Source organism: Camelina sativa, chromosome 14 (assembly GCF_030686135.1).
Source record: "Camelina sativa cultivar CO46 ecotype springtype chromosome 14, ASM3068613v1".
Taxonomy (NCBI): domain Eukaryota; kingdom Viridiplantae; phylum Streptophyta; class Magnoliopsida; order Brassicales; family Brassicaceae; genus Camelina; species Camelina sativa.
Window position 1 is genome coordinate 27596742 of NC_141893.1, and position 64707 is coordinate 27661448.

The following is a 64707-nucleotide window of genomic DNA, read 5'->3' on the forward strand; positions in this document are numbered from 1 at the left end:
AACCTTTTAACTACTAAAAGATGAAAACAGAACTCCTACGTTCAAACATTAGTGAGTGTATTTGAAAGAGGCATTGCATTAGAACGACCAAGTAAAAGTCACGATGGAAAACAATACCAACTAAAAGTCAACAACAATGTAAAGAAGTGAAATCCTTTGTTGACAAAATATTCTAATAAAAACATACAAAGTTTAATGATAAAATTTCCCACAATTACACTTCATTCAAAACTCTAAAAAATAATCAAATCTCCTAAAAACTCACTCAAATTTTTTTTAATTCTAAAAATTTTAAAATCCTACCAAATCCTTTAAAATCTAAGTTTAATACCCCTCAAATAGTAATAAACAAACTTATCGGGTAAATCTGTTCTAAAACATAAGTTTCGGCCGAATAATTTAATAATTGAATCTTCTGGTGTCGGTCGACACCCTTCTTCAGTTGCGATGGATGATGCAAGTGCTTTGTATATTGTCTGGTTTATTTTATTGTTTGTTGTTTGTGGCATGAAGAGATCTTATTGCTTGTGCATATAGCCCAGTAGATGAGAGGATTGCCTCACTGAGTATTTATAAAATACTCATGCATCTCAATTTGTGTTTGTGGTGCAGGTAAAGGCAAAGTGTGATGGTGGAATCAAGACAATGAAGAGGAGGATGTTCTATTGGCTTGATTGGTTGTTGTCAGGCTTTTGTATGGTTGCTAGAGTTGAGTCCTTAGACTGTTGGCTAGAATTGTTGTTTCATTGAGTTATGTTGGATTGGTCTATTGGTTTAATTGTTAAGTTAATACTGGTTATTTGATTATTGGATAATTTTTTGGTTTAATGGTATCGTTTTATGTTATCCGTTGTTTTGTGATTGTGGTTAGGTGGCTAGTGGGTATGGGACCAATAGCTTAGATTATTATTATTATTATTATAAAAAAACGGGTCTGGTCGTTTCAGTTTGGTATCAGAGCCCTTACGGTTCTAGGTTTGGGTTCACTAGGCTTCTGTTGTTGATGTTGAGGATTTGCATGATGTGATTAATTATGTTAGGCAATTTTGTGTGGCATGGAGTCCTAGAACATCCTCTTCGAGCCTTCAGTGTGATTCTACGGTGAGTTTTTGTTTTGTGTTCTGTTGAATTGTTTGCTTAGCCTTCTGTTCGTGGTAGTGAAGATGGTTAGAGGTGGTGATGTTGCTGCTCGTGGACGCGGACGTGGTCGTGGTAGGGACAGAGGCCCAGCGGTTAGTGATACTGTGGATCAGAGTGTGACACCTGAAGGTGTTGGCGAGTTGCAGGGTCTCTTGGAGATTTCCATGAGTGTGGCCGGTGGAGGTACTGATACGACCGTAGGTGCTGAGAGAGTCGGTGTGGGCAGTGTCAGTGCCGGTATGGCCGGTGATGGGTGCGGGAGTCCCATCAAGTGGAGTCCCTGGAAGAGGTGTTAACCTTGCGGGCTTGTTGACACAGCTGTTATAGCAGTTACTGGGAGTAGTACCGGCTTAGGCACAGGGTAATGCCGTCAGTTGCGGTGGAGGTGCAGCAGCTAGTGTTCAGATCCTACCGCTGCAGATGCATGGAGGGCGACAATGGAACGTAAATTCTAGTCTCTCAGATGTCCTCAGGAGTTTTGGGTGGACATAGGGGTCCACAACCTGATTGGTGATGTTCACTTGTGGTGGAGATCAGTGGCTGCTAGGAGAGTGCAGAAGAAGATGACTTGGGCTGACTTTGTGGAGGAGTTCAACCGCAAGTATTTTCCTAGAGAGGCATTAGACCGGTTGGAGGTGCAGTTCCTTCAATTATCTCAGGGGACTCGGTCAGTGCGGGAGCTGCACGTGGAGTTCAGTCAACTTTTGATGTATGGGGGTTGGATGATGGAGTCCGAGGAGGCTCAGATCAGGAGGTTTATGAAGGCCCTTCATGAGGATTTGAGGGTCCATTGTAGAGGGCAAAGCTATGCTACGCGTGCAGAGCTGGTTGAGACTACAACAGAGATTGAAGAGGACATCTAGGCACAGTTAGTGACGGTTAATCCAGCAGTTCAGCCTAGGAAGACTCAACATCATGGAGGTTCTGGCAAGGGCGGTAAGCCTGCGCAGGGAACCAAGAGTAAATGGGAGGCTACGCAGAGTCCGAGTGGTGATGGGTGTTTTGGATGTGGTAGTATGGACCACAAGGTGGCTAGCTGACTCCAGAGGAGTGCCCGACGGCAGCACAGTTAGCGGGTTATGTATGCTATCATTGCAGGGAGCCTGGGCACATCAAGCCCAAGTGTCCCAAGTTTCAGCAGATGGTAGGGCAGTGGATTGAGCAGGCACCACGGATGTACTCGACGGTGGAAACTGGTGGAACCAATGTCGCGGTGTTCACATGTATAATTCCTGGTAGCCTGTCTTTGTGAATTTCAGTACGTTCAGATTATATGTTCTGCTTGTGATAAAGTGTTAGGGTTCTTAGCGCATGAGATTTGTGTAGGGGCCTTGTTGGTGGGCGGGTTTAGGTTCCATGTTATGTTTGATTTTGGACAAGTAATAGCTTCATTACCCTGGAGTGTGCAGAGATTGCTGATATCATAGGTGATCCCGGAGAGCGAGCGGGGGTTGTAAGAGTTGTGGGAGGCAAGTTCCTGAGAGTCATTGGATGGGAAAGGGGAGTTGATTTTCAGATCGAATGAGAGTCGTGGCCAGCGGTTTTACTTATCAGCCTGGTAGAGTTGTATGATGTTATTTTGGGGATGGATTGGTTGCACCGTCAATCGACACCAGTTAGGGTGTCGGTCGACACCAATGCAAGGACAATTCGATAACTTTGGCGAGTGTCAATCGACACCATGTGGAGGTCTCGGTCGATACAAACTAGGGTTTCGAGGATGTCGAGCATGGTACACCAGTTGTGGTGTCGGTTGACACCTTCTGGTGTTGGTCGACACCCTTCTTCAGTTGCGATGGATGATGCAATTGCTTTGTATATTGCATGGTTTGTTTTATTGTTTGTTGTTTGTGGCATGAAGAGATCTTATTGCTTGTGTGTATAGCCCAGTAGATAGGAGGATTGCCTCACTGAGTGTTTATAAAATACTCACGCATCTCAATTTATGTTTGTGGTACAGGTAAAGGCAAAGTGTGATCGTGGATTCAAGGCAATAAAGAGGAGGATGTTCTAGTGGCTTGATTAGTTGTTGTCTGGCTTCTGTTAGGTTGCCATATATGAGTCCTTAGAGTGTTGGCTAGGATTGTTGTTTCATTGAGTTATGGTGGATTGGTCTATTGGTTTAATTGTTAAGTTGATACTGATTATTTGATTATTGGATATTTATTGGTTTAATAGTATTGTTTTATGTTATCCGCTGTTATGTGATTGTATTTAGGTGGCTAGTAGGTATGAGACGACTAGCTTAGATTATTATTATTATTATTATATAAAAAAACGGGTCGGATCATTTTCTTCTTTAAAGGCTAGATTCATCTCTCTATTACTCTTTTTTCTTTTCTAGCTCATCTCTCTATTACTCGTTGAATATGTGTTTTGCTTGTTTTACCACAAACCCTCTAATAGTAACTTAGGGAGATTACTCTATGTATGTCTACATTGTTCCTTCTATGGATCTCTCGGAGATTAGGTTAGCCACTCAAAAATTTTCTCCTTAATCTCACACACTTCCTCATACCTCATTACACACATCATCACTTATATATACTGATTGATAATTGTTGCATCACCTAGCACTTAAATTAAACAAATCCATTTACACATATTGGTCTTTATTAACTTCTGGCACAAAGGCTTTTTCTTTCCTCCTCCTAGGAGTAACGCTTCTTAATTCTTCTCTTCTTCTTTAGATGCTCTCTGATCTTTCTTTTTCTTCTTTCTCTTTATTTTTCTTTTGCATGATTAAGCAAAGAATCAACTTCCAACTCCTCAAACTCCACATATAGGAATCCCTATTGATATGATATCCAATCACCATCTCATCTTACTAATGATAATTTATCAAAGTGTATTTTACATTTTTATTTTCAGTATGTGTAAATTTATGGGCCTTATCTCATTAACTCTTCATTCAAGCCCCACATTTTAAGAGCTATGTATGTTTCTATGTCATTATAGTTTATGTTTACTTTGTGAAGGAGGACTGATAATATTATTATTTTACCCATTTTAGCTATAGTTTTACTATGCATTTAGGAAGAGATTGATATGATTTCAAGATTTTAATGTCTATTATCATATATTTTAGGATTCAAGAAGGTTTTACAGGTTTTATAGTAAAAAGGACCAAAAAACAAGGAAAATATGTTTCAGGACAGACTCAGAGCTTTACAGTACGAGACACTTTTGAAGAACTTCCAGAACTCACATTTTGACGAGCGGAAAGCTGAAAGAGTTATCTTTCTCCTCTAAGTGGAATAAAGTCAATCCGATTTCTCAACAGGAAGATATGTCCGATTTATCGAGACGTGTTATAAACCAACAAGAAGATAAGTTTGAAGCCAAGTGGACTTTCATGACATTCCGATTAGCAACATCACCGCGGCCCGGCCCGGAGGAGTCACGACAGTCCAGAACCTTCCTCAGCCGTCCCTTGTCCTGCACTCAACCAGAAAAGACGTTTCTACCCTTACAAAACCCTAAGTCTTCAAAACTCTATAAATACTCATCTAAATCTAGGGTTTCAGTATGTTCATTGTGCCGCATTCATAACCTAAGGCAGCAGCCCTAAAACGACCAGAGAAGCTACACAACCTCTCTCGTCGTCCGCCGTTTGTCGCCCTTGGAGATCACCAAACTCTTTAGTTTTCTATTTGTTTTGTTCTTTGTTTCTAAAGGAATAAGATCCTACACTTTGTTTTACAATCATTGAAGTAATATCTAAAACCCTTTTCTCTATTTATTCTTTTATGTTTATGAATTTTTTAAACCTTGCTTTGATGATTCCCTTAAGCATGCTAAAATAGTTTTCTAGTTGGGTTTAATGGGATAATCAAAGGGGGAAGATGATCTTAGTTTAGGTGGCAATTTTTAGGGTTTGTTAGATTTATAATCTGTTAATTCTATACTTTAATTCTAGGTCTTTGCTTAATGCTTTAAGTTAGCCTCATGAACTAACTATGATCTAAAGTGTGTGTGCGTCGCCAAAAACTTGCATGTGTGCTTGACCTAGCTTAGATGTGTGTTGTGTCATAGGAAGCACATACCACTTACCTATGGAACTTCATGGATTAGAATCGAACCTGTTTTAAATGTTTTGATCTATGCGTCGTTGCCTGCGACAGTTGAGTAACGGAGTATAGAGATCTTAGACGGCTAGCTTGTGATCTATAAGTTAATGGTTCATTCGTGTTTCGTAGTTCGAGTCTTAGATAAACAAACTAATCCTAAACTTTCCTAGATAGATAGATCATTGATCCCTTGCGATTTCCCTTGATGTCCAATGCTTGTCTCATTTATTTTACTTACTTTTATTTACGTTTATTGCTTACTACGATCGTGACAACCAAAACTTCATTTTTATTGAGTCCTAGCCTTGCATCTCTTCCGACGGATTATCTAAAAAACAATTTTCTCTCTATGGGATCGATACTTAAATATTACTACCGATTAGCTGTGCACTTGCAGCTGTTGTGTGGTCTTTTTACGGTAAACGATTTTGAAGCGAAATATCACACGCATCAAGGACGAACCAATTTTTGTTTGTTTATAATAAATTTATGAATTTAAATAATTTATATGTAAAATCTGATACCACATTTTTTTTTAGATGATATTTTACCACATGTCTTAGAATGATTATAGGAATTTGCAATACACGTCAAAACAAAAAGAAAAGTAAGTGAGCAACATGCTCGCTGTTATTAGTGTACTTTGCAAGAAAACAAAACAGCTCATAGCCATGATTGGAGATAAGAATCACCTGCAGTGTAATAGCGAGAGTGTTGGGGGGTGGCGACAACGTTATGATGCAATGCGTAGAGAAACCAAGAGCCCTATTTTCTGTTTCAGTATTTTGTCTTATTTATGGAGCGTTGATGCCTTGATGGTAAGTTTGATACATAAATTATATAACTTGTTCGCTTTCAATTTCTTGTGGCAAAACAGGCAGCAAAGCATAGAAACAGTTAACTGTCATAGGTCGTGTTAGAATATTGAGAGAATAAGAAACAGAGTAAGAGACCGTTGGAAGAAATAAGAACATAATAGAAAGTTTTATTAAACTGAAGCTTGCTATCTTCTTGTTTTACAACAACACAGTTATATACAAGTCTTACGGTCATAACCATAAGTGACGTTACCAATGTTTGTGTCTTAGTCGAAAAGTCACGACTCAAACTTACAGGGTTCCCATCCTGCTTGGATCTAGTCTCTCTAACATTAAATTATATAATTCTCTTTCATATCTCGTACAAAAACTTCTCAAACAGTTTCATGTGTTCAGATTGAAGGGAAATGGCCAAGGATAAGCTGCCATCATTTGTAGGACTTGGCAGCAAAAAAAGACAAACCCTCGTATGCAATTGCACCAGGTCCAACAAATATGGGACGACCCCAACCAAAGTCTGCATCATACATTGGTAATCTGACCCAGCTTGTGATCCCCAAATTTGGGCATTTGTACGTAGATGCACAGCGGACCAGTGCTGACAGATCAGGCTGCATCTCCAAGTAGTCAAGAGCAAACCTCAGATAGTTATCGTCCATGCGAACTATAACATCATGAATATTTCCAGCAGCATACCATGTTGGCTTTGATAAAAGATCCCCTACAAGTGTCAATGGTGTCGCACTGAATATCAAATTGCCAAAGTAACCAGGGGGGCAGCTGCGGGCAAAGTCTGGACCTTCCATCAATTGCAACGTACAGCTTGGTCTCTTGGTCGTCTAGAAGTCTGCGCGCTTTGCACACTGATCTCCAGACGTGGCCAGCCAAGACCTCGTATGAGCTGTAGCTTACAGTGTTCCCATCCTGCTTGGACTTAGCCTTAAGAGCAAGAAGTAGGTCGCGTGATATTTTGAAAATAGAGACAGTGGTATCATCAGGGCCTTGTTTGGAGGACGGGATCCTTATACTAGGGGAAGGTTGATATTCAACATGATCAAAAGCAGGCTGAGGCGGATCCCTAGCGCGGAGAAGAGTTCGATCAATGAAGGGTGGAATGGTAAGGTCAAGACCACGGGCCATATCAGACCATGTATTGATAAAATGGAGACCAGAAAAACCATCGGCCACATGGTGTTGCATGCCAACCCCAAGGGAAGCTCCCCCACATTTAAAGAAGGTCACCTACTTCGTCAAGGAACAACTGATCAAGCTAAGCTAAATTAAAGAAAGACAAAGTTAGAAACCTAAAACACAAGGCATCAATTTTTAACCTGCAAGACGAGGAGCGGTAAAGTGTGGACGCTGACGGAGTAATCAACATCGGGAATAAGCTGTCGGAGAGTGAGGGAAGGAGCGAAGTCCCCAAGATCATCGATGACAGAGGGAGTATCGGCGAGAACGAAGAGAACACCTGCGTCGTTGCAATCGATCTCGATACGACCATCATCGTCTTTCTTTAAGCGACCAGCCATGGGGTAAAAGGGGACGAGTGCCTTGGAAAGAGCGTCCTTGATGACCTGAGGGTCAAAGAAATTGGAGGCTCCGGTTGGTCTGTAGAAGTAGACACTTGGGGTGTGGTACTTAGCGATGATGAGATCAACGTGGGAGTTCCAAAGATTAGTTGTTGGGGTCTCGGCGGCAGGCCGGACAATGGTGGAATCTCGGATGTTGATTTTCATAGTTGAGTTGAGATTGTTACAAAGATCAAACGCAAAAGAAGTTTGGGTTTTGAGGTTTTGACTTTGATCCGAGAAACTGTGTGACAAGGCAGGAGAGGAGAGGTATATAAATATAATAAGTGGGTGTGGTGACCAAAAGACAAAAGAAAGGAAAAGCACCTACCGCCCCCGCGGCCCCGTCCCCGCTTCTTCATCATTTGTCCATTTGATCAGCCGGCCGCTCAAAATAAAATGTTTGTGTATCTATCCAAGTGTTATCATATTTCAAATCGAAATTTTCCACAAAAAAAAACATAATTTATTTAGTATTTATCAAATAACAAAAGTACAAATTTTTTTTGTTGACCAAAAAAATATTCTGATTATTAAATATTTTATCTCGTTAACTTCAACAATGCTTTTGTTATTGTTTTTGTCACGTCAACAGAAGTAGAGCGATGTAGACACGATTAGATTTTCACATTCATAATCATAAGTCATAGCCATTGATAACTATTAACTGCTAATAGGTTAGCAGGTAACCGTTAGCTGTATTGAATATTACCTATTTTACCAAAAACGGTACCTGAGAAGCAAAAGGAAGAAGCGAAGAGCGAATATGCTTTTTAGTTTTAACAAAAAAAAAATGCTTTTTAGTTTGATACAACGGAAGACTTTTAAGCGAGAGAAGACTATTTAACGAGAGAATACTTTTTTTTTCTATCGACAAACATCATTCGAAGAGATTACAAAATTTGACTTCCTTTTTCTATAGCATTTTTTGCTAGATTATTAGCTATAATTCCTTTTTCTATCATTTTTAGGTAGACTAGGCTTTTGTTAGAGATTGATGAGAGTTTAGGAATGGAAGAATTAGTATTTACCCTCATAAGAATATCGTTACAATATAGTAATATACAAGCATATATATAGGAATATCATTAACCTACTTTCCTAACTAGTGAGATCATGTAGAATATTTACAAATCATTCACATGATTATGATAGAATTACATATCTTCTAGATATCTTCTTATACGTCCCCTCAATCTTAAGGTAGTGATGAAACAAATGTAGAATTAATGTCTTGAGATTGATCTTAGAATGGTAGAGCTAGTGCTTGAACAACACTATCGAAGTTTGCTTTCTGAGTCTTGGTGGTGACTATGTTAGATCTTGTATAGATCTGGTGATGGCTGTAAGCTGACTTGATTTTTGTTTGATTTTTTTTTGTTTGATTTTTTTTTTTGACTTTTTTTGTTTTGATGTTTTTTTTACTGAACTGAAAAATAACAAATAAAATTTTGAAGAAGCAATGATGGCTTGAAAACAGGAAAAGCACTATGGATTCAGAGACTCATAAGAAGTTTGAATGATGAAAACATTTTTTTTAACAAAATAAAAAATAAAATGAAAAAGCACTCTTGGCTTAGATTGAGAGGCTCATAAGAAGCTTGAATGATGAAAACAATTTTTTTTTTTTAACAAAATAAAGAAAGATAAAAAGAAGAAGCACTTGGCTTAGATTCAGAGATCCTAGACAAAGAAGAAGCTCTATAGCTTAGATTCAGAGGTTCATGATGAACTTGAATGTGGAAGCACTTTGCTTAATAACGTAGAATAAAAATAAAACGAGTTTGATCGTTAGATCTAAACTCGGGAGCAAACCTGCACTGATACCATGTTAGAGATTGATGAGAGTTTAGGAATATAAGAATTAGTATATACTCTCATAAGAATATCGTTACAATATACAAGCTTATATATAGGAATATCATTTAACCTACTTTCCTAACTAGTGAGATCATATAAAATATTTACAAATTATTCACATGATTATGATAGATTTACATATCTTCTAGATATCTTCTTATAGCTTTGAACCCACTGCTACGTTGGGTTTATTTAATACATTTTGGTAAATATTATATATGATTAATGATAGTTATGAAATTTGTTTTATAAAAACTTTTGAAATTACTATTAAGACAAAAAAATTATTTCAAACACTCAATTTTTAAAATTATAAATATATAACGTTATATTTAAACGTTATACTCTTTAAAAAATTCAAATCTGATAAAAAAATCATGAATTTATACTTAAACGTTATACTATTTTTCTTTCTCTTCTTCGTCAGTTTCCTCACATTCTTCCACTTAATAATCATTCAAAATCTCTTTTTTAGACTAGTACACAACTTGTTAACCAATCAAACTCCACGACCAAAATCATTGCCTCTTTTCTTGTTAAATTTGTACAATTCATGAAAACCAACATAGTCACCACATGCACTCAATTATTGATACTTTCACTTTATACTTATGTGGTTTTAGATTCACACGTATTGAAACTTCTCAAATCAAAATCCTTAATACTACAAAATTGTAAATTCTCAAACCAAAATTTTTAATACTACAAAATTATAAATTACTTGGGAAGAAAGTAATATGAAAAAATGTATAGCTAATAAAACATGTGTGCTTGTCTTCGATCCTTGAAACTGACTATTTTTGTGGTGTGGTGGTTGAATGATGAATGGAATGATGACTTATGAATGAATGGATGTCAGGGTGTTTCAATTCCCCTTATGCAATTGTAGTATAAGAGGTGTCAATCCAATCTGAGTGTTTGTGAACAATCAAGATGTGCATATGAGTCTAAGTCAAGCCAGATGTAAAGGTTGTTTGTCACTAACAATCCTATAATGAAATGGAAAGTGCAGAAAGTAAAACTACAAGAACTAGGAGGTAAATGCAAATGGAACAGAGTGATTATGACAAACAGAAATAGAAACTATGGAAATGCAAGTATTGAACTAATGCAAGGTAAGTAATGAACAGGATACTAAATGAATGCAACAGAAATGCAACTAGGGTGAGACAGGACAAACACAAATCATAAACACAAGTTCTGGGTTGGAACTCGAGCAAGCACTCGATCGAGTGCTGATCGAGTGCAGGGTCGAGCTGGAAAAATACGCAAAACAGAGCAACACAAGAAAAACAGAGCAATACCAAAACGAATCAAACAACAGGATTTAAGCTAAGAAATCAATAAACAAGGAAGGTCTTGAGGAGGGATTCATGGGCTGGACTATGATTGAGGTCATCTAACTTGGTCAACAAATCTCAAACAACTTGAGCTAATCTCTAGACATATATTTCTAAGACATGTTTAATCCACTCTCATGGCAAGAAACAATCAAACTCATGCATCTCTAGACTTGTTCTCACAAAGTAAAGAATCTACACAAGCAGACATTAAGCAATATGTCAAAAATCAAACAAGACTTCTAATCTCTTAGCAAGCCTAATGATAATCTCTAGATCTAGCCTTATCTATGCTCCTTAGACATTGGTATGATGCTAAGAGGCTTGAAATCAGATCCTACCCTCTCAGATATAGGATCAGCATTAAGAACATCTAGCCTAGAAGAGATCTACAACAATCAAGCTTGACCAAATCAAACAAACCACAAACACAGCCCAGCCTAACCCATCCTCAAGATCCTAAGCAACTACTCACAAGAACACATGATGAACATCAAAGTCATAATCCCAGAAAATGATGAAACTTGCATGATTAGATAGATAAAGCAAAGATCTACAATATTGAAGAAGGAATCAAACACGAATTCTTAATATCTTGAAAGGTATGGAACCAACAAAATCCAAGAATCCTTTGTTTTTCTCCTTTTAAAAGAAGTACAAGATCTATAAAATAAAAGTGCAAAAGGAATAATTCTAAAAAAAAGGTAAAAACTAGGTTTTAGACTCTCTAAAAAGCTGGACTCTTTTTGTGGCTGCAGGTACAAGCCCTTATATAGAAAATGTAGTGGAAGCCCTAAAAACGCTAGAAAAAAAAAATAGCCAGGCAGCTCGACCAACTCGACCTGGTGCTCGGTCGAGTGCTCGGTCGAGTTGGCTCCTCTTGTGCTCCTCCCACTCGGTCAAGTCCCTCTCAGCACACGGTCGAGTGTCTGGTCGAGTGGGCAGTCGAGTTGGACTCCGGACCTTGGTTCTTCAGCCTTAGCTCTCTTGCTTTCTCCTCATGATTGCTTCACTTCTCCTCAGCATTGCTTCCATGCTCCTTAAGCTCCAAAATCACCTGTTTATGCATGAAAAGATGCAAATGCAATACAACTAAACTCTAATGCAAGAACAGTCCTAAAGCTATGCAATAATGGTCAAAATGGATAGCAAAAGATGCAAAAGATGTGAATATATTAAGGGAAAACAGGGTAAAATATATGAACATCAATCCTTTTTCTTTAAACCCCAAAACTTGACTCAAACAACATCAAATCTAGGTCTTGTGACGTCAATCCTTCTTTTTTAAACCCAGAAATACTGAAAGAATATCAACTCATCTATAAAATCATACACAAAAACATGTATTAACGCTCATAAGATATAACAAGCACAAACAGAGATAAATAAGATATTTTCAAGATATTTGAAAATTGAAAATATAATATTTAATAAGACTTAAACTTTTAAAATTTTAATAGAGTTTAAATATTTATAATATTTTAAACTTTAGATGTAGTTTAAATATTTATAACTTTTCTATTTTTTATAGTTAAAAATTAATGATACTTAAACTTTTCTAATATTTTAAACTTTCTATTAAGTTTAAATATTTATAATATTTGAATCTTTTAAAAGTTTTAATAATTATAATATTTTAAACTTTTCAACTACATCTAAAGTTTCAATATTGTTAATACTTTAAACTTTTAAAATATTATAATATTTTTAAACTTTTTAGAAGTTTTAATTTGCTATAATAAACTATATAAAACTTTTAAATTTGGACGCCTGATAAATCAAGCTTCCTGTTCATTCGTAGTTGGAAGGATATTAGTCTTATTTATAATGGTTTCCAACCATCGTCTAAACTAATCTAGCCGATGTAGGACGTTGTACATAACTTATTTATAAGTATTATAATATATAAATTTTACATAATTTCAAAAATATTAAATATTGAGATGGTTGATCCCGATGGGTCATTTAGAAAATCTTAATATAGGTAATTCTGAAATTTTTTAAAAATGTTAATCAGTGAGATGTTGAATCTCTATCGGTTATTTTAAATTATAGGTGGACAGGTTTAGCAATTTATAACTCCTACTTTTGTCTAATATAGATTATGAGCTATAAAGGTTATAGTCGTGGAATCTTTAAAAAAGTTATTTCTTCATATGCTTGGACGATGTTCTTTATGTCCTGTAGGTGGGTTGCGTTGAGAGGGTTTTGATGTTTTGTTCACCACTTGAGAGATTGAGAGCCTTTTGATACAATGTTCCAACGTCTCTACACGACATAACGATATTGTATCCTAACCTCTTGACATGAATAACCGCCAACCTTAGGGTTTCAGCTTTTACTTCAAGAGATGTGTTCATGGGATTGATAGATGCCATACCTTGAAGGATAAATTGTGCATTCCTGTTATATAGAAACCAACCAACTCATGTACATTCGTTTGGAGAAAGTCTGTGTTGTTTAATTTCAGACATGGAAGGAAGATACAAGAGGCCATATCCCATGGCTAACTTTCCGATCTCAAGTTCTTTCCATCTGTAAGTTAGGACCCAAAAAGAAAGGAACTTTCCAATTAGAAAAGTTATAGAGCAAGAACGGATTTGAAAAAAAGAGAAAAAAACGACTGAGCCTCATGAATGAACCTGAAAATGAAAGAGCAGTGATGTTCCTTATAAGCACGGACAAAGGAAACAAATGCCTTTAATCCCTTCTCCAACACTGCCCGGTCCTTCATGGCAGCCGAACGTATCTGAACACGTTTATAGCAATTAGTAAACACTGTGACCCATTAACAAAACAAAAATAATATGTAGCTTGTTGGGTAATGGTTCTTATGGAAGTTGTTTTTGATGAAGGTTGATAAACTCTTTTCCGTGAATTTTGACTAGTGTTTGAGTTCTCTTGATTGAAAGCTAAGCTATCCTTTCATTGCTGAAAATCAAGATAAGCCTGTTAATAGTGTATGGGATGGACCACTTCTTATTATTAAACAGAAGATTGTTTCTCATCTTCCAGATAAGCCAACCAATGAAAGAGAATGAACTTAAATCCTTTCTTTGGTTTTTATTGAGGCTCAACATTAAATCAATATTTTGATCAACATAATTTGAAAAGAGAAATGTACCTCTAGGAGAAACATTTTTGGTAAGGGCCAAGATTTCTTTATTGATTGTACATTGGAAGAGAAAACAATTTATGCTTTCTGTATCTTCACCACATCGCTGGCAAGTATCATCTACAATCATTTTCTTCTTCTTTAAATTTTCCGCAATTGGTAAAGGACTATGAAGACATCTCCACCAGAAATGCTTTATTTTCCAAGGCATATTATGAGTCCAAACCTTTGCAAATGGCTTACCAGGAGAAGTACCATAGGAGGAATTGATTGTGGAAGTAGTGTTATGTGAGAGCGTACATTGAAGATGATACCCAGTGTAACATCCGCGAACCGGAATCCCAGTTTAGAGGATGCATTGGTCAATGCAAGGTCAGTTTTCACGAACGATTTTAAGTTAAACATTGCGTATTGGGGTTAGGAAGACCCTGAAATCGTGTATAAAAGGGGGAACTCGAGGGTTTGGCCGATTTTGGCCGTTTCTGGAGGAAAAAAAAGAGAGGAAAATGTTCTTGAGTGTTCTTGAGGGTTTTGAGAGATTTGAGGCTGTTTCTGTAAAGATCTGTAGTTGGGATCATTGTAGGAGCTTCCTAGAAGTGTAGATCTTCCTGTTTGAGGTTCGGAATCTTCTTGGCAAAAGTGAGTGCATGACCATGTCTTATCTAAGCTTGAGATCTCTCTGATCTGCTTGTTTATGTGAATATTTGGCTTGTTAGAATGTTGTTGAGTCACAAGAAGCTTTGAGAAGGTTTTTGTGGCTTTGGTTTGTGAGTTTTGGTGGTTTAGGGACGGAGATCCAACGAGAAGCTTTGGGGGAAACTGATGCTCGGCATGTGCATCGGACGATGCAATTTGTGTGTCGGTCGATGCAATGCGAGGATGACGCGGTTTGACCTAGGATGATGCGGACATCGATCCTACCATCCAAACCGTTGAACCAGATCCTGTACCACATCCTGTATCAGAAGTATGAGAAGGCCCTATGACACGATCAAAGGCTAAACAGCTAAGGAAGAGGTTTAACCTAGCCGTTCAAGACATCGTAAGATCCCTAGAGCTGAAGGACGTCAACTGGTCTATACCACCATCATGCCGCCACAACAGATATGATCACATTGCCGAGGAAGATCTTGCTAAAGCCTTCAACCAAATGAGCCTTGACCAAACCAGTTCCCCATGTATGAAACCTCTTTTGGCAGGTTAAGGAACCTCAAGAAGGCAAGAGAAGACATTGGAGCTGCAAGAGACGTCTGATACAAGCTACACTTTCGAAAGCGATCAAGATAGTGAAGATCAAGACCAAGACATAGAGGACATGTGTAACATCCGCAAACCGAAATCCCGGTTTAGGGGTTGCATCGGTCGATGCAAGGTTGGTTTTCTGTGGGCGAGTTTAAGTTAAACGCTGCGTTTTAGGTTAGGAAAACCCTTAACTCGAGTTTTATCTCATTAGTCGTGTTTAGCCGCTTTTGAGAGAAAAGAAAAGAGAGAAAAAGTTCTCTAAGTGTTCTTGAGTGTTCTTGGTGATTTCTGGTGATTGGAGGCGTTTCCTGTAGAGATATGTAGCTGAGATCGTTGTAGGAGCTTCCTAGGAGCGTGTTCTTGCTTGTTTAAAGTTCAGAAACTTCTTGGCAAAGGTAAGTGCAGGACCATGGCTTATCTAAGCTGGAGATTTCTCTGATCTGCTTGTTATGTGTTTATTGGCTTGTTAGATTGTTATTTGGGACGTTAGGAAGCTTTCTCGTGGCTTGGGATCGAGTTTTGTGGTTGTAGGAACGAAGATCCGACGAGAAGCTTTGGGGGAAAACGATGCTCGGCATGTGCATCAGTCGATGCACTTTGTGCGTCGGTCGATGCAAGTGCGAGGACGGCACGTAAAACCTAGGGTTTTCGTGCTATGTCGTGCATGCGTTGGTCGATGCATATCTTGCGTCGGTCGATGCATATCTTGCGTTGGTCGATGCAAGTGAACCTTGCATCGGTCGATGCATATCTTTCGTCGGTCGACGCAACCCCAACTGGTGTCGGTCGATCCATGTTTGGTGTCGGTCGATGCAGAGTCCTGGTTTGTTATTGTTGATTGTTGATTGTTGGTTGATGGTTAGAGATGTCTCTAATGCTTGTGCGTATAGCCCAGTAGATGGGAGGATTGCCTTCCTGAGTGTTTATAAAATACTCATGCATTGCAATTTGTGTTTGTGGTGCAGGTAAAGGCAAAGTGTGATCGTGGAATCAAGGCAATGAAGAGGAAGATGTTCTAGGGACTCGATTGGTTGTTGTCTGGCATTGCTAGGTTGCTAGAGTTGGGTCATTAGAAACATTGCTAGGTTGCTGGTTCTATGTTTTATGTTGATTGAATTTTAAATATTATTTATGTTATGATTATTGTTTTATTATTGGAAATTTATTGGATATAGGTATTTTTTATTCCGCTGTTGGTGGTGATTGTGGTTAGGTGGCTAGTGGGTATGGGACCACTGGTTGTAGTTTATTTATTTATTATTATTATTATTATTACTTACTATTTATTATTTATTTAAAAAAAAACGGGTCAGGTCGTTTCAACATGGACGAGCATCAAAAGACTGATCAAGATACTCTAGAGGAACTCCAGGAAGACCCCTACTTCATGAAACAAGCCAACAAACAAGTACAAGACAAGAACCCTGAAGTAGTTCATCGAGTAGTACAAGAAGTGGTTCAGAGAACATCTATTGGGCCTAGATCACATCCAGGTAAGTTTTGTTCAATGTTTTCGATCCTTGTAGGTTCCACCAACCCCAACAACGGCTAGAAGGTGTGCTCATCAAGAGAGATCAAGTCTACTTTAATATTTTCTTTAATTAGTTTATTTACTTTCCAAAAACAATGGTTTGTGTTTGATTTTATTTGTTTTTCTTTGTTGCATTATTTTGCATTTATTTTTGGCCTAAGGGCTAGCTGAAGGACTTTTATAAAGTTCCCATGCATCAGTTGTACGATTTTTCACCTTTGATATTAATAAAATGCTGAATTTTCTTACTTCTTCTCTTTAAGTGTTCTTAAGAGAATAAGCTTGTTCTTTGTCTTGTTTGTGAGAATCCACAAGGCTAACTTCGTGTACTGTATCAGAGACCAATCATATCTCTGTGGTGTACTTCGCTCCGCCAACACTTCCCTATACCGATCCCACACGAGAGAAGCGACCGCCATCGTGTCATATCTACATCATCGACAATCTTTCCTTCACAAGAGAGAAGCAACCGCCAGCTTGTGAGGCCATCATCTCTATCTCGGTACAAGTCTCACCACCGAGTCTTGTATCATCTGGTATTAGAGCACAGTTCACGTTGTTCCCTTGCCAGGTTTATCTCTTCCATTTACTTTCATTTGATTTGTAGCTTTTGTTTTATATAACAAAAAAAAATATTAAGCACCTTAGTTCGTCACAGCCTTGTCTCTATGTGTTTAGTTTTATTTACAAACCTTAAATCAAAAAAAAAACAAAAAAATATTGCAGTTTGTTTCCTTAAGTCGTCTGTTTCAGTCTTTGTATTAGTTGTTGTACTAGTTCATCTCACATTAAAAAAAAAGAAGAATTATTATTATTTCATCTTCAGCTTTTGTTTCATTGCTTTTGTTGTCTAATACTGCTTGTCAATCGTAATTAAAAAAAGTTTCTTTTTATTTTTCTTTGGGATTTCCTTTTTCATTTATGTGGTACGTTGATCCTTTGTTGTTTTTGTCTAAGTGCAGATCCGTTCTAGACACTCACTATGGGAGAAAACGCAGAAATACCCCAAGACGCCATGATGCAAATGATGAGAACCCTCACAGAACAGTTGAGAGAGCTTGGCGATAGGATAGGCCATTTGAAGCAACCTCAACCGAGGTTGATGATGGACCAGTCCCGGAACGTAGGAATGTCCGCAACGAGGAGGAAGAATCCCTTGACATGGATGACAATGATATTGATCCACCACCAGATCCATTACAGCGTCAACATCAGCGGAGAGAAGATCCTTTGATGCAGAACTGCGCTCGAGAGGTAGAACCACGAAAATAAAACCGAGATGTCAAACTAATACCTCCTAATTTTGCAGGAAAGTCTAATCTGGAGGTTTACATGGACTGGGAGAGACGTATGAAATACATATTCCAATGTTATGGTTATGGAGAAGCTCGAAAGGTAGCCCTCGCATCGGCGCAGCTCACCGTCAATGCCTTGTCATGGTGGGATAGGACGGTAGCCGATAGAAGGAGGCAGCAGTTTGCTACCATCAGCAGTTGGGGACATACTTATTTACAGTAAGTGTCATTCTGATCACATTAAACATCTAGGGTTAATTTTGAAAATGCTTCGGAAGGAAGGCCTTTATGCTAACCTAAAGAAGTGCTCCTTTTGTACTGATAAGTGTGTGTTCTTAGGTTCTGTAGTGAGTAAACAAGGCCTACAGGTGGATGAGGAGAAGATTAAGGCAATAAGAGAATGGTCTACTCCAACTTCGATTGGACACGTTCGCAGCTTTCATGGTCTTGCAAGCTTCTACAAGAGGTTTGTCAGGGATTTTATTACAGTGGTTGCACCAATGACTGTCGTGATCAAGAAGAACGTGCCCTTCTCATGGGGAGAAGCTCAAGAATAGTCCTTCAACACGTTGAAAGAGAGGCTCACACAAGCACCGGTTTTAGCCCTCCCATATTTTGAAGTAATATTTGAAGTAGAGTGTGATGCATCAGGCTTGGGAATTGGAGCTGTACTACATCGGAGAAAAAGACTCGTGGCTTTCTTCAGTGAGAAGTTGAGTGGAGCTACATTGAACTATCCAACCTACAACAAGGAGCTTTATGCTTTAGTTCGAGCACTGGAAACGTGGCAACACTACTTGTTATCCAAGGAATTCATCATTCACACCGATCATGAAACCCTCAAGCACCTCAAGGGTCAGACTTCACTCAAGAGGAGACATGAAAAGTGGTTGGAGTTCATTCAGACGTTCCCATACGTAATAAAGTATAAGAAAGGCAAAGACGTGGTTGTTGATGCTTTGTCAAGGAGATATGCTCTTATAGCTACGACGGAGGCTAAAGTAATGGGATTTGAGCATATCAAGGAGTTGTACAAAGATGATCCAGAATTAGGAGAGTGCTACAAGGAGTATGGCAAAGGATCATACCAAGCATTCTACCTGCAAGATGGGTTTCTATTTAGAAACAAGCGGTTGTGTATTCCTCAAGGTTCCATGAGAGTATTGATACTCACCGAAGCACATGGTGGAGGTTTGATGGGTCACTTTGGTGTCGACAAAACCTTGGTCGTGGTAATGGAACACTTCTTTTGGCCCCATCTCAAGAAAGACGTTGAGATATTTTGAGCTCGATGCATTGTTTGTCACAAAGCAAAGTCTAGGTGACATCCTCATGGTCTTTACTTACCATTACCATTCCTAAAACCTCTTGGGTAGATATTTTTATGGACTTTGTCTTACGATTGCCAAAGGTTAAACACAAGGATTCAATCTTTGTTGTCGTGGACCAGTTCTCCAAGATGGCACACTTCATCCCATGTGACAAGACCAATGATGCGACTCAAACCGCAAATTTGTTCTTCACGGAAGTGGTGCGCCTCCATGGAATTTCAAGGACAATAGTCTCCGATCGTGACACCAAGTTCTTGAGTCACTTTTGGAAGACACTTTGGAGAAAGCAAGGTACCAAGCTTCTATTCTCCATGACTTGTCATCCCCAAACTAATGGACAAACTGAAGCGGTAAACCGAACTCTCTCTACTTTACTTAGAGCCACTCTTGGTAAAAACATGGCAATATGGGTTGATTGCATTCCTTTTATCGAGTTTAATTATAATCGCGCTGTCCACTCGGCTACAAAACTATCTCCTTTCGAGATAGTCTATGGAATTAACCCTTTGTCTCCATTAGATTTAGCACCCTTGCCTCAAATAGAACAGGTTTGCCAAGATGGACTAAGAAGAGAAGAAATCATCAAGAAGTTGCATGACAAAGCCAAAGCAAATTTGGAAAAGAAGAATGTCGAAAACAAACGCAAGGCTGATCGGGGGAGAAAGGATATGTTGTTTAAACCAGGAGATTGGGTCTGGTTGAATATGAGGCCTGAGAGATTTCCAACACAACGACCCTCTAAGTTATCACCAAGAGGCGATGGTACATTTAAAGTTCTTGAGAGGATCAATGACAACGCCTACCGTTTGGAGCTACCAAAGGAGGTAAAAATTTCTCACACTTTTAATGTATCTGACTTGTCTGCTTATGACCCAGGAGATTCAGTTTATTCTTAATGTATATTGCTTGATTAGCTAACTAGTGGTTGAACATAGGCGTTTTACACATCACAAGTGTTGTAAACTCACTCGTAATAGCCTAGACAAGTATCGTGTTATAACCTGCGTCAGTTGAGTTATAGAACTTTACGGATTAAAATCAAACTTGCTTTAATTGTTGGGATATATGCGTCGTTTCTTGCAAAAGTTGAGTAACGGAATATATAGACTTTAGATAGGTGATTAGTGAGTAGCTTATCTCTCGTTCATTCGTGTTTCGTAGTCCAAGAACGTTTAACCATTTAACTTCCAATCTTATTCCCTTTAGGCTTAGACTGGTGCTTGATACCCTAAGAATTCCCTACAGCCCAATATTCCGTCCATTTATATTTTCTTAGATTATTCGCATTTAGTTATTGTTTTCTTTAGTTACAAACCTAACCAAAACCCCCCATCTTATTATTGTCTTAGCCATAGTCCTCTCTAAACAAACTCTTAACGTGATTTATTCGTCTCTGTGGGATCGATCCTTAAATACTACTACCGATCAACTGTGCACTTGCAATATTTCGTGTGGTCTTTTGAGGTAAAAGATTGAAGTGAAATTCCACACACATCAAGCTTTTTGGCGCTGTTGTCGGGGACCTATTAAGTCACTTTCGGGTTTAAGATTAGGATTATCGTCTAGGATCTTTTATTTTTGTTTTTAGACTTTAGTTTTGCATTTATATTTCAGTTTACTTTGATATTGTCTTTTTAATTTTCAGGAACTCTAGAGTTAGCTCAATGGAGAACCAGAACCACAATCTAGGAGACCTTAACGATCCTCCACCTGGGAGGAATGGTCAAGGAGTTGCTATGGATGACGAAGAGCACGTCCAAGAACATGATGATGTTCGTGAGCAAGATCAAGCTGATCCATTCGTTCAAACCATTGCTGAATTTGATACCCCTTATCAACACATTCAAGACCGGTCAGTGATTCAACCTACAAGACCGCCACAAGGTCATTTTAAAATAAGCCCTCAAGTTATCACCTTAGTGAAGCAAAACCAATTCCATGGTTTTAGCACGGAGCACCCAATAGAGCACATTGAACAATTTGAAGAAATATGTGGAGTAACTGCCACATCCAAGGAGTCTCAGAAATACTCGATGTGCAAACTTTTCCCGTTTTCCCTTCAAGACAAGGCAAGTAGATGGTTGAAGTCTCTGCCTCCAGCATCGCTTACAACTTGGGAGGAGTGTAAGGCCGCCTTTCTGAATCACTTTTACACGAGATCTCGCTCCAACCTCTTGAGGAGTAAGATACAAGGATTTAGACAAGAAAAAGCTGAATCATTTAGTGAAGCTTGGGAGCGCTTTAGAGCATATGAGAGGGACTGCCCTCACCATGGTTTTACAGATGGTGGATTGATGAACAAATTTTATGAAGGAATTGACCCTAAAAACCAGCTATCTCTAGATGTAGCAAGTAACGGTAATTTTGCTACAAAGACGATTGAGGACGCTCAGATTTTAATCTGCAATCTAGCTGAGAGCAACGACAACTACCGCTCAACCCCTTCGGACATAGAGGAAGACTCTAATCAAGCCTCGGATATTAGGCAGCTTAAAGAAACAATGAGTTTCATCGTCAAGCACATTCGGAAAGGAGACGACACATTCAAAGATGAGGAAGAATTTTGTGATGAAAAAGAAGAGTTGAATTACATTGGACCTAGAAGCAACTATCAAGGGAGGTCTTATAACCGAAACTTCAAAGATCAAGGACATCAATTCAACCGAGGCAATTTCTGACAAAGAGCTACATTTACCGACTTTCAAGGTTTTCAAAGGGGATTTCCTAATCTAACCACGAGAGATCAAGGCCCTGACTTGAGAGATTGGATACTAGAAATTGAGGCCAACATGCATGCTTCTACAGAAGACAGAAATTTGAAGATAAGCGATATGTACAAGGATCTGAACGACAAGATGACATCCCTTACAATCAAGGTCAATAACCTCGAAATGCAGGGTAAGGAAAACATGTTTAATCTTGAGAAATACAAGGAGCCCATTTTGGAGACCAATGAGCAAGTGCTTAACTTAGCAAACTTAAAAGCTATAACGTTGAGGAGCGGAACAGCCTACAAAGAACCAGAATATCCGGAAGGTTACTTGGAGAAAGATCGAACACCAGAAGTTATCCCCATCGAAGAAGAAGAAGGAACCATAGGGGAGAAGGAAAGAGAAGAGCTTATCCACGAGGAGATCACCAAGGACACTCCACCTCTCGTTCCAGCTCCGACGCGCATTTCTCAACCCAAGGTACCATATCCAACTAAAGTTTCTAAGAAAGAAAAAGAGAGGGCCAAACTTAAGGAGCTTGTCGGCCAATTATCGGTAAGGCTACCTTTTGTTGAAGCTTGTGCAATGATTCCCCCTCTAAGGAAGTACATGAAGAGTATTTTGACAAATAACATCAGTCTAGAGGATGGCGTCATGGTGATTACGCAAGAGTGCAGTGCAATTCTACAAAATAGCTTTACTCAAAAGCGAGGAGATCCAGGCAACTTTGTTTTATCATGCAAGATTAAAGATGAAGTTTTCAAACGCTTTCTCTGTGATGTGGGATCAAGTATCAATATGATGCCATGGTTAGTTGCTAAACGCCTGGGATACCATTTTTTCAAGCCCACGAAGATCTCATTGGTCCAAGCGGATAGATCGATTTGACGCCCCGTCGGGATTCTAGTTGATGTACCGATCGTCATTGGAGACTGCCAAATCCCTACAGATTTTGTGATTTTGGAGCTTGAGAAGGAGCCTAAAGATCCTTTGATACTTGGCCGTCCTTTTCTTTCCACTGTCGGAGCCATCATTGATGTTCCTAACGGAAAGATCGACTTAAACATTGGAGGTTATGTTATGAAGTTTGACATGAATGAATCATTGAAGCTATCGATTTCGGAGAACTTAGATAACCCGATCTTCACCATCAATGATTTGGAAGAAGATACTAGCGGAGCATGCGTAGATATATTCTTTGATGACCCCTTGGAGATAGCATTGACCAGAGCTCAAGAGGAGTACATCTTCCAAAAAGAAGAAGTCGAAAACTGCACAAAGATTCTTGACTCCGCTGAAACTTGTGAGAACATCGTTGCATATCTTGATCTCAATGAAGAGAACGACGCTCCTACACCTCCTAGAAACACACCAGCCGCTGTAGCAGATCCGTGGAGCGAACTAAGAGCCCCCAAAACCGAGCTCAAGCAGCTCCCCACTGGTCTCCAGTACGCTTTTCTTGGACCTAACTCTACTTACCCTGTTATTGTTAACTCAGGTTTAAATGATGTTGAGACAGTCGTGCTTCTCGCCGAGCTGAGAAAGCATAGAAAAGCGCTAGGTTATTCACTTGAAGACATTCAAGTAATATCTCCCGACCTTTGTATGCATAGGATCCATTTGGAAGAAGGATCCAAATAATTCCATTAAGCATCAAAGGAGATTGAACCCAAACCTTAAAGAAGTGGTCAAGAAAGAAATAATGAAGCTCTTAGATGTAGGAGTGATATATTCTATTTCAGATAGTGCATGGGTAAGCTCAGTTCACGTGGTACCCAAGAAAGGAGGAGTGACTGTCATTAAAACCGAGACCGATGAACTGATCGCAACAAGGACGATCACTGGCCACCGTATGTGTATCGACTACCGGAAGCTTAACGCTGCAACAAGAAAAGATCATTTCCCCTTACCATTCATCGATCAAATGCTAGAAAGGTTAGCCAATCACCAATATTATTGTTTACTCGATGGTTTTTCAGGTTTCTTCCAGATTCCAATCCATTCGGACAATCAAGAAAAGACGACGTTCACCTGCCCCTACGAAACGTTCGCCTATAGAAGAATGCCCTTTGGTCTATGCAATGCTCCAGCCACTTTCCAACGCTGTATGATGTCCATCTTCACGGAATACATTGAAGATTTCATGGAGGTCTTCATGGACAATTTTTCATTTTACGGTTCGTCGTTCAAAGCGTGTCTAGCCAATCCCGAAAAATTCCTAAAAAGATGTGAGGAGAAACATCTAGTTCTTAATTGGGAGAAGTGCCACTTTATGGTGAGAGATGGCATAGTTCTCGGTCATAGAGTGTCCGAGAAGGGAATTGAAGTAGATAAAGCAAAGATTGAAGTTATGATTAATCTGCAACCGCCAAAGAATGTTAAAGGAATAAGAAGTTTCCTTGGGCATGCTGGGTTTTATAGATGTTTCATTCAATATTTCTCCAAGACCGCAAGACCACTCACACGCCTACTTTGCAAAGATGTGGATTTTGAGTTTGACAAAGATTGCCTTGCTGCATTCCACAAGATTAAAGACGCACTTGTCTCAGCTCCGGTTGTGCAAGCACCAGATTGGGAGCTACCCTTTGAAATTATGTGTGATGCCAGTGATTATGCAGTTGGAGCTGTACTAGGGCAAAAAAAGATAAGAAACTGAATGTTATTTATTATGCTAGCCGAACCCTGGATGAAGCACAATGCAACTACGCAACTACGGAGAAGGAGCTTTTAGCCATTGTGTTTGCTTTTGAGAAGTTTCGATCATACCTTGTAGGATCAAAGGTAATTGTTCACACCGACCATGCAGCTATTAGATATCTAATGTCTAAGAAAGATGCCAAACCGCGTCTCATAAGGTGGATCCTCTTGCTACAAGAGTTTGATATTGAAGTTAGAGATAGAAAAGGAGCAGAAAATGGAGTCGCCGACCACCTTTCACGAATGAGAGTAGAGGAACCAATGCCTCTACATGATAGCTTACCCGAAGAAAATGTCTACGTTATTGAAGTTGTCCCCATGACTAACAAACCAGCACCGCCGCAAGCACTACGTTCACAAACTTATGATACACCTTGGTTTAGACACTATGCTAATTATTTAGCAGCCGACGTTGAGCCACCTCAATTCTATGGTTATAGAAAAAAGAAGTTTTTGCGAGAAGTAAAAAGATACTACTAGGATGAACCCTACCTTTACAAGAAGTGTTCCGATGGTTTATTTCGAAGATGCATCTCCAAAGAAGAAGTCGAAGGAGTAATATTTGAATGCCATGGCTCCGATTATGCAGGTCATTTCGCCTCCTTATCATCCACAAACAAGCGGCCAAGTCGAGATTTCAAACAGAGAAATCAAGTCTATGTTACAAAAGACTACATCAAAATCATGGAAGGATTGGTCCACCAAATTGGATGACGCTCTTTGGGCATACAAAACCGCGTTCAAGACCCCATTAGGTACTACACCTTTTCATATTGTCTATGAAAAAGCTTGCCACCTACCCGTTGAACTGGAGTACAAGGCAGCATGGGCAGTGAAGGAGTTGAACTATGACATAAAAAGCGCAGCCAAGAGACGTTTGATTCAATTAAACGAAATCCGCCACAACGCCTATGAGAACGCAAGGATTTACAAGGAGAGGACTAAAGCATACCACGACAAGAAGATCATACCCAAATCATTCGCCCCAAATGATCAGGTTTTACTTTTCAATTCTCGACTTAAACTTTTTCCAGGAAAGCTACATTCTCGGTGGTCCGGACCATTTAGAATAGAGGAAGTTAAACCATACGGAGCCGTCATTCTTCTCAACAACAGAGGAGAGCCATTTAGCATAAATCGACAGCGTCTAAAGCCTGATCTAGCAGAAATTGGCAAGGAAGAGAGTGCATCAATCGGTCTAATCGATGCCCCCCAGGCCTGATAAGAACAACAAACGTCGAGCCAACGACGTTAAACAAGTGCGCTTCTTGGGAGGCAACCCATGTCTAGTAATTTTTTATTTTTAGGAATTATTTTCTTTTACTAATGAAATTTTTGCATTTTAGTTTCAGGTTTATAAAAAAACAAAAAAAAAATAGAAAACAGAAAAGCCAAAAAAAAAAAAAAAGAAAGAAGAAGAAGGACCATGGATTGGCAATGCACACCATGTCTAGTGGCAAGTACCACCTACTAACCGGCCATGTTCACCGTGACCGAAGCAAGCCGAAGGCGACAGATCAATCACGATCCTCATGTGATCGATGTCGAGAGTCCACACCAACCATACCAACCGTAGCCAATGCCATGTCTTACGTACCGCGTCCGCGTACCATGTACCATGTACTATCTACTATGTACTATGTCCCATGTACCATGTCCTGCGTACCATGTACCATGCCCATCGTACCAACTGCTGCTGTCCGCGACCGTTCATCCGTGTACCGCGAGACAAATCTGAACCACCACCATCCTACCACCTACCATCACCATTCTTTTATTTAGGTATGTTTTTGTTATTTTTATTTTCTCATTAATATTGATGGTTTTAGGTTTTTGTTTCAAGGAGGATGCATTTAGAGATATATCAAACACAATTCGATTGGACTTAGCCTAGTTCAAACTCGATGTCAAGCAACCAAACGAAGTAGAAACGGTTAGTCACCACATTTTCATTACCATATCCGACCTCTAGACAACTTTTGGGCAACCATTAAACGTCTAGAGTCGACACAACATCATTCCATCAAGGTGACATTGCTCTTAAACCCTACACTTTTCCTTCTGATTTTTAATCCTCAACTCTTTCTTTTTTCCCACCGAGGATGGTGTGATTTAAGTCTGGGGGGAGGATGTTCCATCCTATACTAATGCTACTTTCTATTTTGTTGACTTGAGACCTTTTTCCACTTTTTACATCAATAATTTTGAAGTTTTTATCGAGTCACATTTTTTTTTTTGAGTCAAAACTAGTAGGGGATTATGATCTTATTCTAACGGTTTATTTGAATTTGGGATAACACTCTTATGACTCTTGATTATGCTTGACAACAGAACCAAAGTTTGGAAAGACTGTGAGCCGACTCAACAATCCCCCAAGTCCCTATTCGATGGATATTCAGATGATCTAACGTTGTCTCTAACTTTTATAGGACCTAAACCGGACTTAATTATCAAGCCCTGGGAATTGGTATACATTAGACTAGATCTCTACATTCAAGCCACACAAGACATTGCACTTTTTCAAGAGTATGTTCCCCTCTCTCTTCCCTTCAATACTAAACAAAAAAATAAAATAAAATAAAATAAAAGAATAAAAGATGAGATGATTTTGATCCGTTTAGAGAGGTAGGTAAATTACCTGTGACCTCATTATTCTACTCTTGAGTCAAATGATCACACAAAGTTTGGAAGCGAGGGGTAGGTAAATTACCGATGAACCCAGTATTCGCCTACACCTTTGATTAAAAAAAAAGAGAAGAAGTGAGAAAAAGGAGAGGAAAGGAATCATATGAAGAAAGTCTTGACTTGAAGAGAGTCTGCAAGCCATTGATCGATTTTCCCTTGGTAAGATTTTACTTTTTATTATTGCTTTAATTTATGTAAAGAGATGACAATGGAGATTCTGGAAACTCTAAAGAATTGTGGGATAAAGGAGCGTTCCTAATGTCAAGGCGAAGAAGAGTGCAAAGACAATATCCCCAAAGATAATTGAATTCCCAGTATTTTCAAAACCTCTTTTCCATGATTTATTTTGATTATTTGCTTGAGGACAAGCAAAGTCTAAGTCTGGGAGAGTTGATAACATCATTATTTTACTCATATTAGCTATAATTTTCATATGCATTTAGGAAGAGTTTGATAGGATTTTAAGCATAAAAGGTCTATTATCAAATATTTCAGGTTTCAACAAGGTTTTATAGGTTTTATAGCAAAAAGGACCAAAAGACAAGGAAAATACGTTACAGGAAAGTTTCAGAGCTTTTCAGTACGGGCCACTTTTGAAGATCTTCCAAAACTCAAAATATATCATGCTTTATGTCTATGGAAATCTGGAAGAGTCATCTTTCTCCTCGAAGTAGAATCAAGTCAATCCATTCATTCATCCGGAAGTTATGCCCGATTTACCAAGACGTGTTATAAACCGACGTAAAGAGAAGCAACCAGCCGATAGGCTTTTATTCAAGGCTTGACCATCGACCATCACCACGGGCCAGTCCAAGCCTCCTCCACGGTCCAGAAGCCTCCTTCGCCGCCCCTTGTCCTGCACTTAAGAAGAGAAGACATTTCTACCCTTACAAAAACTCTAACCCTATACAAAACCCTATAAATACTCTTAAGACCTAGGGTTTTGGGGTGTGCTTCCTTGGTGTCTCCTTTCCGTCTCTTAATCACTCATCCACGCCTCCAGCAGCAGCCTTAGAGACGTCCCTAGACCTCTACTCAGTCGTCAAAGTTCGTTCATCTACAGCTCTCTTGGAAGCCACCACTGTTGCGTTTGAAGTCACCAATCTCTTTCTAGTTTTCTTATTTTCGGTTTCCTACTTTTTTAAGGAAGAAGAATCATCTACTTTGTATCACAGAGAAGATCTCTAAACCCTTTTCTCATACTTCTAATCTTATATGTAATATCTTATTCATATGGCTTTGATTTGCATGAGTATGTGTGAGTAGTTTACTTGTTGGGTAATAGGGTTTCAAAGGGGATTCATGTTATCGTTTGTTTAAGGGTGTTTAGATCTGGTTTAGTTCAACTTAGTTTTTTGTTCTAGGTTTATTCTTAATGCATATTGCTTGATTAGCTAACTAGTGGTTGAACATAGGCGTTTTACACATCACAAGTGTTGTAAACTCGCTCGCAATAGCCTAGACAAGTATCGTGTTATAACCTGCGTCAGTTGAGTTATAGAACTTTACGGATTAGAATCGAACTTGCTTTAATTGCTGGGGTATATGCGTCGTTGCATGTGAAAGTTGAGTAACGGAGTATATAAACTTTAGATAGGTGATTAGCGAGTAGCTTATCTCCCGTTCATTCGTGTTTCGTAGTTCAAGAACGTTTAACCATTGAACTTCCAATCCTATTCCCTTTAGGCTTAGACCGGTGCTTGATACCCTAAGAATTCCCTACAGCCCAATATTCCGTCCATTTATATTTTCTTAAAGTATTCGCATTTAGTTATTGTTTTCGTTAGTTACAAACCCAACCAAAACCCCCATCTTATTATTGTCTTAACCATAGTCCTCTCTAAACAAACTCTTAACGTGATTTATTCGTCTCTGTGGGATCGATCCTTAAATACTACTACCGATCAATTGTGCACTTGCAGTATTTCGTGTGGTCTTTTGAGGTAAAAGGTTGAAGTGAAATTCCACACAAATCAAGCTTTTTGATGGTTAGAGATATCTCAATTGCTTATGTGTATAGCCCAGTAGATGGGAGAGTTGCCTCATTGATTGTTTATAAAATACTCACGCATCTCATATGTGTTGTAGTGCAGGATGTTGCTGTTAGAAGAGTTTTCTTTGGATAGTATATAGCATCGAAAACTCTTGCCATGAGCGAAGATGGTTGTTGCAGGATCCGCCAATTTTGTTTAGCTAGAAGCACTAAACTAAAGTCTTTTAAATCTCTTATCGCAAGTACTCCAGCATTCTGATCCGTGATTTTATTCCATGTTATCCAAGGAATCGTGCGCTCCCCTTAATGTCTGGCCACTAGAATTATCTCATGGCACTTATAATTTGATTGATAATCCTCGAGGGTAGAAGGAAGCAGGACATACTATAAGATGGGATTGTTGTAACCACTGATTTGATAAGCACTTGAGTACCGAGACATGAAATCCAGCAACATGTTTCTGTTCGATGATGATGTTGCCAAGGTTGCTTATTTAGATTTTTCTGATAAAGTCATTAACATGGCTGTTCGCTTTCACTCAGCCGGTTGTATGATAGGAGGAAGTTATGGCCATAGGGCTCCAGAGTAACGTCCTTTTAGATATTTTATCAATCTTGAACAGTGATTTTCATTCCAGAAGGCTAACACATCTTCTTTAAACATTTTGGGTTATTTATTTCAGATACACACTAACAGGAACATTGAGCACAAAGAGTGATGTGTACTGCTTTGGGATTGTTTTGCTGGAGCTCCTTACAGGTCGTAAAGATATTGATTTGACCTTACCGTCGGGAGAGCATAGTCTAGTGCGATGGGTAATGATTATTGCAGCTTATCTTTATTCTTCATATTCTTTTTTGCTTGCATAGTTGCATTGATAATATAAGCTTCTAAAACTACAACAAATACAAAAACCTCAAAGAAAACATTTTTGGCCTATAATTTTGAAACTTAGTTTGTTAAAACAACAAAGCTAAATTTTGTGGGAAAAGATTAATTAGCAGAGAAATGAAATATATATGCTGATTAATGATAAAGATGTTGTGTATTGTCTTAGGCAACCCCTAAACTAAGCAAAGACAAAGTGGAGCAATGGGTTGATCCAAGTCTACTCGGAGAGTACCCTTCCGAAGATGTTGCCAAGGTACTTAATCCAGTAACATTGATTTTTCCTCTTATTGTTTCATTACAGCATTAAAGAATTTCTCTAGCTTAGAATATAGAAGACTAATTTATCTGCTAATATTATAATCAAAGTTCAATTCTTACCTTTTTCTTGCAAATGCCAAAGAAAACAAGCCATAGTTATCTTGTCCACATTCATCTCTGTATGACAACTAAAACATTTCATGAGTCTGATTTTATTTGTTATATATGAATATGGTGCGATATAATGGTCAGCTAGCCGCGGTGGCTGCACTCTGTGTGCGTATTGATCCAGATTTTAAACCAGACATGAGCATTGTGGTGAAAGCACTTGAACCTCTTTTAAATCCTCCTCCTGCTTCTCAGAATCCACATAGGAACCCCTACTGATTAAATATTCAATTAATTCCCGGCCCATCTCATCTTCTTCTTGATGATTAATCAATTAATGTGTTATATTCATTTTGTTATACATTTGTGAAATTTCTGGGACACCTTATCTCATTTCGAGTCCCACTTTTCAAGACATGTGTTTTTTTTATATATAACCGTTTGTTTGTCTCCTGCATACACTTTATTTTTTAGTTCGTGTGAGAGTCAAGTACACGGTTTAGAATATTTCTATATTGTTAGTAAGGTTTTATGGGATGTTTTAGAGCATTCCTTAAATTCTCTTTAGGGTTTTCTGGTTTGTACCCTATATTATATTGGCAGACATTGAACATATAATAAGATTAACTAAGAAGGAGTCTCTCGAAGTACCGGCAAACTATACCAATAGAGTCTGACCCTTTATCAGAGAGTGTAATGAGCTTATTTTGTTGATGTGGGTTCCGTAACGCTGCTAACACGGGACCAAGGCCAGCGCACAAACCAGCAGGTAGCTCACCTATTTCATCAATTGTGTTTTACTTTGTGTCGATCTTTTTAACTTCTAAGTTAATGTGGTTTTAATTGTTTTAAAGGTTACAATGGACGCCGCCACCATCAAAGAGCAGATTCACTCATGAACCTTTTACTAATGGGCTAACTCATTCCCAAAAGCTAGCTCAAAGAAGGAGGTTTGCCTCACACTATATATATTGCTCAAGGATTTAGTTTTGTTCCGATGTGCGACTCTAACAGAACCAGCCAGTAGTTCAAAAACCGTCTATTGCAGTACCATCCATTTCAGTAGATGAGTTGAAAATATTAACCGATAAATATAGTTCAAAGGCATCAATTGCAGGTTCAGATGGACAACTGTTTTACGGTGTTCTTAAAATCCCTAAAGCTGCTACCATCAAGAAACTTGATGACCCTAGTAAGCAGACAGATGGAGTATTTCTTTTTCCCAGGTACATTTTATAAAGTGTATATAGATCGTTTAATTTGTTTAAATGATCCAGCATAAAAAACCAATCCCTTGGAAATGTTATTTTTAGTGATATAGAAAATGCTAACAGGTATCAATGGTTTCAAGATTCCAACACGATAATGATGTTATAATGAATTGCACCAATAACATAGCTATTACGAACTGGATTGTTTTGAAATCGATAATGATTAACCAATTTATAGATTTGAAATCGATAACTTATGTGTCTTTTTTTTGTTGTTACTTGGACAGCCAAATGTTGTAAGAGTAAACCTATTGATTATGTATTCAGTTTTGTTAAGACTTCAACAAATTAATTAGTTTGCCAACAAAAAAATTCTTACAGGATTTTATGTATGGAAGAAAATAAGGGCAAGATTTGGGTTGTTTAATAAATTTAGATCTCACAATTTCATATACATATACATATGTTTTGCTTCGTAGGTGAAGCTTTATGATCCAAAAAAAAAGGAAGAAGCTAAGGCATTACTAGACAAAGGTTAGAAACAAACTCATATAAGTATACAGTTTTCTGTATCTATGAAATAACTTAAATAAAGATTGAAGTTTGCTTGGTAATATATGATCTGACTTGTTCTCTTTTTCAACACCCACTTTGAAAATGAGTCACCTGCAATTTTTTTAAAAATAAGACATATTTAATACAACATATAGAAGAATTTCATATAACACAATATCATCTGAGTAGATATATAAGAAAGCGAACCATTGGAGATGTCATAATTAATTTGTTTGCTTGTGCTTTGGAATAAGGGTGTCGAGCTTGGTGATTTCAGGTGAGGTGAATGAAAGTCATAGTTTAGTTGCTTTCGCTTAAGAGAAGAGTGGAAGAGTTTGGTGCTTCAAGGTGAAGTGAAGGAAGAGTATTTATAGTGTATAGTTAAGATTGTAGGGTTTTTCATTTAGGATTCGCAAAAATCGTGATGAGCAAGTTTAGAAGATTTTGATTTGATTTCAAAATGAAAATTTCGGGAAACTATATTCGGAATATGCTTCTAATATCCTATGTTTTAATGAGTGTGCTTTTATGTTTTGTGAGAAGATCTTATAATTGAAAAATGAAATCATCTTACCTTATTTATCAGAATCTATTAATTGTATCTTCTATCATTTGAATACAGTTTTGTTATTCACATCATCGTAGATATTATCTTCTTCCTTTATTTGTAGAATTCCATGTTTACCTTATTTTTCTTTTATAACTAAAAAAGATCTGATTAGTGCAATCGGATTTTAATTTGAGAATTAAAACCGACCCGACATTTAGGATCATACAAATAACCTTAATAAGCTTTGATTAATTGTCTAAACCTAAGGGTATGTTGTGGAAATCCGGATAACATATAGAGGATGACACAAAAATGTACTCCAAAAAGATTAAGATAGATATTCATTATATATTAAAATAATTCAAATGTAAAATAATCTATATCTGAATATACTTGTTTGGTTACAAAAATCCTAAAACAATTTTTAAAATATATATCCGTTTATAAAAATTCAAATCACATCATATGCTGGAAAAAAATCTAAAATTTATTAACTTTATGTATTAAATAGTAATTTAAATAATTAAATAAAAGTGAAATGAGAATTATATTTTAATCTAACATATTGCTTTAAATTAGGTAGATAGATTTTAGGAAATTAATATTATCAAATAAGGAAATCATTGTGTTTGGTTGTAAGAATTGTAGAGAATTTAGTTAGGACTTGTTTGGATATAAAGATAAGAGAGGATGACACAAAAATGTACTCCAAAAATGTTAAGATAGATAAATAAATATCAATAATAATCCAACTACCTAGCAATGTTCTAAATCTCTAACAACCTAACAGAAGTTAGATCACAATCAACGAGACACTAGAACATCCTCCTCTTCATCGCCTTGATTTCACGATTACACTTTGCCTTTACATGCACCACAACACATATGAGATGTGTGACTATTTTATAAACACTCAGTGAGGCAATCCTTCCAACTACTGGGTTATACACACAAGCAATAGAGATATCTCTAACCATCAAACAACAATCAATAACCAAACAACAAACCAGACATCTGCATCGACCCACACCAACTGGGTACGCATCGACCGACACAAGTTTGCATCGACCGATACAAGGCTCACTTGCATCGACCAACGCATGCTCGACATTGCACGAAATCCCTAGTTGCATCGACCGACGCCTCCACATGGCAACGACCGACACCTCACATTGCATCGACCGATGCTCCTAGGTCAAACCGCACCGTCCTTGCATTGCAATGACCAACACACAAAGTGCATTGACTGATGCACATGTCGAGCATCGTTTTTCCCCGAAGCTGCTCGCCGGATCTTCGTCCCTAAACCACCAATGTCACAAAAAGCTTTCCAAAGCCTCACACGACTCAACAACGTTCTAAACAAGCCATATAACAAATAAACAAGCAGATCAGAGAAATCTCAAGCTTAGATAAGCCATGGTCATGCACTCACCTTTGCCAAAGAAGATTTTGAACCACCAACAAGAAGATACACGCTCCCAGCTACAGATCTCTACAGGAACAGCCTCAAATCTCCAAGAACTCTCAAGAACACTCACAAAACTCTGTCTCTCTTTCTTTTTCTCTAGAAACGGCTAAACTCGGTCAAACCCTCGAGTTTCTGCTTTTATAAGCGATTCCAGGGTTTTCCTAACCCCAATACGCAACGTTTAACTTAAACTCGTCCGCGAGAACCACCTTGTATCGACCGATGCATCCCTAAACTATGATTCTGGTTCGCGGATATTACACTCTTCATGATGTTCTTCATGGTGACCAGATACGGATCAGACACTAAATACTTGAAACATCAAGAAACTAAGATACGGAAGGAGGAAACTAATTAATGAAATGTACGTGGTCGTACGTGTCTGTTTGCTATAGGTAGAAAAAGTGTCCAAAGAGCACAACGAGGCCCTGTTTGATGTGGCAACAAAGAGTCAAAATCGCTGTTAGTGCAGCCAGAGGACTTGAGTACTTGCATGAGAAAGTTAACCACCGGGCTATCATCCACCACGGCATCACATCCAGCAATGTCTTTTTGTTTGATGATAATGTTGCCAAAATCGGTGATTTTGATCTGCCTGACGTGGCGACTACTAGATTTCACTCAAATAATAATGCCATGGTATTTCGAGACAATTTTGGCTATATGGCTCATGATTAATGTCCAAATTAGATATCCCCTATACTGAGATGTACTCCAAATTAGGTAATATTATCAGAACCAACAAATCTTTTTTTATTACTAAAATATTTTGGGTATTTTCAAAATACCCATCATTAAATCTAAATATATCATAACTAAACTGAAAAAAAAAAAAAAAAAAAAAGGTTGAAGTAAGTCACCCGTCAAGGGCATAAAACCATAGCCGTTAGATATAAGATTTACGTGTTTGAACCTTCATCTCCACCGTCGTTTAATATCTCCATTATTTTCAAATTTTTTTCTTGAGAAAGAGAGAGAGAGAGAGCATTATACAGTATACACAAACACACAGTAGCAGCAAAAAGCTCTGACTCACACTTCTACCGTCTCTCTCCCTGCCTAAATCTTCACCTGCTTCATCATTGATTCGCCATCGAAGGCTCTGACGCATTGTATCATCTTCTTCTTCTTCGTCTTCTTCTTCTTCACTCTTACTCTTATCGGAAACATTCTTGGGGTTGGAGTTATCGGAAAAAAAGTTTTCTTCGTATCTTGATCCCCTCTTAAACTAAGATAGATTCACACGTTTTTTTCGTCTCCAAAGCCGAGATTCGCATTTCGGCTTCTCATTTCGAGGTATTCCTTCTCCGGATCTGATTACGATCTCTCAGATTTCTCGTTACTGATTTAGGATTTTTTTGGGGTTTTTTTTTTGCGTCTAAGTAGCTTCAAATCCTCGATTTGGTGTTCTTAGTTAAGAAATCTCAAGTTTGATTTGTTTTTGGAAATTTCAGATTTCGTCTATGGAATCTCAGAATCTTCTGTTGCGTGTTGTGGGACACTTCCCTATATCGTTGTGACTATCTTCTGGCGGTGATTTTTCTTAGGCTTTTTGCTTTGAGAAGTGGAGAGAGGAAGAAGAAGATATGGCTAAGATGATAAACAAGTCGCTTGTACTTACCTATATCTACTTACTGATCTACATTATACTCTCTTCTGGAGTTATACTCTACAACAAGGTGATTTTTGCTGAGCCCTACTGTACTCTCTGTAACATAGTGTTTATGCAGATCTTCATGTAGGATATGCAGCTGTTGGATTTTGTTTTTGCATGCTATAGGTTGTATCTCTGTAACTAGAATTTAGAATTGAGGTTTGAATCTAATCTTGTGTGTATATGAGATGAAACCGGAGACCTTTGTCTCTGGCTTGTTCTTATTCATAGTCTTTGTTAGTGACTATACTTTCTATTTTGTTGCTTTTGTTTTGGTATCCTGACTTTACTTTCTATTTTATTGTTTTTGGACTTCTTACGCAGTGGGTTCTATCTCCAAAATACTTCAATTTTCCACTTCCTATAACATTGACTATGATCCATATGGGATTTTCTGGATTTGTGGCCTTCCTTCTTATTCGGGTTTTCAAGGTACATACTAAACTCTCAGCGTTTACAGTTACACTTCCATTGGCGAAATTAATATGCTTCATGTTCATCTTATGAGGAGTTCTTATTTGGCATATTTGACCTTCTTTATGACTCTTCGAGTCCTTATAAATAGTTAAGTGATGAGTTTCTTCTTTTTTGATGTAGGTTGTCTCTCCTGTTAAAATGACTTTCGAAATGTAAGCCACCTTTTTTGGCATATACGTTGTTTCTATCATCTTTCTCCTTTTTAACATATTTTCTTCAACTCCAGTTATGTGACCTGTGTGGTACCTATAAGCGCATTCTTTGCATCCAGCCTCTGGTAAGCCTTTGTTCCTTGTACAGTGGGACATATTAGGTTTATCGATGCTCTCTGTCCTAGTAATACTGTCTATTTCAAATTCTGAATTTTCCGGTGCTTGTCATACCTGATGTCTAAATTGTCTCTTAAGTATTCTGTTTACTCCTTTTTACAGGTTCGGAAATACTGCATATTTGCACATTTCAGTTGCCTTCATACAGATGCTCAAAGCACTAAGTATGTCAATACACAACTTCCTTTTTGGCTCAAACCCTGTATTAGTATATGAATCGTTGAATATGTTGTGAAGCTTTTTAACACGCCAATATATAATGACAGTGCCGGTAGCAACATTTCTCATGGCCGTTGTCTGTGGCACGGACAAAGCAAGGTGTGATGTGTTCATGAACATGGTGCTAGTCAGTGTTGGAGTTGTAGTATCATCCTATGGCGAAATTAATTTCAATGTAATCGGCACAGTCTACCAGGTCATGGGAATCTTTGCTGAAGCACTTAGACTGGTGCTAACTCAAGTTCTTCTACAAAAGAAGGGCTTGACATTGAATCCAGTCACCAGCTTATACTATATAGCTCCATGCAGGTACGCAGTAGAAACCTAGCATATCTCAAAGCTTTCTTATTTGAAAATTGGCTTGAGATGAAAACTTTGTTAACTTGATGTGATCTCTTGTTCTTGTTTGTCTTATGTTGTACAGAGTTTCATGTTTGTCAACATCATGTATTATTTCTTGGTAAATGCAAGAATCTATTCTACTGCGCATTAAACTTGCAAATTTTTCCTTTTTTTGTGCAGCTTTGTTTTCCTGTCATTGCCTTGGTATGTACTGGAGAAACCAAATATAGATGTCACGCAGATCCAATTCAACTTCTGGATCTTTTTCTCAAACGCTCTCTGCGCACTTGCCTTAAACTTCTCCATATTCTTAGTAATCGGAAGAACAGGCGCTGTAACCATCCGGGTTGCTGGGGTTTTGAAAGACTGGATTCTCATAGCCCTCTCCACTGTCATATTTCCTGAATCAACAATCACTGGGCTGAACATTACTGGATATGCTATAGGTTTGTTTCTTTCCATCCCAATATCTAATTGGATAAAGCTCTAAATGTTGTGCATTGGTTAACTATATTCTTCTTATCATGTGTTTGGCACAGCGCTCTGTGGTGTTGTAATGTACAATTACATAAAAATCAAGGATGTAAAAGCAATTCCACCAAGCACGGACAGCCTCCCTGATCGAATCACGAAGGTACATTACATTGTAAATTGAATTTTACATATTCATTCACTAGCTAAGAAAAGTAAGAAGGGATGTTCAATCCAGGTCCAGTTCGGTTTGTCGGTTTACAAACTATAGTCACCAAAGTAAACCCTAATCCTCTGTGGTTCGGTTTGAACGGTTTCAGACAAAGGTTTTCAATCAAATTTTATCCATCATTTTGGGAAAAAAAAAAAATTAGATGTGCTTATTTTGACCATATTAAGATTTGGTTCTGTCTTTTGGATCAATTATTTTAGTTTTGGATTCAGATTCAAACATTCGATTTTAAGGAAGTAAAAACCAACCATTAGAATTAAGAGATAGCGAGAGCATCGCCTATATGTATGCATTCATATGGATTTGGTCCAAATAACTGTGCAGGACTGGAAGGAGAAGAATTCGTCAGATGGGGGGAGCCCCAGAGGATTGGAGCTTAACGATGAAGAAGCCCCTCTGATAACGTCGCGGTTGTCACATATCGGGCGGACACAGCTTGGAACCCACACTGCCGTCTAAGAATGACCCCCTTATATTGTTTCACTTATCAGGTGAAAGACATTATCTCCTTTGGAACCCAAACATTTTACAAATAGAATTTACCTCGGATTACTTAACAATGTTAGTCTTAAAAAAGGAAACGCGAATGGCAGAATTATTTGTAGGGGTCTCTCAATGTTATAAATGTGTTCACTAGATGCATTAGCTCCAGAGACCAGCCATTATGATCCAAACAGTTCTGAGTGTGGCCCTGGATCTGTTCTCATTCCTATTTATATAAATTTTTTCATAAAAGTATACAAAATTGGTGGATCATGAAACTGTTGAGAAAAAAAGATGGAGAACAAATAAGACATTATGGATCGTATAAAATTATATTGAACTTGTTATATATTATACAACATGGTCATAAATAATAAAAGAATGATGATATATTCTACAAAACTCTAATCAAAGCTCAGATTCAAATGACATGAACAACCAACCCCCTTTCATGGACACAAACGCAACAGAAAGCGTAATATGCACGAAACCTTCCCTCTCGCCCCTGCTAAACAGCTATTCTCTGAAGTACAAGAGCTTTCTTGATTGCGCTGGAGGAGCTAGTCCAGGGATGTCTCTGATGTCTCTGATGTCTTTGTTGTTTGGGTTCACGATCTGTTTTTTTTTCTAAGCAGAGTTAAAACTTGGAACGATTACGGCTATAATAATAACATAACTTTATTTGGGCCATTATGACAAAAATGGTAGAGTCCAATGGTGATTACCTTCACAACGATTACGGCTATAACACCACAGACAATCAGAAACAGGAACGCCATTATGCATTTATCGGTAGCTACCTGAGACAGGACATAATTGGGGTTAAAAGGGAACAGTGATGTAAATTAGACACCAATTTATCTTTTGCGGTGTATGAGTATATGAAAGTCCTATGAGAGTTTACAATTGATCTTATTGCGGTGTATGAGTATATGAAAGTCCTATGAGAGTTTATGCAAACCTGTCTTCCTATCTCTTTCACTAGCTGCGAGGCTTTCTTGATAGAGAACTGAATTGTGTCTAGGTCGTTCACAACGCGGCCCATTTGATCCGTCTGAAATTTAATAGGTCAGCGTATTTGGGACAGTACGGCGCCACATAAGAATATCAGGAAGAGAGGTGGTGAATGCTTTGTTGTTACCTGTCCCTTTAAAGTGGATGCAGTTTGAGTGCCAACTTCGATTGTCTGATGCACAACCTGGAAAGAAACACCGGATGTTACTAGAGATATAGCATTATAGACCGAGTAGTATACACGTCTTACTCTAACTTACCTGTTTAGAGCGTTCAATAGCCTGGTCGGTCTCGTCCATCCTTTTCATCCCAGCATCGACAAGCTCTTGGTTTGACATTGCTATATAAACGATAAAATTAGAATCATAACATAATGGTCCACATTTTTCCACAGGATAGTTCTTCAAAAACAATTATTCTTGGCACACACTTCAATCTAGATATCATGTAAGCCAAAAGATAACAGGAATCCAGTCCCTTATTACCATCTACTAAAAACTTATTGACACATCAAACTACCAAGGTAAAACCATTAAAAGGTGAAAAAGGTAACAATTATAGTAATGAATTACCCTCCACTACTGAAACACATCAAATGATGCCAGAGCATTAGCCCATAGTACACGATTAACTATCTTCTTCTATACTCTAATATAAGCAGTTTAAGCTTCGAATATGTCAATTTTGGGAGTTTTTCTGGTTGAAGAAGAAAATCAACTGAATAGATGAAGTATTTAGACGGACTCACATGAAGCCATTTGGACATTTTCTTCAGCTGTGGGTTCACCGCTGACTCCAGCTCCCGTATCGAAAAGTTCAACTTTCTTGTTGCCAAGTGTATTCAAGTACCTGTAGCAACACAACAAATGACAAGTATATTAAACACATACTGATTGGTATATGAGAACATCAAATATAGGTACAGAACAATGCAGCTCCTTGGATGTGGGCATACTTACGTTTTTCTTAGTGCAACATAAGAGTTGAGTTCCTTAATCTGTCACATAGATCAAAGGAAATATCAACAAGCAGATCTTGTAAGTACACATATCACTTATTACAAGTAATAAGAAGTAAAACGCACCATAGATTGTTTCTCATCATTCAATTGCTTATTTACTTCAGGAGAGTTTCGAGCTTCACCATCTTTAAGTTGACGATCAAACTCCTTCACCAACCTAAACGTAAAGCACATTACATCATCATTAGATAACTATAGATTCTTAAAAACACAAAGATTTCAAAATAGTCCTTGATCACAAAAAAAAAAAGATTGAAAACTCTATTCTACTCATGATTACGCATCTCATCAATCTCAAATATCCCACTAGGCGAAACATATATAAACTTTCAAGACTTGCCTTTTACACTCTCTCATCTTGTCAGCAAGTTCTTCAAGTTGCTTGCTCTGTCTGCTTGAATCCTTAATCTTATCCAACCTTTGAAACCCATTCCTGCAAAAATAGATGTTGAATTGAATCTCTCGTTTAGAGAAAAATCTCCAAGGATTGTAAATTCTCTACAGTTAGAAATATATATATATAGAAATTGAAGAGATTATTAGTAAGGGAGAAAAAGGCATACGCAAGTGCTCGGAAATGGTCACGGATTTCTCCGTGAATCTGCTCCAAATGAGGGCTCATCGGAAGGTCAGACGCCATACCTGCCGGAGAATTTCAAATTCCGGCGATTTATTTTTTTTTTTAAAAACGGAACTTTTTCTCCTCCTTTTCAACTCGACGAGCCCTAAGAGAGCAAAACCCAGAAACCCTTTCACCGCACTCCAAAACAAAACCCTAATTTGAAGGGAAAACAAAAGAAGGGAAAAGATCGGAGAACGATTACGCGGCAGAGCTCTCGTCGAACGGAAAAGAAAAAAAAGAAGAGAGAATTGTTGAGTCAGTGTATAATCTTTCTTTTTTTGCTTATTTGAAAACAGAGTGTATATTATTATTGTTTTTTCTTTTTTTTTGCGATAATAATAAAAAAAAAAAAAAAAAAAAAAAAAAAAAAAAAAAATAGGATTTGACAACGAAGCTCCACCATGTCTGTCTTTTTAGATATATAGAGCCGTTTGATGGAAGAAAAAAGAAAAAAAAAAAATTGAAAATGTCGTCCACATTGACATTGTGCAACTACACTCTGTCCCCGGCCCTGAGGTGAGGACATACACAATCTCCTAACCAATAAAGAAGGTAATCATCGTTAGGATAAAATCTTCACTCACAAGTTTTATAACGAATTATTCAAAAGTTTTATGGTTAACTCGGAGACGTTTAAAATTTTTTCTTTTTTATGAACACAAGGTTGTCTTGTGTTGCATATCATGGAATCATTTTACAAATCATATGAAACAATCCATACTGTAGTAGTAATAGCAATTCTAATCACATTCTCATTTATTGTTTAAATCACCAAGATGATCGATACAAACGGTGGTGCTACGTCACTAGTTATCTGAGAAGTATAACGATCGATGAAAAGATTAAAGCTTGACTGGAACATCACCTATGGTGTCACCCAGAACAAGATTCTAATTATGTTATCTATTACTGGATACGTTACGACTATTGTACTAGCGATGATGTGCACAATTCATTAATGATTCAAGGGATCAATAATATCCCCTACAACTGCACCAACCCAGTAAAAACAGTAAGCTATATGTTGGGTCAAGATTGAACAAACATAGACGGAGATCAATTTATAATGTCACATGGATTTATTACATGTTTTATCTAAAGATCACTTAATATTCCTAATTTCTTTTTATAAAATTGAAAATGATGACAAACACTTTTTTTTTTTTGGTCAACAATCACAAAACAATATTTAGAATATCATGTTTTTCACATTTAGAATCGATCATGTTTTGTAGACAAAAAAAAACAAAAAATTAGAAAAAAAAAACAAAAAAAAACCTCAACACCAAAATCTTGTATTATATCAATAAATTCAAGATAACTAAATCAAATTCATTAGAAAAATCTTGGTCTTAAACATTTTTAAGAAATATAAACTAAGTATATACTTTTCTTTTACATGTAATAATATATATATTGAATTATCCAACATATTTGGAATTTGGACCAAAAAAACAAGGTCCTATATTATAAATTATCGACTTTGAGTTTCCAAAAAAAAAAACAAAACATTTTCAAGAATGTATAGACAGTATAAGTCTTGTGAGCTTTTTGTCTGCATACACAAAAATCTAATTGGTATTTACATCTAAATCCAGTGATCTCCCGATTCAAAATTTTGAATAGGCTGACATTTTTTTTTTGCTATTGGCTACGTTATAAGCTCCTGTACTTGTGATGATGAGCCCACTTCATTCAATAATCTCTCGTACAACTACATAAATCGAATGCCATAAGTTATTTTTGAATCAAGATTGAACAAAGATAGACACAAAGATTAACTAACGTTACAAGAAGAGTACATTACCTGTTTATAAAGAGAAGAATCACCATGTGATTTTCTTAGTTCAACCACATTCAGGGACGGGCTTATCTCAAAAACCTCAGCAGTTACTGATAAACCGCATTGCCCTTTTCCAATACTTTCCTCTTTGATTGCTTTTATCTGAAGCAACATCAGTTCCCCAACCACTTTAATTACTTACAGCTCCTCAAGTAGCAGAAAAGAGCAAAAAGATTCAAAAGGATCTCACCCTTGCGTGTTTCTTCTGTAAAGAAAAACCCATCTCCGTAAAGATCGTTTCGATTTTCTCCAACAAATCTGTGGCTAAGCTATTTGACGTGAATCTTGTCTGCCTCTCTGATGCTTTCTGATCATTAACAAACATTTATTCAAAGCTTAGGACAATCTTGAAACAGAGTAAATGAGGAAAAACATGTTGCATGGTTACCTCTTTCTCAAAGAAACCTGAGAGATCGAGATATGATGACATTCCAATCAACTGAAAGGCGTTGATAACGGTTGGAGAATCGTGAATCTTCTCTTCTTCAGATACCTTCATCATAAAAACAAAAAAGACAAGACTTTGAGTGAGGCCAATGCACTTGATACAAATTCATAGGAACGTTGCAAACATGATGAGATGAAACAGATTATTACATCTTCTTGGATTGAGTATGCATCGTCATCCTCATCGTAGGTTGAAGGAGTGTATTCATGCTTGAACCAATCATTGGCCTTTATATTTGCAATTGTCATCCTCGTGACTGGATTTGGATCAAGCATTCTCTTGATCATGTTTTTGGCACCCGGTGTTATCCATCTAGGTATTGGGGGATCTCCTTTGAATATCTGAAAAAAAGATTATAGCGTCGAGTGTGTTTAATTAAACATAAACTAAAAATACTAAAAGAAGCAAATAAAGAAAAAAGCAGTACCTTCCGGCAAAGAGCTGCGAGGTTTGTATCATCAAAAGGGAGACATCCAGTAAGAATAACATACAAGATTACTCCACACGACCATATATCTGATGCTGCACCATCATACCCTTCGTTAGCTAGAACCTCAGGCGCGACGTAATTAGGACTACCACAAGTAGTATGTAGCAATCCATCTTCCTATACATGTCAAAACCAAATAAAAGTTCGAACATGTTTTGCTGCTGTGTATATAGGTTTAGGATATTTGGTAAATACCCTAAAATGTTGAGGCAGAGCACTAAGGCCAAAATCAGTTATTTTAATGTGCCCCTTTGCATCAAGAAGAACATTCTCTAGCTGCAAAACGGGAAACTTGATATTAGAACATGTGGTCAATTAATAGTCAACACTACATACAAAGTTTGAAGCTTTCATTAGTCAATAAAAGTTGTAAACATATACCTTGAGATCCCTGTGGTAAACGCCCTTGTTATGACAATAGCTTATTCCATCAATCAACTGCTGAAACATTTTTCTTCCTTCTATTTCTGGAAGCTTTCCTTTAGAGACCTAAGACATCAGAGCATATATTTAAGACTAGAACTTTTGGTATGTAGAAACCAACATTTTGTTAACTAAGAAAACCGTCACCGAAGCTAATAGGATTCTTACAATTCTATCAAATAAGTCTCCTCCGGTGACTAATTCTAGGACCATGTAAATCTTGGTTTTGCTAGCTAAGACCTGCAAAGTATACCATAAAGAATATGCATATATCAGGGAAACTAAAATTAAATCTGTTGAAGGATTAGGAAACCCTTGAGGCCTTGACTAAACTAAGAAGAACAAAAAAGTGATCTACGTTATGAGGAAAACTTCCACGTCAAGAAAGAACGTGGACCAAGCCTCTGTTGAATCAGCATCCAAAACCTTATCGGTTGCTTGCAAGAAAAGTAAATCGTAAAATACCCATGAAGGAAGACTTGAAAAAAAAAAGTAGGTTCACGTAATTGAAATGTATAAAACGAGTTTTACTATATATTAATAAGTTAATAAATACTACTAATCAAAGCTGTTATGAAAAAGATTGGAATTTAATACTAAGATTGGGCCATTGCGATTTGTGATGATGATTGAATTGGCATATCGTCATTACGCCCAAATGGTCAATTTTTTGGGACCTATCTAATAATTGAATTGGTCATGGTTCTAAATCTTTTGTCCACCAATTAATGGACGTCATGAAGAAAAATTACTTTAAAAACTACAAGAAAATAAATTATTTGTATACGTTTAGTAGGGCTAATAAGCAACATGAAAAGGCAAATTTAATTTGCGTGGTCATGAATTAAAGACTCGTCACACACACAGAGAAGAAAACAGAAACAAAAATTAATATTAATTAACAAAAAATGACGGTTAACTTTTTAATATACATATTTCTACGCAATCTAAACAAAAAATGTTTGAGAAGTTTAATATTTAGTCGTCATCAAAAATATTCTAATTGATTAGTCAAATGATAACCCCAAATCTTTGGATAGAATTTATAATTTCCTGAAGAAGTAAATTATGCAACAATTTACTTAAATTACCTCATGTAACCTCACAATGTTTGGATGCTTTAAAACTTTGAGTGTTCGAATCTCTCTCTTGATCTGTAAAAATTCAATCAAGAATGGATTAAGAGTTATGAATCCACCATTAATGTAATCAAATTGAGAAAATCGAGAGAGATGAGGTAATAGAAGAAACCTGAAAGGAGACGTTAAGACGAGTGATACGAGACTTGTCGATGATCTTGACGGCAAATGATTGGCCAGAAACAGTATCCGTTGCGTACTTGACTTTTGCAGAGTTGCCCTCTCCGAGTGTCCTCCCTAGCTCGTATTTACCGACACGCATTCCCGTTGTCACCATCAAATTCAGATTCCGGATATTATACAAACAGAGAATTTAAATCAATAGATGGATCAAAGGAGACTAAAGCTATATGAGTCTATGGTTATGTTTATATGAGCGTTATATTTATATATGTAGAAAGAGTGAGATTGAGGAGAAGAAGGGAAAAAGTGGCGGCCTGATTTGGAGAGAGGAACACGCAACTCTATCCCTTTGTTTCATCCTTCATCACCCTTTCTTCTCATTCTCAATTTATTATTCTTTGCATTGATTTTTTTTTTTTTTTTTTTTTGATTTACGATATTTCCATAACAATTTCTAGAAACAATTTATGTTTTTTTTTTTAAAGTTATTTACTCCACATTTCATTTGACTATTCTTTGCATTCTTTTTGAAGTCAGATAAATTCATTTCGTTCGGATAATACACATGACATTTTGGGATAAGAACAATTAAGTTTTGTTCCCACTTCCCCCAGTCGTAGAAATGTAAAAAAAAATTGCTAGTCATCAATCATCATCAAAACTAGAAAACATGAAAGATCACACCTGGATTCTCACACTCTTACGTCAATACCATGCGTCACTCATGCTTACGACGAGCCTTGTTGTAGTTTTGTTGCAATGCAAATTTGTCGGTAAACCCAAAAAAACTCTGTTAAAAATAAATCATAATCAAATTAAAACCAATTGGGCCGACAGTACCCATATATCGGCCCATTAGTCAATTAGGGTTTCTTAGTCTTCCGCTGCTTTTTTCTCTTTCTCAATTCACCTTCCTATATAAAACCTTCTCTCTCTCTTATCTTTTTCTTTTCTCTTCCTCTGCGAAAGCTATGATCAATCAAATCCCTCTCCTTTTGCTTGATCTCGGTGTTTTGACCTAGTTATTGCGTCGATCAATGCATTGAAAGTGACTACATCGGGGCTTTGATTTTTATATTTTTTCGGTCTCACGATCCAATCGAATAATCAGCCCCGGTTTAGTCACCTTCACTGCATTAATCAATGCATTTTGGTAAAAAAAAAAGAGGGGATAGGTTTTTTCCATTTTTATAAATTAGGTTTCGCAGGATGCTTATTATAATTGCTTTGGCATGATTTGTCTTTGTAAATTTGTGTTATGAATAACTAGATTTACTTGCAGTTGTTTTTATTTCTTGTAAATTGTAATTTTCCAGACGCAATAACAGTTTTAGACTCTTTAATTCAAGAAAAGTGATCCGAGATGACAATTATAATTGTTTGTGTAATGATGTAAAATGTTTCCAGGCATCAGATTTTACACGTTTCTCGAATTTAGCTTAATAGTACTAGAAAAGTTTGGTGTCTCTGTCCTCTGTGTTCGTACCAAAGTGCATGAATGTATTTTGTACTTTGTTTGACATTGCTTTATTTCAATCTGTGTGTAAACGGTAGTGTACTTTTTATATATAGTGTCAAATGTTTGAGTAATGTACTTTTTATATGTCACGCCGCCCACTTCTCCATTTGGCTGCCTCAACTAGTTAAGACTTGAGAGCTCCTGCTTGTTGTTGCTGGTGCAGAATCAGATGTTGGTTCTTTAGTAACGGTGGTGACACAATCAACTCTTGAATTCATCAAGATGATGAACCTTCGTATCAAAGAAACATTGCATGAATACCTCTCTTTCCTCTCATCTCCTGGTTTAGACATTAGGCCCAAATGTGTGATTGCTTTGCCGCTTTTGTTATACAAGTTTGGTTTGCGTAGATTCATTGTTAACGGATGCTTGTAGAAAAGTTCATGTTTGCTCATATGCAAGGCTCAAAAACCTATGAGATCAACACCGATGTGAACGTGATAGACTTTGTTTTCTTCTCCTCCGTTGCATTTGTGGCTGCTTTTGCAAAAACTCTTTATGTACCTAACTTTTTCTGATTAGGAATCTTGAACCATTATGAAGTGTATAAATGATTAATTTCAGTTGGGTTAGTGGCGGATCCAGAAAATTTATTTGTATGAGGCACAAATCATTTATTATTACTTAATATTAAAAAAAATTTTGTCAACACTATGATATTAAATTCAAATAAGAAAAATATTAAATATGACTTTCCATTTATAGTAATTTAAATTATATTTTTATTTGATTTCTAAATGTATATATAATTGCAAATTAGATATATTTAAAATAATAATTATATTTCACACAAATTTAAATTCTAAATAGATTAGATAAAGTAACATAACTATAATATTGTATACTAAGTTTGCAAATATTTTTAAATTTAAATGTAAATATAGTTAATAGTAGAAAAGGAAGATTCAAATTTTGTTAAAAATTAATTACAAGTAAGAAAGGAAATAAATAAGACTGAAAGACTACGGAACTAATCATTAAAAAATAATTAAAAAATATGTGACCATGGAAAAAGGAAAATAAAAATACAACAAAAAAAAACTATAGAAAGCATCAAACTCGTCATAAGATGGTGCATGTGGCACACTTATGCTAAATGAGCTAGGAAAACACATAACATCAATGTCCATTAGAAACTTTTATAATTTAGCATGGGGCACATGCCCCACCTAAGAACCACGTAGATCCGCCCCTGTTCTTAACCTAAACACACAAGAACAAAAAGCATGCACTGGAGATATAAAGGATTAATTCAAGTCTTCAAGAATATGACGCTCTCACTCTGATCAATAAACATCAAACTAAAACATCTACGACCCTGCTTAACTAGTGTTCTGGTATACCTTCAGATCTGATGTCGAAGCTCACAACCGCAGATTTATACCTCAATCCAAGCCAAATAATATTTAACCCATTAATAGACAGTCCTCGTTTAAAAGGAAGGTGAGGACAAAGAGTCACCTTTTCCCACAAACCTCCAACACCCAATGTTCTGATAATAAACAGATATCCGATCTTAGAGTTCACAAAGGTATCATCCCAACTGAGTAGAGTACTTGTACTCGTCGTTAAGAGGGTCATGTCCAGAATAATAACACATAGATGTTCCGGAAGCCGAGGTTTTGGATTCTATGGCGGGTAAGGTCACACAAGTTGTCTAGGGGACAAACGACGCCGTTAGACTTTCTGAGGTACATTATTTGAACTTTACTGGATTTGGAAAACACCTGGTTGTAAGTAAATGCATTACCTGTGGAGATGATGGCATAGCGTGTACATGTCTTGAGTCATAGTATTTCCAAGTGTTAAATGTAAAACTCCTTTTTGGGTCTTGTTGGGAATTTAGACTGGATGTTAAAATTCTAAATCTCACAAGATAAGATCTTTGTAACTAACCTCTCCAACATTTTCATGGAAGTTCGGTAACTTCAAATCAAGATCAAAAGACCTCACAATGATTTTTTCATACAAAAAAAATAAAGATTGTCAAGTTCGTGTTCCCAAAGAATGATTCATATACATTGACGACCTGTTGTGCATCCTCCACCATATCTAAGAGAGAGAAACCAAAATGACCATATTGGTACACTCATTGAAGTGAAAAAGATAATTAAAGACAAAACAAACCACCAATGAAACTTACCAATCTTCATCCAAATGCTACTATCATCCGCCGCCTTCTGGTTATTGGTCCATGAAATACATTGTTGAAATGTTAGTGTCATTGCTGGTCCTCGGTCTTGAGAGAGACCATTTCACTTCGCTGTTGTTGTTGTTGTTGCTGATGTAGAATCAGATGGTTTTTAGGTCTGAAATTACTTGGAAGCCATCGATATAGCCGTTCCGGCAAAAATCTAGCAGACCAAATGCGTCAGGAAAACCAAGCTTCAATGATTCTTGGGAATATAGACCAAAGAGAATGGTGTGACTTACAGTTCGAGTCTTTCATGGATTGCTCGACGCACTGAGCTGTTGAAACCATAGGCTATTGAGTTGAACAAGCCCTGAAAATACAACATTCAGAACAGCGACGTCGGATGAGCAAAGAATGATCAATATTGAATTTTATAATTGCTTTGTTTGAAGGTTTTGCTACCATTAGTGCAGCTGTCCCGACGTCAAGAACTGAGAGCCAGAAGATCTTATGGCCTGGCTCGATGAAATCATGAATACGGTTAATAGTGCCGAATGCCCATGATCCTATTAGAATGAGTGGATAGTATCCCCATCGGTTCAACACCTGTGGTTTCAGGAAAAAAGCAGTGAGGTTAAAACGATGACACAAATCGTGTCACATGATGCCAAACAAGTATTGGCAATACAGAAAGAAAAGTCAGACCTTTAGCTCTGCTCTATTATCAAATTGATCCACTCGGTCTGACATTCCAACTGCCATCTGAAATTAATATCACCATATCAGTACACAAACAAGTGTATCAATGATGTTATGTGGCTGTGACTACATTCAGAAGATAACATACCCGTCTAGCATTTCTTAGCATCCGTATCACTTGGAAGTATGTAAACCCATTGTAGAGAATGGCTCCCCAAAGAGGAGCGTAAAATGTTAAGAAATGAACAGCCTGCAAGTCGAAAAGTGAGATGAGTTCCAGTATGAAGAAGTGATAAGAACTAGTTGCACAAAAAAAATTCTAATGCCTTTGACAGAATCAAGTAACCAATCACATGATAGCATAGAACTCGGGAATTGAAATCTTTGTGCTCAAACTAGCATTCTCTCATACCTTTCCTTTAAGTCCAGTTTGTGTCCAGCACCACGGCCCCAAATGGGAATGGTTATTACCAAAAGAACGTATGACAGTCACTACCAAGGAAGTTCCTAAAAAAAGTAGATCAAATCAGACACTTACGTTACTAAATCACCAACGCAGAGATACACATCCAATCCTTAAACCCAAGAATGGATGTACAAACAAATGAGAACAGAAACACAAGAGATTTTTTTAATCACTGATAAAATAGAGTAGTATTATTTGCATACCCCAAACATATAAGTGAAACATAGCTTCCAAATCCTCCACATCAGTTTTATGCTTGACCACAGTACGATGAAGAGTGAAGGCAATTGTAGTTGTCCACAAGAACGATGCTACACAGAAGAAATGAGTGGTGTAGCCTTGTGCATAACAAATGAACCCCTTTGATGGATCCCTACATGATCAAGAGGTACCAATCATCTTATGAAAAAAAAACTCAAGAAGAGAGAGTCACCACAACTAAAGGTAGATAAACATACCCAACGATTAGGAAGAAACTGCAGAGCATATCCTGAAACAATCAAAACATTGCTAATAATCAGTAATGGAGCTCAAAATCTCACTACGCAATGCTCAAATCCACCTTATCCACGTAACAGTTCACAGTGCTAAGGATCGAAGAAGAAAGAAGCAAAACAGTACATAATCCTAGATCTAGCATGATCTAATTTCACTGAAACTTGTATGAATCAACTTCAGGTAGGGTACTAAATCAAAAGACAAAGAACGAAGAAACTTACAGAGAGAGCAAGGTAGAAGACGAGCTTGAAAGAGAACTTTCGAAGTTCTTTGAAGAGGCAATAGCAGAGAACGATGAAGGCTGAGCCGACGAACGAGAGACTGGAAGCGCCGGTGTTAATCGCCGTAATAATGCTGCGATCTCCGGCAGATAAGCCTCCGCCGGCTGTGAGCACCGCCGACATTGTTATCTGTGGTTCCAAAACCGATCTGAGGGATTTGATTGACGTTTTCCGCGTTTAGTGTTCGTCATTTCCGTCGCGTGGTATCTTCCCCGACGGACGTTGCGTGGTGGGCTAACCTCTCACCCAGGTTGGCTCGGTCGGGTCAAGTTATGTCCACTGAACCCGTCATACCCTCTTCTTTAGGCCCATTAAGAATCAATATCCAAAAGTTTTTTTTGGTTTCGTTCTTCTTTTACGGGGGTATTGGACACTGGAATGTAAGGAATTTATTAGAATGTTCAATTCCACTGTTATTCGTTTACACGTTTTATAAATTCTTCTAAATTCAGGTGTTATTGGATTAGTACTTTTAATCATTCTTTTAAATTTAGGTGTTATTCGATGATATAGAATTTTTTAGAGCAACATGATTTAACAAGAATGTGAGAATTGTTAGTGCAAATTGTGAATAATGAATTCTAACCTTTTAAGCGGAGATTTGGTTAGATATAGAGACAACCTCACATGTGTTCTTCCATTTTGGATACACGAAGAAAAATCACCACTCACTAACGACTGATTACTCCAGATTCACGAAGAACAATCACCGGCGGCGATTGACTACGACGACTGCGACAGTCGCAGTGGGACTGTACTTGGCAGTAGAGATGAAGAAGAATTATCCCTTGTGATTTACGAATCTACAATTATATATATCTCCTTGATGATTTGATTCTAGTTGATTTAGTTGCAGCATTGAGGTTTATGTCTTATTATGGTCTTCCTTTCGAAATTTTTGTGGGGAACGAACAATTGAGTTTCTGATAATCTCTCTCCCGTTCATTTCAAGATTTATCTTTTCATGTTTTTGTATTTGAGCTAGGAGTCAGTATTCAGATGTAAGATCCATTACAGTAATATTCAGCTGTATCATCAAATTCGTTCTCTGTTTGGAATTCAATTCTCTGTTTTGTTCCATCACATTCTGGTTGAGGATCATCATCTTCTTCATTATGTTTGGTAGCTAATTTTCTACGCTAGAGGAGAATTAGAAGACTTATCTATTTTTTAATTCTATTAACAATTCTATTCGATTCTGATAAAATATAGTAGTTAGAATCCTTTACAATATATAAAAATCTATTATTTTGTCATTAATTCCTGTCTATTAAATTCTTTCATAGTCTTGTGTCCAATACATCTTTGCCTCTTTGAATGATTTAATAATTGATTAATTATTCATCGAAAATCGGAAAAACGTCCAATTTCCCCTTGTAACAATTGTATCATACTAGTTCCAAATGGAACTTTGACCTCCTTCTATAACTTTCTTAAATTTATATGTTCCACTTATTTCTACCTGAATACGTACTTTTATTGTTGTTTCTCTCCGAATTAAAACTTCTCATCTATTTCTCCATAAATCTTGCTTTATATAGTTTATAGTTGGTTTAATATTTGCTTAACCAATTGACGAGTTTTATTAACCAGATTAAATTTTAATTCAACCCGATTTCGATATTAAACCTACCAAACCGGATTAAGCCTATTTTTTCAATGTTAAAAAAAATCTTTAAAATTAAAAAGAAAACCCGAAAATCGTTTTTTCCTCGAAAAAAAACTGAAAAAAATGTCACAAGATCAGTGGCTTCATCCTTCATGCAATTATGAGACCGAGAATGTCATCAACGAAAGCTTCCAGTCAGGTCCTTGAAAAGATCTTTGGGGCCCCTTGTTCAGTCTCACTAGTCACCATCATCTCCACCACCACCACCACTAATCAGCGATGAAGAAGGAGAAGACGAAGCTGAAGAAGAAGAAACAAATAGTGAGTGTTTAAGGAACGGTCCCAGAGCTTGATCATGAGAGCAAAGATGACAGAGAAAGGAGTAGCGGCGACATAAGGGATGGATCGAGGCTTGTCGAAGATGTGAGAGAAGAAGCTTGCTCGACTTTATTCTTCATCTCTTTCCCTTTTTCTCCAATCCTTATCTCTCTTTGATTTTGACAATGTGAAAGCTGCCATCGGCGAGACGAAGGTTGTCACAGACGTCGCTGTATTCGTTCACCAAAACCAAAACCAAATGTCCCCGTATTCCTTAAGCAGTTGATGCTCTCTTGGGATTTAGATGAGAATCTTATGCTAATTGAAATCTCTGGTTCATGAACTGTTAAATTGACTACGCCGTGATACCCATATCGGATTGACTCCCAGAAATTGGGTTTGAGCTGCAAATTCTTCAACTTTGCTTGCCGAAGAATAGAACTGTAATCTCAGCTTTGATGTACTCAAAAGAGAAAGACCTAAATTAAATCCCAGTTTTATATTCAAGAAGAAGAAGAAGATTCAAATTCAGGTGGGTGAAAAAGAAGAAGATTCAAAGTTCAGATGGGTGAAAGAAGAAGAAGAAAATGTGTTGGAATTTTTTTTTTCTTTTGATCAATTACGGGTTGAATTTTAGATAAGTTAATTTGTAGGTCAACTATGATTTTTAATTCTATCATATGGTTATATGTGATTTGATTCGTAAACCGAATAAACCTAGATTTATGGGTAATTAGATGAAAACTAACGATTCGGGGAGATATAGGTTCAATAATATTCGTTCAGGGAGAGACAAAACGAGGTCAAAGTTTCATGTGGAACTATTACGATATAATAGTTACAAGGAGGGGAAATAGGACGTCTTTCCTCGAGAATCATGTCAAACTTGGCTACGCTTGACATCATTGCCTTTATCTATCTGACTATTTGGACAAAATTATATGATATGGGTGTTCTTGCATCTAAGATCAAATGAGCTTCTTAGCACCATCAATCAGTCAGAAGACATCAGATGAGAAATATAAAGCATAGGTCATGGTATTCCTATGTCACCATTGACAGTTTAAAAAATGAATACATCAAAAAAGAAGATTCTGTAATTCTTTGACAATCACTCAAAGATAGGTTTGATTACCAAAAATATGTAATTGTATCAAAAGCTAAGCATGAGTGGTTAAATTAGTGATCATAATTTCGGTATGATCGGAATCACTTTCAAGATGATATTATGTGGTGAAAAAGTGAGTGATTATGATATGATTGAAGAAACACTCTCAACTTTTCATTCTGGAAATGTAATCCTCCATGAGCAATTTCGAGCCAAAGGATACACTCGATATGCTGAATTGGTGCAAGTCATTGTTACTAAACAAGATAATGAACTCGTGATGATGAATCATTAATCTCATCCAACTAGATCAATTGCAATTCCAAAAGTGAGTATTGTTTCATCCAGTTATGATAATTGGCAAAGACAAGGATGCAGATGCGGTCGAGACCGTGGTCCTGGACGAGGAAAAGGAAGGGGTTCTTACCCCAATAGTTTCAACATGAGAAAATCCAACAACAATCTTTAAATAAATGATGTTGGTCATATTATAGAGAAATAAGATGAGAATATTTCTTATAGTTGTGACATGAGAGGACATTAATACCAAACTTGTCGTATACCAAAAGATTTGGCAGATCTGTATCAAGCATCTCAAACGGCAAAAGAAAGAGATGCCAATACCAACTTGTAACATGCGCAAACTAAACTGTGATTTTTGGGGATGGGTGTCAATCGATACCAATTATTTCTGGTTTGGCGAGTTTATCGTAATTGTCGATCTGGGCTGGTTTGGTTTGAGGAAACCTTATAACCGGGCTATTTAAGTGAGAAGTCGACGAAAAGGGTTTTGGGGAAGTGTTGTTTTGTCGCCGTTCCATAGTTTTTAGAGAGAAAAAGGAGAAAAGTGTGTTCTTGAGAGTTTGGAGGCTTTTGGAGAGATTCTTGGCTTGTTTTGAGAGATCTATTCGTGTAGAGTGGAGATCTTGTGCTAGGAACGAAGGAGGAGCCTTCTAAAAGTGTTGGATTCATTGTTATTGGTCTGAAACTTCCTTCAAAGAGGAGAGTGGATGACCATGGCTGATCTAAGCCTGAGATTTCCTTTGTCTTGCTTGTTTGATGTTGTTTGTGGTGTTTTATTGCTTGTTATGGTTGCTATAGGTTTCCTATGGATTCAAATGGCTTTGGGATTGAATTTTGGACGGATAGGAGATGATGAGAAGCAAGATTTGACTCTCAGAATCGAGCAGATCGCGTCTGCGGAGTCAGTGTCGATCGACACCAGGTGGGTGTCGGTCGACACCATGGAGCAGCATCGATTGACACTGTGGGGTAGTGTCGGTTGGAACCAATAGCTAGTGTCGGTCGACACTTGGCTGGTGTCGATCAACACCTCCCTTCCAGCGAAGACGATACTTGTTTCCTGGTTTATATGTCTTAATTGTTGATTGTGTTTGACATTGGTATCTCAATTGCTTGTGTGTATAGACCAGTAGATGGGAGGATTGCCTCACTGAGTGTTTATAAAATACTCATGCATCTCAATTTGTGTTTGTGGTGCAGGTAAAGACAAAGTGTGATCGTGGAAGCAAAGCAATGAAGAGGAGGATGTTCTAGTGACTCGTTTGGTTGTTGTCTTGCCTTTGCTAGGTTGCTAGAGTTGAATCATTAGAATGTGGTTTAGGTTGCTGGTTCTTTGATTCATGTTGTTTGGATTATTGGTGTAATTGTTATGAATTAATATTGGTTATTGGTATTGGATATTTATTGGTTTAATGGTATTTTTTTTATGTTATCCGTTGTTATGTGATCGTGGTTAGGTGGCTAATGGGTATTGGACCACTTGTTTAGATTATTATTACAATTATTATTATTATTATTATTATTATTATTATTATTATTATTATTATTATTATTATTATTATTATTATTATTATTATTATTATTATTATTATTATTATTATTATTATTTATTTAAAAAAAACGGGTCGGGTCATTACAGTTTGGTATCAGAGCACTTATGGTTCTAGGGTTCACTGGATTTCTATTGTTGATGTTGTGGATTTGCATGTTGTAATTGATTATGTGAGTTAGTCAATTGTGTGTGGCATGAAGTCCTAGAAAATTCTCTTCGACCCTTCAATGAGATTCCACGGTATGTTATGTTTCTTTGTGTGGTTTTGTGTTGGTTTATGCTTGTTGGTCTCTGTTCTTGGAAGTACAGTGATTAAAGGTGTTTAAGTTGTTGGTCATGGACGTTGTCGTGGTCGTGGTTGTGGTCGGACAAGTTCTCGAGGCCAGCGAGTGTGTGGTCCAGAGTTCCACGAGGAGGTACGTCAGAGGGTCGCAAGCGTTTCAGGAGGGACCAAAGGGGGTTAGCCGGTGAGCCTGGTGGAAGTGCTGGAAACCCAGGTGTGGGGTTGCAACAGGTGGAGCCCAGGGTCGAGATGATCGCTTGGTGGATCTGTTGGAGCGGTTACCGAGAAGGGTACCAGTGCAGGCTCTAGTTGTGCCGCATGTGGTAGGGTGCAGCCGAGGGCTGCAGATGTTGAGGAGTTTCCATCTTATGTTAGGAGGATGGAGCAGTTGTAGATGACCGATACGAGGTTCTTCTCGAGAGGTATTGAGCCTAGAAAGGCGGATAGGTGGACATATGCAGTTGGAGCATATATTTCTTTGTTTGATGGGTAATCCAGTTGGATATTAGAAGTTGAGTGGGCAGGTGTTACATTACAATGTTATACTCTGACCTCAAGAGGTTGTTTTGGTCGGAAGATGTTTATAGTCATTAAGGATTGTTTCTCTTGAGGGAATGGTGATTCTCCTAAATACCAATAGCTCGAGGGGCTGGGGGCTCCGAGAGTGGATGAGGGGATGATTTTCCTCTGAGGGGATGAGTAGTTCCCCTGATACCGAGATCTTAAGGATTGGGTACAAGAGAGAGACGATATAACTCGAAGACGCTGGTCTGAGAGTGAGATCGGTATGGCTCGAAGGTTGCGACCTAAGGGTGGAGGAGTTGGGAGCAAGCAATGCCTAGGACATGAGTATAAACATAACGACATAATGTAAATCTCGAGAGTGGCTTCGATTTTAGTTGTGTTGGCCGGTGGGCCAGGGTTTTTATGACCGGTGTGGTAATGAATGTGTGGCTGTTGCGCTAGGATTGTGCGGTCGGTGGTGCTAGAGTCCCGGGAAGGGAAGCTGCAGCAGGTATGAGCTGACAAAGGCATGGTAGCCAGATACATAAGTTCACGAGAAGCCTTCACGGCAGGATAAACTAATTGTTGCGACGATGTTGGATGAAGTTCATTGGAGATGGACTGGGTTGCTAGATTCAAGGTTTTCGTAAGCTTGTTGGGGGAAATAATTCAAGTGGTTTGAGTTGGCAGCCTGCATATTGTTTGATGCGGTGAATCAAAATATGTGAACATATGGTACTTGTTTATTTGATTACGCTCGTATTGATGATTTGTTGTGGCGAATTGCCAAGCGGGAAAGCTATGTTGGAATAAGCTGTCTTGTGAAAGTTTCCCTTAGAGAGAAGTTACTAGAGGCTCTTGGACGGGAAAGAGGGGTTGATATTCGGGTGGTGGTGAGTTGATGTCGGTATACTTGATTATTAGTCTAGTAGAGCTGAGTAACAAGAGGATTTGTAAAACAGGGGATTCATTCGTCTTATCACTTCACCGTGGGGAGCGTCGGTGTTTTTCGTCAAGTAGAAAGACGAGGTATGGGTTTATGAGTTCATGGCGATGCTTTTTGGGTTGACTAACGTGCCAGCAGTGTTTATGAGATTGATGAACAGCGTGTTTCAGGAATTTTTTGGACTTGACTGTTATCAGTTTCATCTACGACTTCCTATTTTATTCTAAGAGTCATGAGGAGCATGTAGTGCATTTGAGGGCAATTATGGAGAAGCTGCGGGAGCAGAGGTTGTTTGCTAAGTTTAGCAAGTTTAGTTTCTGGCAGCGTGAGATGGGTTTTCTAGGTCACATTGTGTCCGCAGTGGGGGTTTATGTCGATCCGAAGAAGTATTAGGCTATCCGAGTTTGGCATAGACCGCAGAATGCCACGGAGACCAGGAGTTTTCTTGGGTTGGCAGGTTATTACTGGATATTTGTGTAGGGCTTTGCAAGCAAGGCACGACCAATGACTAAGTTAACAGGGAAGGAGGTTCCTTTTGTTTGGTCGCAGGAGTGCGAAGAGGGTTTCGCAAGCCTGAAGGAGATACTTACTACTACGAAAATGTTATAGATGCATCCAGAGTTGGTTTAGGGTGTGTGTTGATGCAATATTGGAAAGTAATTGCCTATGCTTTGCGGCGGTTACGAAAGCATGAGGACAATTATTCTACTCATGATTTAGAGGTGGCTGCTGTAGTTTTTGCCCTGAATATTTGGAGATCTTATCTTTATGGTGCAATGGTACATGTGTTTACAGATCATAAGAGCCTGAAGGATATATTCACTCAGTCTGAGCTGAATTTGAGGCAGAGGCGGTGGATGGAGCTAGTGGCGGATGATGATCTGGAGATAGCCTATCACCCTGGTAAGGCTAACTTGGTTGCAAACGCTCTAAGTCTGAAGTGGGCGGCTTTGGCTCAGGACATGGAGGCTTTGGTAGGGGGAGATTGGTGTATTGAGGTTGTGTGCTATTTCTCAGGAGCTGTTGGGTTTGAAGGGGGCTAATAGAGCAGATCTTCTGAGCAGAGTGCGGTTGGCTCAGGAGAAGGATGTGGGGATGGTGAATGCCTCTAGAGTTGTTGATTCAGAGTATCAGGTCTCTACCAATGGTACCATACTTGTGCACGTTCGGATCTATGTGCCCAAGGATGAGATTTTGAGGCAGGAGATCTTGAGGGAGGCTCATGCGAGCATGTTCTCTATTCATCCAGGAGCGACTAAGATGTACCGTGACCTCAAGATGTACTATCACTGGATCGGGATGAAGAAGGATGTAGCTATTTGGGTCGCGAATTGCGATGTCTGCCAGCGATTGAAGGCTGAGCATCAGGTTTCGGGTGGCTTGTTGAAGAGTTTGCCCATTACAAAGTGGAAGTGGAACATAATTACGATGAACTTCGTGGTAGGGTTGCCAGTGTCTCGGACATTTGATGCTATCTGGGTCATTGTGGACCGATTGACTAAGTCAGCACATTTTCTGGCTATTAAGAAGATTGATGGAGCAGCGACCTTGGCTAAGAAGTATGTGAAAGAGATAGTCAGATTGCATGGTGTGCCAGCGAGTATTGTGTCTGATAGGGATTCCAAGTTCACTTCGGTGTTCTGAAGGGCGTTTCAGGCAGAGATGGGCACTAAGGTACATATCAATACAGCTTATCATCCCCAGACAGATGGAAAGTTAGAGAAGACGATTCAGATGTTGGAGGATTTGCTGAGGATGTGTTTGTTAGATTGGGGTGGCCATTGGTAGAGGTGTCAAACGGGCTGGCTCGCGTCCATCTGGGCCGTCCGCAACGGGCAATTTCTATTTTCTGAACCGCAATGGGCCGGCCCGCTAAGCCCGCAGACATAAAATTTATGTTCAAGCCCGCCCCGCTAAGCCCAGCGGGTTAGCGGGCTGGTCCGCGAGCCTAAATAATATACTAAAAAATAAACTAAAATTAATAAAAAATATATATTAAAATAAAATAAAAGTAACAAATAATTATTTTAAAAAAGTAATAAATAATTAATTTTTTATAGATGTTTTAATTTTTTAGATTAAATTATTTGTGTTACCACATACTTTTAAAAGATATATATTTAAAATTATATAAAAATAGTTATGTATCTATATTAAATATTTATTTTTATTTAATATTTGAAGACCGCGGGCCGACCCGCCAACCCACGGGCCGACCCGCCAACCCGCGGGTATAACCTGTTAAAACCCGCAATCCGTTTGGGCTAGGCCTGCAAGGCCCCCTTTTTAACGGGCTTAATATTTAGTGTTCATGCCCGCTCTGCTGAGGTACTATTTGGGCTAGGCCCGCGGGCATGGAGCCATTGGGCAGATCACTTGAGCTTCGTAGAGTTTGTTTACAACAACAGCTATCAGGCGAGTATTAGGATGGCTCCTTATGAGGCGTTGTGTGGGGGGCCATGTCGTACAACGTTATGCTAGACACAGGTGGGAGAGAGAAGCATGTACGGGGTGAGTTTTGTTCAGGAGACCTCGGAGTAGATTCAGGTTCTAAAGCTGAACGTGAAGAAAGCTCAGGATCGACAGAGGAGTTATGCCGATAAGAGGAGGAGAGATCTTGGGTTTCTGGTGGAAGACAGAGTGTACCTCAAGATGGCCATGTTGCAAGGTCCGAGGTATATGGGTCCGTTCAGAGTAATTGAGTGGGTGGGACCGGTAGCATATATACTGGAATTTCCTGAGGTTATGCGTGCGTTCCACAAGGTTTTCCTTGTGTCTATGTTGCGGAAGTGTCTCCGCGAGGATGATCGGTTGTTAGCTAAGATTCCTAAGGATCTTCAGCCTAACATGACATTGGAAGCGAGGCCAGTGCGGGTTCTCGAGAGGAGGATCAAGGAACTTCGGAAGAAGTAGTTTCCTTTGATGAGAGACCTATGGGACTGTGATGGTGTTGCAGAGCAGAACTGGGAGCTAGAGGTGAGGTTGAAGACAAGGTTTAAGAAATGGTTTGAGAAGCATGCCAAGATTTAAGTTTGTCTAGCCTTGTCCCAGTTGTAGTCCTATGAGGTGGTGTTCGCCAATTGTGTGGCCTTTGTGGCGGGCTGTTTAACCAATGTTGCATGTTTAGGCGACCCTTCAGGATGTGTGGTCTTCGTGACGGTCCTTCGGGACTTGTGGCCTGTTTAGGCAATCTTTCAGGATGAGTGGTCTTCGTGACGGTCCTTCGGGATGTATGGTCTCCGTGACGGTCCTTTGGGACAAGTGATCTTTGTGATTGTCCTTCAGGACGAGTGGTCTTCGTGATGGTCCTTCGGGACAAGAGGTGTTCGTGACGCTCCTTCGGGACAAGTGGTCTTTGTGATGGTCCTTCGGGATGAGTGGTCTTCGTGACGGTCATTCGGGACAAGTGTTATTTGTGATGATCTTGTTTAGGATATTTGTTTGGCCTTTGTGGCGGTCTTGTTTAGGACATTTGTTTGACCTTGGTGGCTGTCTGTTTAGACATTTTGGCCTTTGTGGTGATCCTATTTAGGACATTTGTTGGTCTTAGTGGCGGCCCTTGTGGCATTTCAATGATCTTTGTGTGGTCATGAGGTATCCTAATGAGGGGATATATGGTTAGTACGACATTATGTTGTTTTACGCGAGCCACGGGAAAGAAACCTGGTTAGGTATAGGAATTGTTTGCTCTAGGGACAGTTGGTTCTAAACGACTCTTTGGGGACTTTAGTTCTCCTAGTACTGCCATATTCTGAGAGTTTGTTGCTTGAGGGTATGGTTGGTATATCGACTTCGGATGACAATACCGGGGCGTGCTGTAGGGTGGCAACCAGATAGATGAATTTTGGACTTCTTTATACATTATGACATGCGGGCTTAGGCCTGATGAGGAGCCAATATTATGGCATGCAGGTTTGTGCCTAATGAGGAGCCAATAGAAACTCAAGGTTAAGGCCTATGTGTAAAGAAAAGTCCAAAAGGCAAGAGCAAATAATGCCTGGAACGTGAGTCTATCGCCTAGAGGTGACGTTCGTAGACCGGTTGGGGGAAGTGCGGGCCGTGGAGACGGTTGCACATGAGTCATTGGTTGATGGTTGTTCGAGATTCGAGAATGAATCTATGTTGGTGGGGGAGAATTGCAACATCCGCGAACCAAACTGTGAGTTTTGGGGATGGGTATCGATCGACACCATGGGTGGTTTCGGTCGACACCAATTATTTCTGGTTCGGCGAGTTTGTCGTAATTTTCGATCTGCACCAATTTGGTTTGAGGAAACCTTAGAACCGGGCTATTTAAGTTAGAAGTCGACGAAAAGGGTTTTGGGGAAGTGTTGTTTTGTCGTTGTTCCATAGTTTTTAGAGAGAAAAAGAGAGAAAAGAGTGCTCTTGAGAGTTTGGAGGCTATTGGAGAGATTCTTGGCTTGTTTTGAGATATATGTTCCTGTGGAGTGGAGATCTTGTGCTAGGAACGAAGGAGGAGCCTTCTAGAAGTGTTGGATTTGTCGTTGTTGGTCAGAAACTTCCTGCAAAGAGGTGAGTGGATGACCATGGCTGATCTAAGCCTGAGATTTCCTTTGTCTTGCTTGTTTGATGTTGTTTGTGGTGTTTTCTTGCTTGTTATGGTTGCTATAGGTTTCCTACGAATTTAAATGGCTTTGGGATTGAGTTTTGGACGGAATGGAGGTGATGAGAAGCGAGATTCAACTCTCGGCTTCGAGCAGATCGCGTATGCGGAGTCAATGTTGATCGACACCATGGAGAAGCATCGATCGACAATGTGGAGTAGGTCAACACCAATAGCCAGTGTCGGTCGACACTTGGCTAGTGTCGGTCGACACCTCCCTTCCAGCGAAGACGATACTTGTTTTCTGGTTTGTATGTCTTGATTGTTGATTGTGTTTGACATTGGTATCTCAGTTGCTTTGTGTGTATAGCCCAGTAGATGGGATGATTGCCTCACTAAGTGTTTATAAAATACTCATGCATCTCAATTTGTGTTTGTGGTGCAGGTAAATGTAAAGTGTGATCGTGGAGTCAAGGCAATGAAAAGGAGGATTTTCTAGTGACTTGTTTGGTTGTTGTCTGACATTTGCTAGGTTGCTAGAGTTGAGTCATTAGAATGTGGTTTAGGTTGCTGGTTCTTTGATTCATGTTGTTTGGATTATTGGTGTAATTGTTATGAATTAATACTGGTTATTGGTATTGGATATTTATTGGTTTAATGGTATTGTTTTATGTTATCCGCTGTTGTGTAATTGTAGTTAGGTGCCTAGTGAGTATGAGACAACTAGTTTAGATTATTATTATTATTATTATTATTATTATTATTATTATTTATTAGAAAAACGGGTCGGATCGTTTCACAACTTCACACCTTTCTTCACTCATCTTTCTAATGTTATACAACTCCTATTTATAGTGGAGTAAAAAATATATGAGTCACACACTTGTTTAATTGGTAATGACAAGTGGAAAGTTGTAGCGACAAATATTACACGTCAAAGATAAGCTTAAGATTACAAGTGTAATGACATATGTTTACGATGTATGAATTACATTTGTTTCACAATAATAGCTATATTATTATTGTACATGAGCAAGTGGGATGATATGTGTTTATAATGTAAGAATTATACTTGTCTCACAATAGTTGTTATATTGTTATTCATATTTTTATAGTTCAAACTTTTTTTTGCTTAATATTATATATATATATATATATATATATATATATTCTCCCAATTGACTCATTTAAACTACTTAATTTTGTTGAAAAAGCAATTATAATTTTTATTTATTTGGAATTTATTTTTAAAATAGATGTTTATATTATGTAGTTTGAAATCATATATGAACGGCATGCCCGTTCTTGAGCCACTCTAGAACTCTCAAAAGCTTATAAATAATGTTTTGACCAAACTATGTGCCTACAAAGTAATAATGTGTAATAAAATAGTTAATCAAATAAATTTTTTGATTTTGTCACACTACTTTGTCAAGGGTTCATCTGAAAATTAAACAGATGCATAAACTTCATAATACGACGCAAGTTCTCCACCTACCTCACTTGTACATATGCATGGTGAGGATGAAATCAATCATCCAGGACAAGAAATTTATACATTTAACTAATTTTATGTAATATAAATAAATAATTTTTGAAAATATATAATATAAAATAAATTTCATACCAAATAGTTATAAGAATTTGTATATGTGAATTCTAAAAAATTATGTTATGTTATATCTAATTTTATTTATTTTCCTCATCAGATGATTCAACACACAATTTGCTTTTTAGTTTTGAATAACATTTAATTTTGGTGAATTATTCAGATTTGGCTCATACCTAAAACAAGAGGGACGGTGGCCAGAGCAAAAAAAAAATTCAGAAAAACGTTAAGCAAATAAAACCAAAAAAAAAATGATGTTGAATATGGTCTAAAATATTTATACCTAGGGAAAGAAAATTATTGTGAATGGGCTGGAACTATTTAGAAACGTAATTGATGACATCAAAATTTTAAAAATTTTAATCATAGATTGATGACACCAAATTTTAAAAATTTTGAAGCCTAGTTTATAAAAAATATCAAATTTAAAATTTCATAGTTTGGGATCAACTCATGAATGAAGTATATTGGTTTTGATTGTGATACAATTACAAATAATTTACGACTACTTACATGTTATATAATGTTTGATCATATATAT

General features: G+C 37.9%; 5 protein-coding genes, 1 non-coding gene and 1 pseudogene across 8 annotated transcripts; 2 read left to right on the forward strand and 5 right to left on the reverse strand.

Moving 5' to 3' along the window:
* Window positions 1–6171: 6171 nt before the first annotated feature.
* On the reverse strand, window positions 6172–8034 carry LOC104742333 (shikimate O-hydroxycinnamoyltransferase-like; annotated as a pseudogene). Its single transcript, XR_015580630.1, has 3 exons — window positions 7931–8034; window positions 7360–7843; window positions 6172–7270 (listed from the first exon to the last, which is right to left on the reverse strand). The product of XR_015580630.1 is annotated as a shikimate O-hydroxycinnamoyltransferase-like (transcript).
* A 13447-nt stretch (window positions 8035–21481) lies between these two features.
* LOC147928705 (small nucleolar RNA R71) lies at window positions 21482–21591 on the reverse strand. Its single transcript, XR_015581158.1, has one exon. It is a non-coding gene; the product is annotated as a small nucleolar RNA R71 (small nucleolar RNA).
* An 8247-nt stretch (window positions 21592–29838) lies between these two features.
* LOC104743943 (protein CYTOSOLIC ABA RECEPTOR KINASE 1-like) lies at window positions 29839–30935 on the forward strand. Its single transcript, XM_087486240.1, has 4 exons — window positions 29839–29984; window positions 30082–30214; window positions 30457–30543; window positions 30801–30935. The coding sequence occupies exons 1-4, from the start codon at window positions 29839–29841 to the stop codon at window positions 30933–30935; spliced, it is 501 nt and encodes a 166-aa protein (XP_087342366.1).
* Window positions 30936–35346: 4411 nt separating this feature from the next.
* On the forward strand, window positions 35347–38902 carry LOC104742335 (putative sugar phosphate/phosphate translocator At1g48230). Its single transcript, XM_087485303.1, has 10 exons — window positions 35347–35739; window positions 35898–36122; window positions 36422–36529; window positions 36695–36726; window positions 36801–36851; window positions 37006–37067; window positions 37170–37431; window positions 37645–37910; window positions 38004–38098; window positions 38492–38902. Exons 2-10 carry the CDS (start codon window positions 36030–36032, stop codon window positions 38624–38626), a joined length of 1104 nt encoding a protein of 367 aa, XP_087341429.1. The 5' UTR covers window positions 35347–35739; window positions 35898–36029; the 3' UTR covers window positions 38627–38902.
* Window positions 38903–38956: 54 nt separating this feature from the next.
* Window positions 38957–41677, reverse strand: LOC104742336 (putative plant SNARE 12). The gene is made up of 10 exons (XM_010463335.2): window positions 41249–41677; window positions 41026–41118; window positions 40749–40842; window positions 40624–40661; window positions 40413–40513; window positions 39925–40004; window positions 39792–39848; window positions 39612–39704; window positions 39376–39450; window positions 38957–39265 (listed from the first exon to the last, which is right to left on the reverse strand). The coding sequence occupies exons 1-10, from the start codon at window positions 41323–41325 to the stop codon at window positions 39167–39169; spliced, it is 807 nt and encodes a 268-aa protein (XP_010461637.2). The 5' UTR covers window positions 41326–41677; the 3' UTR covers window positions 38957–39166.
* A 1063-nt stretch (window positions 41678–42740) lies between these two features.
* Window positions 42741–46548, reverse strand: LOC104742337 (CBL-interacting serine/threonine-protein kinase 17). Of its 2 annotated transcripts, none has more exons than XM_010463336.2 (11): window positions 45763–46548; window positions 45603–45665; window positions 44680–44751; window positions 44470–44577; window positions 44284–44364; window positions 44026–44205; window positions 43748–43939; window positions 43539–43643; window positions 43341–43457; window positions 43115–43252; window positions 42741–43021 (listed from the first exon to the last, which is right to left on the reverse strand). In XM_010463336.2, exons 1-11 carry the CDS (start codon window positions 45925–45927, stop codon window positions 42959–42961), a joined length of 1284 nt encoding a protein of 427 aa, XP_010461638.1. In that variant the 5' UTR covers window positions 45928–46548; the 3' UTR covers window positions 42741–42958. The 2 variants fall into 2 exon arrangements, with proteins under 2 accessions (XP_010461638.1, XP_010461639.1); XM_010463337.3 differs by having other exon boundaries at window positions 44870–45665; window positions 45763–46134.
* Window positions 46549–49176: 2628 nt separating this feature from the next.
* On the reverse strand, window positions 49177–51773 carry LOC104742338 (G protein-coupled receptor 1). The gene is made up of 10 exons (XM_010463338.3): window positions 51311–51773; window positions 51050–51081; window positions 50795–50964; window positions 50538–50632; window positions 50274–50375; window positions 50132–50188; window positions 49889–50032; window positions 49726–49796; window positions 49436–49646; window positions 49177–49344 (listed from the first exon to the last, which is right to left on the reverse strand). The coding sequence occupies exons 1-9, from the start codon at window positions 51491–51493 to the stop codon at window positions 49514–49516; spliced, it is 987 nt and encodes a 328-aa protein (XP_010461640.1). The 5' UTR covers window positions 51494–51773; the 3' UTR covers window positions 49177–49344; window positions 49436–49513.
* Window positions 51774–64707: the final 12934 nt, after the last annotated feature.

Coding starts and splice junctions, on each gene's coding strand:
- LOC104743943 (XM_087486240.1), top strand. CDS start 29,839: ATGAAATCCAGCAACATGTTTCTGTTCGATGATGATGTTGCCAAGGTT. Junction 29,985..30,081: donor TATGGCCATAGGGCTCCAGA/GTAACGTCCTTT, acceptor TATTTATTTCAG/ATACACACTAACAGGAACAT. Junction 30,215..30,456: donor AGCATAGTCTAGTGCGATGG/GTAATGATTATT, acceptor GTATTGTCTTAG/GCAACCCCTAAACTAAGCAA.
- LOC104742335 (XM_087485303.1), top strand. CDS start 36,030: ATGGCTAAGATGATAAACAAGTCGCTTGTACTTACCTATATCTACTTA. Junction 36,530..36,694: donor TTCTTATTCGGGTTTTCAAG/GTACATACTAAA, acceptor TTTTTGATGTAG/GTTGTCTCTCCTGTTAAAAT. Junction 37,432..37,644: donor TACTATATAGCTCCATGCAG/GTACGCAGTAGA, acceptor TTTTTTGTGCAG/CTTTGTTTTCCTGTCATTGC.
- LOC104742336 (XM_010463335.2), bottom strand. CDS start 41,325: ATGGCGTCTGACCTTCCGATGAGCCCTCATTTGGAGCAGATTCACGGA. Junction 40,005..40,412: donor AAATGTCCAAATGGCTTCAT/GTGAGTCCGTCT, acceptor TCGTTTATATAG/CAATGTCAAACCAAGAGCTT. Junction 39,705..39,791: donor CATCCACTTTAAAGGGACAG/GTAACAACAAAG, acceptor ATTAAATTTCAG/ACGGATCAAATGGGCCGCGT.
- LOC104742337 (XM_010463336.2), bottom strand. CDS start 45,927: ATGGTGACAACGGGAATGCGTGTCGGTAAATACGAGCTAGGGAGGACA. Junction 43,644..43,747: donor CATACTCAATCCAAGAAGAT/GTAATAATCTGT, acceptor TTTATGATGAAG/GTATCTGAAGAAGAGAAGAT. Junction 43,458..43,538: donor CAGGTTTCTTTGAGAAAGAG/GTAACCATGCAA, acceptor GTTAATGATCAG/AAAGCATCAGAGAGGCAGAC.
- LOC104742338 (XM_010463338.3), bottom strand. CDS start 51,493: ATGTCGGCGGTGCTCACAGCCGGCGGAGGCTTATCTGCCGGAGATCGC. Junction 50,189..50,273: donor TGCTAAGAAATGCTAGACGG/GTATGTTATCTT, acceptor TATTAATTTCAG/ATGGCAGTTGGAATGTCAGA. Junction 49,797..49,888: donor TCGGGACAGCTGCACTAATG/GTAGCAAAACCT, acceptor TTGTATTTTCAG/GGCTTGTTCAACTCAATAGC.